Genomic DNA, 72,089 nt, shown 5'->3' with positions numbered 1-72,089 from the left:
AACCATGTTCATTTCTCATTCTACATCATTCTATGAGCATCTATGGAAAGCCTCATGTAGGCTATGCTAAGGGTTGGGTGTTCAGTTTACAAAATAAACACAGTGTCTACCCACAAGGAATGTAGAATCTAGTGAGGAAGACATCAATTAAATAAATAATTATACTACCACTTTGTTAAATGTAACTGGGAGAGTACTATCTAGGAAAAACAGTCTTATAAGGATTTATAACAAGGGAAACCTAATCAAGACAAGGCAGTGAGGAGTTGTGGGGAGACCATTCTCCAGGAGTCTCTCGTGTTTAATGCACATCTTGTATTAGCTTCTGTCCCATACTGTCTTTCCAAGGATGTTTGTACAGTAAGGAGTCTCAGAAGACAGAGACAGTGTCCCCCTCTGGAGCAGAGGGAAGATCTGTTTCCCAGCAGTACAATAAAGACCCCGTCTCCCCCCACAGCAGAAGGCGGGCAGGGTCCTGGCAGTCCCCTACAGAAGACCAGGGTTCTTCAGCTCGAGGCTTCTCGGCGGTGTGGCACACCCACTGTGAGTCCAGCACTGACCTGCTAAGCTCCATCCCCCTGAGACTTCCGGGACCAGGGGAACTGAGGAGAATGCACAGCTCTGCTGCTGGTCGTGCTGTGAGTAACAATGAAACCGAAGGCCAACCTGATGAAGCCTGCCAGACCTAACCTGTCTCGCTGGCTTTTTGTTGCTTGCTTTTAGCTGATTTCACACTAAACTCCCACCAGCTTCCTTACAGACAACAACTCTGAAGTAGGGGGTCACAAAAGTAATGGCTGCTTAGGCTATTTTTCAGGAACCTGGAGCTAGTTCTTGCCTCGTTCGGATTAGTTGAGACCACTGATCATTCAGCTGGGCCTGTGTGAGTATCCAGTGGATGCCCTTTTGATGTCGGAGGGCCAAAAACCCCACCCTCAGAACAAGTTAAGCTGATGCGGCCATTTCCTGAACATGTGCCCTGTGAAGAGCCACGGAGCTTGACTGAGCTTGTGCAGACCACTGATTGCCCTACTTTTCTTACCTCCAATCCCCTTTCCCCAAGCTGCAGACCACCCTGCCTCTTTATCCCTTAAATACTCCTAAACCCTATCTTCTGGGAGGTGGATTTGAGGTTTGTTCTCCTCTCTCCTCATTTGGCTGCTTCATGAATAAATCTTTTCTCTGCTGCAAACCTTGGCTTCTCAGCATTTGGCTTGCTGCATGCATCAGGCAAAAGAACCTTGTCCAGGAACAATGAAGACCTTTGTCTCAGACCTGGGAGTCTCATGCCTTCTGCTAGCATCTGTGAAATGGTGGCCTCCTTGAAGAAGAAAGGTTTAAACTGAGACCTGAGGAATAAGAAGTTGATGGAGGGGAGTGGTCACTTCTGGCCAGAGGGAACCCACATGGTAAGACTCTGAAGGAAAGCAGCACAGCATGACTCGGGAGCTGAAGAAGGGCTGGAGGGCCTCAGCGAAGCGGGTGAATTTGGAAGGACTTGCAAGTGAGGCCACAGAGGTAAGAAGAGGCTTGATCGTAAAAACATATGTGATAACTATGATTTGTAATAAGAAATCTACATTTGGTCTTCGTCCCTTTCCTGGCATAGAGCTCCTAAAACCCTTGAATTTCCTAAATTGCTAGATCCACAAAGGTATCTTTTACTATGTTAATGACTTCTGGACTTCACCTAAGGATGAAGGCTGATTGCCAGGAGAACCAACCATGTAATTAGAGGTTTAAATCAACTGCCAAAGACCAATGATATAATCAGTTGTGCCTATATAATGAAGCCTCCATAAAAACCCAAAAGGAGGTTAGGAGAGTTTCTGGGCTGGCAAATACAGGAAGGTGCTGAGACAGTGGTGCACCTGGAGGGGGCGTGGGGGCTTTGTGCCCTTTCCCCATGCCTTGCCCTGTGCATCTCTCCATCTGGCTGTTGATTCATATCCTTGGTAATGAGCTGGTAATCTAGTGAGTAAACGGGTTTCCTGAGTTCTGTAAGCCACTCTAGCAAATTAATTGAACCCCAGGAGAGAGTCATAGGAACCTGTGATTTATAGCCAGGCAGTCGAACCTGGGCTTGAGATTGGCATCTGAAGTGGAGGGTAGTCCTGTGGGACTAGCTCTTACCCTGTAGAATCTGATGCTATCTCTGGGTAGGAAGTTTCAGAATTTAGTTGAATTGTAGGATACCCAGCTGGTGTCAAAGAATTGCTTGTTGGATGGAGTGGGGGAATCCATAGGAATAGAGTGCAGAATCCTCTCAACATAGAAAGGAATTGAGTATGTACTGGGGGACAATTCTCCATGGACTTTTCTTTTATCTACCATCTTGCAAGCTGCTTATCTGCCCTTTGTCTGGATGGCCTTTTCAAGAATGTTTGTATAGTGAACAGTGTGGGAAGATAGAAATAGTGTCTTCCTCTGGAGTAAAGGCAGGCATGCTTACTATTCACCACCACAGAAGATTTGGGTTTCTAAGCTCAAGGTTCCCTTCTATAAAGCAGCTCACTGCACATGCAGGTGAAATCTGGCCCTCTTGGTATCACTCAGTAGGAACTGGGGCTTGGAGCAACGACATGAAAAATGCTGATGTCCTGGCTACTGCTATAGCTTTGAGAAATCTCTGTCTTCTGCCAGCCTCTACGAAACTGCACCAGCCTAACTTCCAAGCTTGTAAGTGGGGTAAAATTTGATCCTTCACAGTTCTTCACAGTACTTCATTCTATAAGATGTTAATCAGTGGGATTTTATAGTTTCATATTTTGGTTTTTGTTTGGTATCGCTACCCATATCTCTAGATAATAGTGCCATAAATTGAAGAAATCAAACCATCCACTCCCAGAGTGTTATTTGGCACCATGAGGAACAAAAATGCTAAAAATAATCATTTGTTTTCAAGGAGCCTAAAATTTTCATTGGACAACTGTAGAGTGGTTGGAAATCACACAGATTTGGTGTATTTGAGTCCAAGTTCTGTCCTCAGACCACCTGTCTGAAACTGTACAAGCCACCTGATTTCATTTGCTCTTGAATTAATCATTTACTAAACAGAGATAATACAACCTATACCATATAGTTCACATGAGGGTAAAACGGGATAATAGCATATGAATAGTAGTAATAAATTTCTCCACCAAACCACTCTTAAAATTGGCCAACAGTGACTTGCCTTAGGAAACTTAGCTATTGAAGAGAATTAAAATAATTTTTCAAGATGAGTTTGCTCTTAAACTAAAACCTTCTGTTGCTGGGTCACTGACAGCCATGTGTCCATTTGTGACAACCTTGGTTTGATCTTTCCCAAAGCTTTGACAAACTCAGGGAAAATGATGAGACCAAATGCATTAGACGTTTGAAAATATGACCTAGTCCAATGTCAAGACATGATGATTTTCTTTCTCATAACCAATAACCTCATATATCCTATAATACTAGCAGTCAATACTTGAAAAACTACTGCAGTAAAACCACTGTGACTGTCTGCATCTCCAGACAATCTTTAGAGGCACGGCTGCTGAAATACTGAAAATGAAACCATATGTCAATTCCCCAAAACAAGTTGAATGCCAGTTTCTTAAAATGCAAGTAGCAGGTGAGGGTTTTTTTTCTGCTTTTAAATAGCAGTAAAGCATCCACATTCTTAAATTGATGAAGTCTAAGTACACAGCAAAGCCTACTACTAAGCCTCTGTACAGTTCTCAATCTTGTGTGAATTCTGAGCAGAGAAACTTGCCTTTCCATACCACTATTATGTTTTTCCGGCTCTTCCTTGAGACTATGATAAACCAGCAAAAATCTATTTAATTAAAGCCTCAAGCTATAGATAAGCAAACATTTTGTAGTGATGTTTCTTTGCTATTTTGTAGATAGGAACAATTCATCTGAGAGGTCAAGGGACTTTGTTATGGGAAGCAAACCTGGCTTGGCCGGGCTCAACTCTTAGAGCCAGGACTGAAGGGGCACTGGGGTTGACTTAGGACTGGGGTTGACTCAAAATTCACTCAAAAGTCATTTCAACTCTTACACCTGACCCTTCTTCCTTTCGCCTCCATTGCTTCATCCTGAGCATCTTTTTTATCATGACCTCTCTATCACTTTATGCCACTTACTGGTTTATCTGTTAGTTTCCTTCCTTAAAACCAGGGACTGTATTTATTTAACTATTCAATTAATACAGGTGCTTTAAAAATGTTCTTCTTTTTAAATTGAATGAATTCGTGAATAAAATATAATAACTAGTCTGATACATTAGAGGCCAAAATACAAGCAGGGAAATTGGCATCAGGAGGCCATGGGGTAGTGTTGGGATTGCACAGCTCAAGTAAGTAAAGCAAGTTGGTTCCGCATTTCAAAGCTCCAAAGTTCTGCTCTCGTTCGTCCAAAGGGAGAGTTTAACCCCAAGGTTACTTCTATTTAGAAGAACCCAGAATAAAAAGCTGAAGTCTTTGCCTTCTTTCTTCCACGTCTAATTACCAGAGCACAAAATAAACCTTAGACTTTAGAACTGTGAAAACCTAGAGACCCCTGAGGGTGGCAGGACAGGTCCCAGCAGAGCAGAGCTTCTGCGCTCCAAGCAGACAAGGAATGGAAGACTTGCTCCTCACAGAATTCTAAGAGATCTGACCATGGAGTTACTCCCTCCTAAAGAGGTTTTCTCAAAGTATTTACTCATTCTTCTAAGAGCCACAAGATGGCCCGTGGTTCCAATGTTTTCAGGTGGAGCATCAGATGATCTCCAACAACCCACGTGCCCAACTGCACCCATCTTTTTGGTTTGCCTGCCTTGACAGGTGGTTCTTCACTATTAAATATACTTAGTCATCTAATTCATGTTCAACATTTCCAACCAGCTTTCCCCTCTCCCATGATCTTATACAATTCTAAGAGGTAGACTTATTCAACCAATACAAATAACTTCCAAATGTTTGGTTTGTACACACAGTAACCATTATTCATAGTTAATATTTCTGCAACTCCACTGAACCAGAATTAGCATCTTTACAAACTGAGTATAGATGGGGTAAGGGCTCTGATGAGTTACAGATTATTCCCCAAATCCCTCTTTACCGAACAAAGGCAGAACTGCAGGCAGAACTGCGTATCAGTGAGACTGAGTAGGAATTCAGGGGGCCAGACAAGCAGGTAACAAACGCACAGCTGAGATGCAGTGCGCATCAGGGGGCCCTAGTGAAAGGAGACAGTGACCAGGTACGGGAACTGCAGTTCTGAGGAGAGGACAAAGGATTCCCAGGAGCAAGCTAGGACCCAAAGAACTGAGGTGCTAGACAAGCATTAGAACCAGGACCCCATTACAAGTAAGGGTTTGGTCACAAGAGACAAAGAAGGAGTCCATTTAATCGAAAAGGGCACGGGTGAGAGCAGACTTACTCTCCCTAGGCAGGAGGCCTTGGCTGCAGGGCCTGAGCTGGACTCAGTCTGCACGTGGGTACTGAGAAGGCCTGGCAGTGGACTTTGGGGCTCTTGTAGAGACAGACACTGCAGCCTCCCAAGCATTACAGCAGGAAGAGCAGTATGGACAACTCACCTGACAAAAGCCACCTTCCTGAAATAGGAAGTTAGGGAAGTCTCTCAAAACGAGCATCGCCATCTTGCTAAGGGCCAGAGTCACAGACAACCTAAGAACCTATACTTACCAGTTTGCAAAATGCACCCCCCACCACCCAAATGCCTCAGCATAGAGCTTCTCTCTCACTGATCCTTTTCCTGTGTCTTGCCTTTGGCACCTCTTCCTCCCCATCCTCCCCTTCCTCAGTCCCTTTCTCCTCTTCTTCAGCCTTTGGTGCATGAGAAACAGACGCTCTACCTGACTACCACAGAAAGCGAGAGATCTGTCCTTACTCTGCAGTTCTGTGCCCCAAGTGAGCTCTTTTTAAAAACTCCCTGAAATTAGGTAGTGTGAATGGAAATGCTGCCCACAGTCCCTTGTGGGACTGAAAAAAAGGTTCTCTTCTATACTTCAAAAACAACAGCAAACCTGGGAGAACAGGCAAAATTCCCCTCTAGATTTTACCAGGTGAGGTCTCAGAATTCAAAAGTAATCACCTAATTGAAGACCTCTGTTGTATTCATTAGGATATCTGGGAAGACTGTATAATTTCTGCAAGACTGTAAGATAAACAAGGCCAGAGAATATCTCTTTCTTATCTACTGATGTATGCCCAGTGCCTATAAGGCTCTCAGCAAACACTGATTAAATGACCTTCCTTTATTAATCTTCATGTGGATTTTGCAACTTTAAAGTTGGAAAAATTCTTTAAAGCTAATTGAAACCTGCAAGGTAAACCCATCTTTGACTCATCTATGTTGGAGACGATGAACACGTCTTATACTTCCATAATATGCTTTTTATTACATGCCTCTCCTCTTCTTTTATATGTAAGTAAGCCCAAACCTTCAACCTCTCCTTAACAGACTCAGAACCTTGAACTCTTGATCCAGAATCCCCAGGCTCAGATTATCCCCACATTCTCCCCATTTCACCCTGTGTGATTTTATTCACTCTCATTTTACACTCCTCACGCTGTAGACTCTGGTCTAGCAAATCAATCACTGCACTACTGTGTATTTTTCAACCTCTTGGTTAAAATTTAATTATTAATAAGATAATAATAAAGTGGTAACAGATATTTTCTACATTGCTTCTAAAGGAAACGTAATTTATGTGACTTGGAGTTCACATAAATAACTTACTGTGTTATAAATAAACTTAACGTATTTATTATGTTGTAAGAAAACTAAAACTAAAAATCTGCCAGGAATAATGATAGACAGATTTGATTAATTCTGTGATCTATTCCATTACACGCCTACTGCCTCTGTCATTTCTTGGTATTGTTTTGTAAGGAGTATAAAAAAGTGACAAGGGCTATACGGATAGTAAGTGACTAGTACTCCTCTCCCAAGAGTGGGCTAAAACCTAGAGACCTGAGAGGCCTGAGCTCTACTCCAATCAGTGCAGGGGAGAGTTTCCCGCCCACCCTGCCCTACTAAAGGCCTTAGAATCACAGGGTACAAACACGAAGTTCATCAAGTCTTCACTGACAACTCTGTGGCAAGAAGAGGATGCTATCGTGAACTCCAGCGATGGTTACTGTGCTAATTTCACGGCAGGCCACCATCGCACTCTTCCAATAGTCTTCTTCCATTAACTATAATCCGTATGAGTCTTCAATAGGATACAGATACACTGAAACATTTTTGCCCAATTTAAATTGAGGACGGTCACCTTCACAATTAGAGCTTGGGTTTTAGAGACAGTTTCCTGCCTTGCAATCCTGTCACTAACCTCGTACACCTGACCTCAGCTCTCTTCAGATCTGCTTCCTCTTGCATAGACTGTCACCATCAGCGCCTATGTGATGGAGATCACTAATTTCAGGAAGTTCCCAGCACGGTTCCTGGCAAAGTGCAGGAACGGTGAAATACTGTCTTAAAATAGTAATCCATGTGCTTTTCTTTATACATAATCTTACTGCCCAATCATTTCCTCAAGGAAAATTAGAATTGTGCTAGGATGAAGACAAAGAAGAAGCAGCAAATGTTCTATTTTTTCTTACAATTCACAAGCCCCCAAAAGCAAGATATTGGGGCTACAGGCTGAGTTGTGTTGCCCCAAAATTCATACACTGAGGACTGAACCTCCAGTACTTCAGACTGTGATTGTATTTAGAGAAAAGGTCTTTAAAGAGGTGATCAAGATTAAATAAGGTCATGAGGGTGGGCCTTAACCCAGTATGACTGGAGTCCTTAAAAGAGGAGATTAGACACAGACAAGCACAGAGGAAGGACAACATGAAGAAACAGGGTGAAGATAGATACTTATAAGTCAAGGAGAGAGACCTCAGAAGAAGTCAACCCTGCTGACACCTTGATCTCAGACATTTAGCCACCAGAACTGTGAGAAAATAAATCGCTGTTGTTTAAGCAAACCAGTCCATGGTACTTTGTCATACAGCAGCCCTAGCAAACTAATACGGAGTTTACACCATAATAATAGATCACAAAGAACAACAGAGAAAGCCCCAGATGCCTCTGGCTCTGCCAGGGACAGGCTGAGGGCCGTTCAATCAGGCAGGGGCTGGAAATATGAAAGAGTGGGTTGGAACTTTGGGGAAAGAGCCCAGGATGAGGAAACCAGATCTAGGGGAGACACACGGAAGCCAGTCCCTCTAAGAGAGACTCAACAAAGGTGAACTCATCTCCCTCCTCTCACCATCACCCCCACCATCACACACACTTATTTCCATGCAAGCCAAGTACAGTGTCAATAGCATATTTGACTTAATATTTCATTTTTATCATAAATATCAAAAAAAGTTTTTAAGTAAAAATTCCAAATAACTATTAATCTAGGAGAGGAAGAAATAGGTGTTGTCTAGGCAGATGAATTGTTTAATTAAGAAGGTCCTTGGAGGAAGTGGAAATTTCTTCTAAAGACTGAAAATAAAATTCCTAAAGAAAGGCAAATTCATTAGAGCAGATACTGCTAGATAGACATTTAGAAGAAAACTCTGGAGATTAACCTTTTGTTCAAATATAGAAGATTTAATGAACTTCCTAAAAGGAAATCCTGGGAGAAGATGTATTTGAGGTGTAAAATTAAGTTAAATTAATTTTTTGTGAAACAGTAGAATTTTGAACAAGAACTTAAAACCTGTCTGTATTCAAAAGTCACTTGTTGATTTGGAGATATTAAAACACAATTTATATTTCATCAGTCCTAATCAATCATGTCAGATACATTATATCTTAAAGTGTTTTTGTCATGATATTTAAAATGACTCAGACTAAAATTATCATTTCAGGAAAAAAAACAGTAAAAAAAATTTTTGTTTCTACTCTATTCCATTTATTCATTATTTTTCATTTGACTTAGAATATTTTTATCAGTTGCTTATTATGCACTAGGCACTGCGCTAGGCACCAGGAATACACAATGAACAAGACAAGCAGTTTCTCTGCTTCTCTGATACTTAGAGGTTCCCAGGGAGCCAGGCATTTAAACAAAGAGTTACATAAATGATTATTTAAGAAAACCAATATTGGGTCAAGGTACAAAAAACTAGGCCTCAATTTAAAAAAAAATTCAGGTGGAAGGAAAGAAAAAAATCTCTAAACAAACTGAATATCACTTTCAATACATATATACATATAATGTAAAATTAAAAGTATAAAAGTAATGCATTTCATTTATCAACCTTCCTGGGCTGCAGTTTCTTTTTAAATCATCTTTAAGAACTTCTGAAAACTGAATTTTGCCTTAGATTAAACAGATATCTCTAAATTTGATATATTTCTGAGCATAGGTCCTGACCTTTCACATTTTGCTGGGAAATGGAAGAGTTGAAATCATTGCAAAGTAGGAGAATTCAGAAACATGCGCCCATTTTGCAGGAAAGATCAAAGTGATAGGGTCCCAGTTAGCAATTGTGAGGCAAGCATCTTGAGATTTTCTCTTCTTCCTCTTAGGAAACCACATTTTGTATCAATCAGGACTCTTAGCTGCAAGTAATAGAGTAGCTGACTCTGAGCAGGAGAGTGTTTAGGATATAGGGTGGCTGACAGAATTCCTGGCTCCAAGTAATCTTCCAAGAAAAACATCCAAAATCACACTGCAGAAATGATCTGATAAGGAAATGACTGCCTCTGCCTCTGGGCAGTCAACTCACTAGTTTTAAACTTGATATGGCTGTGACCACCTCCATTAGCAACACCATCACCCTTCTGCCTTTTGTGTCACTAGCTCCAGAGTTCAAGTCTGGCAGGAGTGCCATCAAGTGCCAGAGCCTGGATGGTACGCCTGTGTGTCTGTCCCTGCACCATTACCAAACTGTTTTAATTACTCTAACTTTATGGAGATGGGCTTAATATTTGCCTTGTGGATCTTTTCCTAGTCTATAATTTCTCTGTGTCGTAAGATTTAGGTGTATCCCTTACAAATAGACGAATCTGACAATTTTTATCTCTTGAATGGAGAGTTAGTCCTCTTATTATGATGACTGACATGTGTTGACTTTTGTTGCTATATTATTTTGTGCTTACATTTGAACTGTTTTTCTTTCTTTTTTTGATTTTTTTGTCTTTAAAATTTTTTATTGAGTATAATTGATATATGACTTTATATTATTTTCAGGTGTACAACATAATTCAATATTTGTATATATGTACTGTGAAATGATCATTACACCAAGTCTAAATACATGTAGTTACAAAGTTTTTACCTGTGATGTGAACGTTTAAAATCTACTCTCATAGCAATTTTCAAATATACAAAACAGTATTATAGTTACTATAGTTGCTATGCTGTACATTATATCCCCAGGACTTATTTAACTTATAATTGGGGATTTGTACCTTCTAGTGACCTAGAGTCACTATTTACTTTTAAACACACTTTTCCTTATTGTATTGATACCAGCCAGCTGGGAGCACTCCAGGGGCCCTCCTTGTTGACGGTAATTTTGTCTGGGGGTGGGATGGTTCTTATTTGCAATGCTTTGTTTTGATGTTTTTTTAATTGAATGAAATTTTTATATTTCTTTTCTTTCTTCTTTAGCTTGGAAACTGTGCACTTTATTTCTATTCTTTAAAATGCAGGCTCTAGGAATCCTGGAATTATTTTCACATTGTTCCCAACTTCAATGTATTAGGTCCTAGAAGATCCTATACAGACTTAAATCTTATAGATTTAAATTTCTCAGGTTGAGTGAGAAACTCTCAGCAACTATTTTAAAAAGAAATATTTCTCTTTCCCATTGTTTTCCTCTTACCAGACTTTGGATTCTCCAATTAGGTATATTTTAGATCTAGGCTTTGTCAGTATCTGCATGTTGTGTGACCAAATTATAAGCTCAAAGTAACCATGGTTTGTGTGCTCTCAAGAAAAGAACAGCTTAAATGTACACTCATCTCACTGGTTTCCCACATTCACTGCTGTTTTGGCTTCTAAGGATTTTTGACTGCTTCTGCTGGAAATACATTGCAACACAGCAATACACACACAAAATATTTCCACCCTCACGTCTAATTGTTTTTGGTGAAATGCTCGTTCAAGGTAATACTGCTAGAAAAAGAGTTCTCTTTTTTCCATTTATTCTTTTTCTTCCTTTTTTTATAATGTGACTTTTAAAATGTCTTCAGCAACCTATATGCTAATTTATATATCTTAATGTGAAATCTGTGGTAAAATGATCAGATTTTTATCCATCCCATCCCATCCTCTTGCTCTTCCAATGCTATAGTGAATCAAGGAAGAAAGTTCTCTTTTCCTTGTTATTTAATGTTGGCGTCCTGATAAACTATTTCCAAGGGTTTATGAATAATGAAATATGTACCAGAGTAACATAACCAATAGATATAACTCTGTATACTTGACACTAACTAATGTGACGCATGTCCAGCCCCTTCAGATCTGGGGCCAACTGAGTCTTTGAAGGCTTTGGCTTTTAATGTCCCTTAGGTTAAAGCAGAGACAGAGTCACATGCTTTCAGAGCTCAAAGGGATCATACACTCCAAAAGCACATGATCTCTCTTTGTCCATGGTAGATTTTACTTATCAAATGTGTTATGTTAACATCTAGTCTATGGAAGTAAAAAAATATGTGAACAGGCATGTCTCCACTTTCCTTCTAACTTATATTAGGAGAAAAACTTACTGAAAAAAATCCATCTATAATGAAAAACATGTAATATGATAGAAACAGTACTGAGCAAGCCATGAGGTTATCAGAACTACAGACAATTCAGAACAGACTTCCTACCACCTTGGGGTCTAAGTTAATGTTGGAAAAAAAAAAGTAAGATATTTAACAAAAGTGTTGGAGGAAGAGAATCGCATTTCAAGAAGGTCAATTGGAAGAGAAGTAGTAGCAGAGGGAGCAACAGGACAATCACAGATGGATGACCAAAACTGGAGCTGCACTCTTGAGACAGGAGCCCAAATCTTTTCTGGAAGGAGGGTGCTGTTCACAGTTACATGGATGTTGATTCAACTGTCAGCTCCACCAAGTCCAGGCCACTTAACAAGGCAAAGTGGGAGAAGAGTACTAGTTAGAGGAATCTACTCCGACTTGTTCTTAGGGACACCAAGCGCATCAAACAGGAGATAAAAGCAGTGGGAAAAAGTGAGCCCCATCTCCAGCTTTGCCAGTGACAGTGTAGGGCAGGTCACCTCATGTCTGAGTTTCTGCTCATTCACTACGCCAAAGTCCTTCCGCTTGCTGGATTCTAGTGTGGTGGTTCTTAACTGGGGCTACTCATCAGAATTATCTGGGCAGTTTTTGAAAAATACCTATGCCTGGAACCACCTCTGGAAATTCTGATTAAATAGTTCTGGGGAAAGGCCTGAACAGAACAATGGAGAAGTAATCTCGAAGGACGGTGGCCCTGGATGCCAATCAATGCAGGGTGCTGAAGCGCCCCCTGGGTGTGCCAACAGTCACAAAACTGCACACATCAGAGCTTCTCTCACGAATAATATTCTTTACGGTTGATAGGGGAAATATTGATAAATTACTTGAGTGACAACAAATGTTCATTTAAAAAAGGGTATATTTATCCAATAACTTTCTTTTGCTGAGCACGGTCTGCCAGTTTGGAGACAAAACTGATGCTCCTTCTCTAACCTTCTCCCACTCATTGCCTCCTCTAAATAACTACCCCTGTTAACCAGTTGGTCTTGAGTCTACACGTGCCTTTTGGTTCTGATGCCTACCATGCCAACCCCCCAGATTTACAAACTCCACATGAGAAGTATTCCGGAAATAAAGCACTTATTTTGTAAACCAGAAAGTTCTATATTATGTTTATCACCAACACCATCATCATCACTATTATTATGGAAATGCAGTATGACACATAATAAACAATTAGCATTACTGTCATTAATACTAAAGTTCGATATACCATATTTTTCTTCTTAATATTAGATGCTCTAGAACCAAACTATCTGGCTTCAAATCCTGGCTCTACTACTTGTTACCACTGTGAATTTGGGCACATTAATTCATTCCTTTTTGCTTTGACGTCCTCATCTGTGAAATGAGGAGAATGATAGTACACATTTAAGGTTATTAGGAAAATTAACTATTTTAATATATGTAAGGTATTCATAACAGTGCGTGGAAGAGAGCAAATACTCAATGAAAGTTAGTATTCATTATCATTTTCATCCTCATTAGTATCATCAATATTATGAATCGTAGTCGTGTTGAATCTCAAATCACAAGTGTGACCAGCATCAGGACTAACAGATTTTTTTTTTTAGTTTTTAAAAAAGCACCCAGAAAAAGCAAGTGAGATAAATCTGACTCAAGTAATTATTTTCCAGATACTGTCAGATACAGACTCAGGAGATAGCTTTTATCAAAGCAAAACCAACAGCTTGGGGCATAGGCCCAGTTTTATGGCCAGAACCAAGATATCTAATCTTTGAAATCGAAAGCCAGTAAGACTTAGGAAAAAGAAAAAAAAGCCAGTAAGAAACGTCAGAAGACGGAGCCAGGACAGACACAGCGAATCAAAAAGAAACAGCCATTTTAACAACCTAGTGTTAAACCAGCGGAAGTGTCCTGGCTTCTCTCACTAGACAAGAGCAAGTTAGGAACTTGATGCCACCACATCAGTCCTCAGAGCCAAGCCCAGAGAGGCAACACTCTTTGCTCACAGTGAGGGGACCTACATGCATTTGACAGTAGACGATTGCAAATAAGTTTCCTTCCAGAATTATTAGGAAAATGTAATGGGGTTGTGTGCAATCTCACTGTAAATTATTACAATTACCATTTGGATGAAATTAAGTAATGAAATTGAGATGCCCAGTCTTCCTCTTGGTGCATCCCCAAATAGAAAAGAAGGTCATTGCCCTTTTACGTATATTTCAGTTGATTACTCAGGTATCTTGATTATCTAATTTTTTGCACATCTTCTTTTTTTTAAGTAACAGCCTCCTTCAGTTTCTTGATTTTATTTATTTCATTGATTATTATTTATCCCCTTCCTGGTTATGAATCACATTTTATTCATTCTTGGCCTTGGGAGTTAAGTTATCCATATAATACACATAAAAGTGGGCTTAATTAGAATCTGCATTTTAACAAGTTCATCAAGTGATATGTATGCTGTGCACATATATCAAAGTTTGAGGATATTTTTATCATAAATGAGATGACCTTTGTCATAAGCAATCACAATCAGGGACTTTTCTCAGAATTGATAGATGCATTTTAGGGAGAAGGGTTTCCTCTTCCTTTTAAATCTCAAGCCATGAGGATATAAGGGCTATCTTTCCTGACAAATAGAAAAAACCACCAGAATGTGGATCCAGGCCATACAAGGAAGGAGGGTCTCAAGGTATAGCAAGATAGAACCCAAAGGGCGTTAGTTGAGTTCCTGCCATGCCTGAAGTCAGAACCACCCTCAAAATTCCCAGTGAAACGAGTCAATAAATTCCCTTCTTTGCTTAAAATATATTGAACAGAGTGGCTGTCATTTGAAACAGAGGGTTCTGAAATATATACTATCGCAGTATCAGCCATCAAATATCAAATACCAAAAGATACATATATTTACCATTCCAGAGCATCATACAGGAGACAGATTTAATTTAATTTCCAGTCTATTTCTCTGCCAGAAGCTTTGTAGAGGAAGTAGTCATAGGCAAATGGAGAAACATTACATCTCATTGTCAGGAAGAACACTTGTCTTCTTTCAAATCACGCTAGTTTCTCCCTTTGTTCTTTTCCAAGTATCTCCCAAGCCCAAGACTTCCAATTAGTTAATAAACTATCTCCAGCTGTTCTCTTATTGTGCAAATTTTAATAAAAGGAGGAAAATCTATTAGCATGCACCTGAATCCATTTAGACAAGATTTTCAAGTAGCTTTTTACTATAAAAATCTGAGCAGCCTTATAAAAATAAATCAACAAGCTTTGGGGATAGAGGTTGGAAATGAAGGACTTTCACTTCCACCTGGGTTAACAATAATGAAGGCGCTAAGTGAGCAGAGTGGTGGATAGCTGCTGAAGAGGAGAAGTTTCCTAGAGAAATCAGTTATATTGTTGTATAGTGCCGAGAACAGATTTTATTCTCAGCAAAGACCGAGAATAAAATGCCTCCTTCCTACATGAACACGTAGGGCAGAAGAAAATGATTGCTTTTAATCCTCTTGAAGAACCAATTAATTTTCAGTGGGTTCTACCTTGTTTTATCTCTAATATTTTATCTACTCCATGTAGGCAATATTGGGGATGATATATTTGCTCTAATAGTCTTAACAAAAACATGACTTCCTAATTCAGAGCTGATGGTGCAACACAGTTTCTGAAGGTGATATTTGATAGGCAAAATTCCTTTCCTAAATGCTCCCTACTGGCTTCAGATATTTAACTGAAAATAACCATTATATTGAACTTAAAGCTTCTACAAGTTTACAGTGAAAAATCTGATCAAATTAAATATATGATCAAGTTTTCTTCTAATTAGAAGGGATAAAATATAATAAAAATAAACATTTTTAAAAGTAAGACTTCTAAGGCAAAATGGAGAGTTCAAAATTAATTTCATGAGTCCTGTAAATATGCCTTATGACAAATAAGACGTAACAATTATTTAAATTACTTTGTTTCCTCCAAACAACAAAATGGAGATGTAACGTCATAGGAGCCCTGTGTTTCTCCATATCTGTGCCTTTGCCATGCTTTTAGCTCATACGAAGTCTTCTGCCCTCCCTCTTATCTCTGATACATACAAAAGGACCCTTGCCTTAACATCTATACATCCTAAATGCACACCACTGATTAGAATCTGCCACCCCAGTCAAATTATACTCCTATTAGCTAAATCTTACATAGTGCCAAGCACTGTGATTGCTTTACCCACATTGATTTGCTTTATCACCAGAAGAACGCTATGAGGTAGACATTACCATCATCTCCAGTTCACAGGTGAGGAAACAGAAAGCACATTAATTTGCCCAAGATCACAGAGCGACTAAGCAGCAGAGCTGTGGTTCATGATGTGTTATACTGACTATCTAGCACAGTTATCTTTCATAGAAAAAAAAAAGACTGTTCTATCTTTAAGAGAAAATTTGGCAAAGCTGTCACATAACAGATTAACATGAACACACACAACTTACTGTTCTCACAAAACTCAGTTAAAAAGCCTCCTTCTTAATAACCATACTCAGATTTCCCTCCTACCTATCGCTAATTCCCACTTGGAAATAATCTATGAACTCCTATATGATGTTGTACTTTAAAAGTATTTATCACAGAAGTCCTTGGATTATCATTGTATTTATTGACCCAGTGAACCTGCAGGCTCTCGAAAGTTAGAGCATTTTAAAATTATTATCACAAAGCAACTAATGCAGTTTTTTTGCATGGAGTTCATGCTTAATAATCACTTGCTAATTGACTTAATTAATACTCAGGCCAAAATTGACTTCTGCCTGAATTATGGAGTCCAAGCAGTTGTCTCAGATCTTTTGGGAAAAAGACAAGAATTATGATGGTGTTGGTGATGATGATAATAATGAATAACAATGTCAGGTAAGTGGTATACAGGAAGAAAGAATCTAGTAGTGGGTAGTTCTGTAAAAAGTAACTGTTTTCCAAAATAATTAACTCAATTCTGCAAATATCCACTACCAGTATCTACGTAACCACCTCAGTATTTTTCATTTACATTGGGAGGACAAATGGGGCTTCTTCCAATCTCTTATTGAGGAAAATTTAAGGCAAAATCATGAGGTGATACATTTAAAGCTTCTTGAGCTCAGTGGAAAATTATTATAGTATATTTATTGCAATAATTATTATAGTATATTTATTGATTATTTAGAATAACAATTGTTATTAATTGCACTAATTATAGTATATTAATTATTACAGCATATTTATTGATACTGTGCATTAATTATAGCATATTTATTGATTATTTAGAATAACAATAGCAAGAAGTAAACGTGATGACAGCTACCTAAACAGGAATATTCATATCTCTAATTTCCTAATAACTTACTACTTAAGTTCAAAAAAATGCCAATGATATTTTCTGGCCCCTTTCTCAGAGATGGCACAGTCGTGAAAAAGGTGGCTTCTGGTGTTAGATCTCTGGACTCAGACCCGGACCCTGCTCTCTGGGCAGCCTCAGGTCAACCACTCCACCCTTGAGTCTCTCTCCTGTAAGATGGTAATGACAATTCCTGTTTCACAGAGCCGTTCTGAGGTTTAGATGACTTGCTGAACACTGCGAACAGTAAATTGTATATAGAAAGCACTCAGCGAGTCTTGGATACTATTTTAAAGGTGTTTTATTGACAGTATTTGTATTTCCCTAACATTATCACTAGTCATCAGGAAAAAACATTTAAAACCTAACTGTACTAGAGAATTTGCATGCGTGAGTAAATATGTTGCGTGTTTGGTAATGTTTTCAAGATGACCCTTAGTCCTTTATTTCCCTATGAGCACTTCAGAGAAGGAAATGGCAATGATAATTATTTACTTTTGATGTAATTATTCTGTTCTAAATTCATATTTATTTATGTATATTGTTATTTGCCTCATCAGGTCTTTTGTCAATATAACTATCAAGTTTAATATCCTTCTGCTAGTGTTCTGATGTAATGCATTTAAGACAGGCATGGCCATTTATTTTGGTACTTCTAGGCAAGGAGATAATAAAATGAACCATAGAAGAGAAATCACATGGATTTCGAAAATCTGTGATGGTATAACAGTATCTTTTCTAATTTCTAAAGGGCTGTATATTTTCAATTTAACTCATTCCTCCTGAGACTCTTAATGCGGTGTGATTTGCATATTAATTGTTGTATCTCAAAGGATTAATTGGTTACTTCAAATAAATTTGGTGGATTTCCTAATTGTCCTAAGTAATGGGATAAGAAAAAAAAAAAACACAGTAATGAAAATGAGGTACAGCCCACGCAAAAAAGTTTCTAAAAGAACTTTCACATGCTTAATGGATATTAATCCCTGGTTTTAAAAGAAATGAGCCTTATTTAACCTAGTCACAGGATAGTTAATGCTTCTTTGTGTCAACTCAGATGCTGAGGGAAGGCTCAAAGACTAGCAAGACCTCACAAAAGGTCTGGATCAAGCTGCCGGATGATTCCAATCTTGACCTTGGTTATCATCTTGTTAAACATAGATTTGTAATTTGGATTATAGCCAAATACAAAGCTATATTCCAAGACTATGTCAAAGATTTCTATGTAGATCCCTTCTCTCCAGTAGTTTCATATGTCCTGATAGACCAACATTTTCCTTCTTGAAAACCCTAATGTTTTTCCTATGCATTTAATTGAATGAGTTACCAACAAAGCTTCAAATTTATCTTCTCTTGACATGGAGAAAGTCTAAAATTACCTACTGAAACTGCAATGGGATTTTATGAATGCCAAATTGCGTATTCATCAAGAAAACAAGTGTATATTTGAACTGAGACTTTTCATAATTTTGTTAATTCATGGGTAATACTCATTTTCTTTCTTCTTAATCAAGAAACCAAATGTAATTACTTTTGCTGCAGTTACTGATGTGCCATATTTCCAAGCTTTTTGACAAATGGATTCTATAAAGTACAAATTGATTTTGCCATCATAATGAGTAACATAAACACTTGATCAAAATCATTACTTCTATATTTCTGGCATTTTCATGTACCTTCCTTGGAAAAAAAAAAAAACTACAAGTTTTCCTAGTTACCTCCTCCCCAAAAATGTGGAATCACTGAGTGAACTGATTTTTGCTTTTAAAACACCTGCAAAAATAGTTATACTTGTGGTCTTCTTCCAAAGAATTTTCATCCTGTGCAGCACTATTTAGCATTTAACACATCAAAGTCATGTCAAATTTTCCAATCTTCTACTCTTCCTTTTACCAGAGGTAGGTGGAATATTGAGTGGCATTATTACAATTCTTTCCTAAATCGGAGATACTAAGATCTGCAAATGCCATACATGTGTAATAACTCTTCTTCACCCTTGTCTTTAATAAAAAGCTGAAACTGCACAGGCAAAGCTAAGTCTCAAAGGAGAAAAAAAATTTTTTAAGCTGCATGTGGGATGCAAACAGCATGGTCTTTGGAACCAGATAGCCCAGCATCCGTGTCACAAGTCATAGTTTCATGTATGAAATGCAAAGTCATAATAGGAAATAATAATACCTAGCTTCCAGACCTACTGTGAGGATTAACGGGGATAATCTACAATAGAAGATGTGTACCTAATAGACATTCCATAAATGGTAGCTAGTTTTTAAAAATTTTTTCATAGACAGAATCTATCAATTCCACGAAGGCCATTTAGTTTGACTTGTGTAAACAAAAACAAGGGCTCAAGAAAGAAAATAAAATAAAGTAACTTCAGTCTCAGGTGAACCAGATCTCACACAAGACAGGAAAGAACTATTCAGAGGGAGGAAATAGAGAGCTGAGCTGATTACTCTCTGAACTGAATCCTACAGAGGCATTTAGATAATTATTTGTTTCATTCATACATCACAGAATCAGCAATTCAGCCCTTCCACTTAGCCACTTTGCTTTCTTTCCTCCTTTCCTGTATTTCCCAACTTCATAGGTATGTTTACATGGAAGCCAGTCAACACTGTAGGAAACACTTTCTGACGCTATGTGAGTGATTCTGAGTTAGAGTGGTTTGAAGTCAGGACTGAATTCTGAATTATCCAGATTTCCCACTTACAGTGCCCACCTAAACCAATGCCAAAATGCTTGCTCCAATGCTCAATTAGGAAATAGCTACTTCCTAACCAATCCCAAATCTCCTATGATAGAGAAAGCAGATTATAATCTGAAATCCATCTGTTTTAGTTATTCAGAAGGTATTTTATATTGAAAATTATGCATCGTCAGCCCTGGGATCTCAGGTTTGTTAGAGTGCCTGCAGTGTGTGAATGGTGAGGGCACAACTGGGCTGGAGTCAGTGGGGAAAGCTCTTCAGCCAGCTGAGCACCACTGGAATATTGTACGAGGGCAGATATCATCAACACGATCCCGGATCCTTCTACTAAACGTAGAGCGTCACCCGCCCCTGCTGACCCAACCATAACCAGCTCTATGTTTTGCTGTCAGTCAGGCTACTGTTAAGATACTGACCACACTCCAACCAAGATGGAAAACAGGCTGCCTCAGACTGCAAAGCTACCTCGCACGGCAGTGCTCTGGTTTTAATAGCAAGGCTCCCGCATACTGTGGCTTGCCGAACCCGGACAGTTCTGAAAAACCTTTGACTGCTCACACCTGTGGTACCTATAAACAAGGCCTCCCCACCGTCATCCATGACTGGCCAGAAAGGACCAAATCCTGCTTCCTCATTTCTATTGTGTTAGCACCTAGATTAATCATTTTTATATTTCCACAAAGCCTGCAGAATTACATGTAATGGCCACATAATGTTCTGTAGAAAGTGAGGAGCAACCATTCCTCTATGTTTGGACATTTAAACTATATCTCTTCCCATATGATAATGATGTAATCATGATTTTCCCGTTAATAATACTGTCCTTTTTTAAAATTTCCTTCTCAAGAAAAGAATTACTGAATAAAAGGGAGTAACTTTTACAGTTTTTGATGTGTAACACTAAAATTCCTTCCTAAAAACTTGAACCAGTTTATACTACAAACAATGTAAATTAGAAATATCAGTTTCATTTGCATTCAACACATTGGATCCTTTCAAATATTTTGCTAAAATACACCAATTTATTATTTTTAATCTGTATTACCTTGATATTAATAATATTCTTTTTCTTTCATTTGTTAATCTTATTACTTCAAGTGAATGGTGTTTTGTATGTCTTATTCATTTATCTCTTGGAATCATAATGATTTTCCTATTGCTTTATATAAATCTTCATATTTTAAAGGTATTAACATTATTTCTGATATTTGCTGAAAATATTCTTCCCCAATGTGTGCTTTGGCTTTTTCTTGTAGTTGTTGTTTTTGTGCTTCAAAGTCTAGACTTAAATAAACAAATATTAATTAAGAGCTTACTTTTTGTTAGGCATTTAAGAAAGTTGCTGGGGCTGCAAGATAGACATGGTTGTTTTTTCTCGTATGATTGCATTTAAGAAGGAAATGTAACTCCAAAGAATGCATTAGACAGGGGTTGAAGTTTCTGAGCTTCCCTGAAAACCATGTTTATGACTCATTGACCAGACCTATATCACAATGCCACGCTTAGTGGCAAGAGAGCTTAGTGAAGTATTTTTATTTACCTGAATGCAATGGTTCTCCCAAGAATATAGAGGGCTTCTGAATAAGAAAGAAGTAAGAATAGATATTAGGAAGGCATCTGACAGTGTCAGCCTCAGGAAGACTGTCTATTAAAAAAAGATAATAAAATAAGTATAAGTTGTAATGAGTGCAATAAAAAAGTTATAAAGGCTGCTAGTAGGAAACAGAGACTAACAGGGAATGGAACTATATTAGATAGAATGCTCCTCTTATACCATAAGGAGGCCTCTTAAAGAGGTGACAACGTGTGATGGGAAGGATGAGGAGTCAGTCTTGGAGGCAGAAGGAATTGAAAATGCAAAGGCTTTGAGGCAGGAAAGAACTTGGGTTATTCACAGAACTGAAAGACTAGTGGAGCTATGAGTGCAGGGGAAAGGTTACAAGATAAAGCTGTAGAGATGGAGGTGGTCAAAGTTTTGATCATTCAGGGCCTCACAGGCCACGGTAGAGTGATTTGATCCTGAAGGGTAATGGACGGACTTTGGTGTGATGTCTTACGTAATCTGACTTACACATTAAGTAGATTATTCCCACCACTGTCTGGCAAAAGGATTGTAGAAGACAAGAGGGGAAGTGAGAGACTAACTGGCATTCTGTGAAGGTCCAGATGAGAAAGAGTGACTTTCTGGACCAAGATGGTAGAGTGGTGATAAAGAAAAGTACATAGTGCCACAGTAAACCTTAGAAGAAAAATTACCAGGGTATCTTGATAGCTGGACTTTGAAAGAATGAAAGGAAGGAAGAAATCAAGGATAGGTCTAAGATTCTGACTCGAACAATCAGAAGACACGTGGACTTGCTACTTATTCATAGGACTGAGCGTGGGGAGAGCAGAGAAATCAAGAGTTCAGTTTAAGATGTGTGAAAATTAGAGCTTCTGTGAACCATCCAAATGGAGAGATCAGGTAGGTAGTGTAAAATAAAAATCAAAACCTCAAAGGAAAAATCCAGGCTAAATATATAGATGTGAAAGTCAGAAGAATATAGATAACATTTATAGGCATGAGTATCAGGAAGATCATATATGGAGAAAGTATGTAAACAAAGGGAGAAGAGGGCTCAGGAAAGGCAACAGAAATAGTGAGGAAAAAGGAGAAACGTCTCAGCAAAGACACCGAGAAGGAGCAGTTAGAAGGTAAGAGGAAAGCCAGGAGTGTGTGGTGTCCTAGAAGCTCTAAGAGGAATGTTTCAAAAAAGAGGGAGGGAGAGCTCTTTCCAAAATTTATAAAGGACAAAATGGGGGGGGGGGAGATAGAAATGTATCATATATGTATCTTAAATATATCTTGTATCATATATCTTAGCAATTAGTCTTACCTTTCTGTTGTGATTAAATCATAAAGCCCTAAGGGCAAAGATAATCTCTATCATTGTCTGTATTGCCCATAATGCTTACCAGAGGACTAACTCAGTAAACGTTAAGAGTCATAAAATCAGAGCAATGATGCAAGTCTTAGAAGTTACCTGATCCAACCTCCTCAATTCAACAAATAAGAAAAGCCAGACCAAGAGTGCTTAAACAATTTGCTCATAGTTACCCTCCTAATTATTAGCTACTTACAAGGAAACCTAGAACTAAAACCCATGCCACCAGTTTCCAATATAATGTATTTTTCCTACTGTATACAATAGATTTACTTTTATCTTTAAAAATTGACATGGAAGGAAGACAAAAATTTTTTTATTTCTTAAATGCAAAAGAAAGCTTCCTGTAGCCAAGCCAATGTTTTAGGTTTAAATTAGAAGGAATATAGAAAGAAATGAAATGTTGACAGTGAACATGTCTGTGCTGAATTCATACAGATACAACTACATATCTTTCTGTATAACAAAATATGGATGACTCAGTGACAATGATTAGGGGGAAAGTGAGAGAGAGAGAGAGAGGGAAAGACAAAAAGGAATATAGTTCTTGTTTCACTCAGAATACCTAGCAAGGTAAACAACTTACTGACCTATTTGCTTGCTTCCTATTCAACCTAACCCAACTCAAGAACCACCTACAGCTAAAGACCAGCAGAGAACTTATCTTACCTCCATGTGCTTGCACACCTCCCTGCTACCAGTCATTAGAGACACTAAAGACGAGGCTGTTGACAAGTTAATGCAAGACTATTGTGAACCACATGGCACACTAAGTTTGTGATATCAGCTCTTTATATAACACAGTGTATCAATGTGTTTTGCGGATGTTTAGAACCACTGACCTAAACTGGTAAGCTATGAAGAGCAAGTATAGTATTTCTTATAATCTTTTTTTATTATAAAAATTATTATAATAATTTTTATTAGATCCTAATACCTCCATCACATAATCTAGAGTCATGTTCTTTCTAGGTTGTACATCGAATGGACAATTCATTGTAAATATTAAGTTTCTAATGAATCATATAATAAATTCTTAGATTATTTCCTAATGAAGTCTCTCCACAAGAGGTTAATGTCTTTATCTGATTTTTTCCTTTACCCAGGGTTTTCACATTCTTAAGAAGTTCTTGAAAAATATGTTTCCATAGTTATGTATAGTGTTATATGAACCACAAAATGTACTACAAAATCTATATTAGTTCTAACATTTTCTCATTAGTTAGAAATTAAATACCTTAGAATGCTAAAGCATGCTGAAGATACAAAGGGGCAGATGGTTCTGGAGTAATCACTATGATCCCTTTAGTCAGACACATTTTTAAATTATGTAAACAAAACAAAGTTGAGTGATTAATCAAAGTGTAAATTAACTATACATAAATGCAAATATCATGAAGATATTTTTCGAGAAATTTGTATTCCTATTCCTGGCGAAACTTCTTCCATTTCTATCTAGTGAACACATCTTGAACATGTTTTCCCTAGTTATTTCTTGAAAGATTTCCACTTTGAGAAAGTAAACTGACTCATAATTTTGATAGCTTTTCCAGGTGATTTTGTTGGCTCCAGAGAATTCAACACCCTAAAAGAATTGGATGGCACCTGTCTTTTAGCCATAAAAGACAAACTTACCAGAAAAATATCTCAAAGAAGGAACACAATATAGATAAAATCTGAAGCCCAATTTGCTCAGGCAATAATAACCCACCTTGCCAGTTCTACTCCTTATTTAAAGAACTTTGTCCATGGAGAGAGAATAAACTCCTTTGCAATATGCCTCTCTGTAGGGACAGTTATGATCACCCTCCAGCACTCTCAGTGGTTCAAGATCAACTGTTGTTTTTCTTCCTCACCGACTCCAGGATAGACTGAGCTGAAAATGTTTGCTTAACTGGCTCTAGGCTCTAGCATAGCTTTGTATAATGATTTGACTGTTATTTATCAACTCTCCCTGGGAGGAACAGTCTATATACCCCTCCACCCCAGGCTCCGTACCAGACACGTATGTAACAGGGGATCTGGAACCTCCACTCTCCTGAGCCAGCCCCACATTTGTAGCAAAGGCTGAATACGCAGAGATGTGGCCAGGCAGTAACACGAAGAGGGCAGCATCTGCACTATCTTCTCTTCTGTCCCATAAATCTTCAGATCATCTAAATACAGAAAAGTGAACCATATTTGGATCTATCTTCCTCAATGTATATCCACAGCCCTCCAAGAAAAAAGAACTCAATCCCTTGTGCAAATGCTGGAGGACCACATCATGATCGTATGTGCAAGGTGTGCCAGAGTATATTGTAAATAAAATTCACAAAACCATAATATTAAGAGAAATGAGACACCTCTAAGAAGGGCTCAAAAAATGCCTCATCAGAGTGGTCCCGATGTTGACATTTACCATCAAGGGCATGACAGCATGACCTGGACATGACAAGGTCATGTCGGCAGGAAAATGACAGCAATGAAATATTTTTCAATGGTGAAGAGCTTCTTGAACTTTCCACTTAGGCGGAGGGCACTTTAGTGGTTACGTGGACCTGCTGTGCAGTCAGACTGCCTGGGCTTAAACCTGGCTCCACAGCATTGCTCCATAAAGACATGAAGTTCTCAAGCTCTGGGAATCTTAGTCTCCTCATCTGCAAAATGGGACTTACTTTGTAAGGACAATTTAAGGAAAAAGCATAGCTAAAAATATTTGGTACAATGCTTACTAAAATAAAAAAAAGTTATTAGTAGAGACAAAGAGCCACTAATTGCTCATTAGGGCTTTGTGGATAACCAAAGTGAGAAGCAGAGCACAGCTCTGCTGAGTGTTCTCCCCTTTGTTTGATTTCCTACAGAAGGGAAAGTCAAGAAGCAGATGACCAGCACAACGAGTCCTTTAGTGGTGACCAGAGCAGCCCAGACAAGGCCAGCTTTGGTATAATTTCATGTTCGGATTAGATTCAAGGACTGTCAGAAGTTTGTAAGAACAGAAATTACAAAACTTGCTGTTGTCCAACTTTTTATTTGCCATATTGTATTTCACCCTTATGATTAGAAAATATAGTGTTTAAGGTTAAGTAACAAAAAAGGGACATTTGGTTTCAATACTTTTCAATTTTTTTAATGCTCCAAGACCTACATTTACTTAACATGGTGACAAATGTAGATGTCCAATAAGCATACAGTGAGGCACTTCACAAAGCAAGAGCTGAAACACAATAGCCAATGGAGTAAATAAGAGAGTACCTTAAATGTGATTTGTAGCATATACATATATCTAGCAAATGCATGTTATATAATTAAAACTATTTAAGATGCTGTAAGCATATAGACAAGGATTAGAAAAGAGTTCAGAAAAAAATTAAAATAGCTAAATTTGTTGAAAAGAGAAGATTTCAGGTAAATAAAGTGGTTTTTTAAATGTTTCACTGTTAATAATGTTGTTTACATGGTATTTTAAACTGTACTGTATCTACTAAAATGCTTTTAAAAACTAGCTATTTGACTGTGGAAATTGCTCATTATTTTTTGTCATACAAATAAAAAATAGATGAGTAATCTCAGTCTCCAAAGGATTGCTCTGTAAATAGTTTACAAAACCCCATTCATAATAAGATCTCAAATAGCTGAAAATGCTTATTACTAGGATCCCTAATAACAGACAAATGATTATTAAATGTTATAAATATTCAATATAAAAATAATCATAAAAGTAGTATAAAATTAAACCTGTTAGGATGTTTATTTTTTCTAAAGTTGAGCCACACACACACACACATTTAAGATGAGCAGTTTTCTAGTAATATTAAGTTATATAAGCCTTCAACCTATCTATCTAATTGATAGATCTTTAACCTTAGATCTATCTATTAGTTAAACCTCTAAACTAGACATTAACAGTGACAGTCTTACTGAGAAATTTTCATGTACCTATTTCTATTGAGAAATATTTTTTCAATATGGGTTAGATTTTTATAAATGCACACTTAATGTGTTTGAGAACGTGCTTACCTCACTATTAGAATTTACTGAACTTTTTATACATGATTATACCTATTTATCTATAAGAATAAAGTAAAGAGCATCTTTGGCATTGGCAATTATATTTAAACACAACCTTTAGCCCAAACAAGGACATGTATAAACACAAATACAAACACAAATTAACATCAGCCACCCAAGAAACTAAATACATTAACCTCATGGTCAATAATACTATGTAGGACTAATGTAGGCAGTTCTACCGTTACATCTAAAAGTTGCCCCCCTCCATCTCAAACCTGCATTGAAACTCTTCAAGTGTAGGCAAAATTATCTAAAGAATGAGAGTATGAAAATGATTGGCCACAGAGGAACTGAGCCAATGGCCCTGTCTTCTGCCTGGTAACATGTGAGTGGCTGAGTATTTATCTAACAGGTGCCTAGAGTCTGTTGTGGGGCTCTCAGAACAGCTACATTTGCACAAATTCTGGCTGCACTAAGCATTCAGTTAAGAAAATTACAGCAATAAATCAAGGAACAAAAATTATTCTTTGTCCCTTTCCTGGTTGTTTTAGGTGGTTATCCTGAAAGCGTTTCAGACCTAGATTACTCAGAAGAGCATCGTAAATATTTGAGCATCACTTTACCTTGCATATTTAGTTATAAGACTCCCAGCTAAGACTCTATTGTATCTTTCTACAAGAAGACACTCTTCAGTAAGGCACTTTGAATACTGGTATGTGAGCTCTTCTCACATTCCAAGTCAGGTATTTATTTTGTACCTGCTTTTATCTAGGAAGGGGGTGCAGCATATTTGGTGGGTCAACCAGAATTTGAACAGGCAAAATTTTTAAAGAAAATAAATTAGGACATTATGGCATTTTGATTTTTTACTATATTCACATGTGCAATGCATGAAAATGAAGAATCTCTAAAGTCTCTAACTCTGAAGAGTTTTGTCAAGGGCAACACTAAACCATGCTTTGCTTGTTGTTCTTGTTGAAAGCATTCCTCAGTGTTGATCTGTTTGTTCTTTCAGAATGTTGAAAGGAGGCGGGGGGAACTCAAGCTGATTAATAATGTTTTTCTTTGAATTTGTTTTTTTGAGTCCCACAGTTCAGTATTTACATAAGTGGGTGCCCTGCTGCTGTTAAATCATTCATTCATGTTTGTCTAGAAACTGTTTCCTATAAAGCTAAACCCGTATGTTTTGCAAGGCCTTTTCTCCCTCTTCCAAATAAATAAATTTCTCCCTTCCACTACCATTGATGAGTATTCTAGAATTGACTTTTTATCAAGTCTCTCCACGAAGGAAAAACTAGAAAATACATAATAATAACCAATCTAACATGCCTTCCTAGCTAGCTTATTATTGGTTATTATATAACCAATAATTGTTTATTATTATCTAATTCTTCTTCATTTTCTTGAAGTTTCATCTGCTTATAAGGAGAGAGAGAGAGAGAGAGGGAAAAAAAACCCTCAGTAACTTGGCTACAAGAAAAAAGAATACATAGTTATTATAGCCAGAGTTTAGACCATAAAATTGCAACTGGTCTCTTTTTTTCCAAGTATCATAAATGCTTAAATTTTGTTTTTCCTGGTTTTGGGAAATATGAAGCAGGCACTTTTTTAGAAAACAAAATTCTTTTAAAAGCCTTGATCATAAAGTTGTAAGGTTGAAGCCCAAACTACTGAATTCGTTCATGAAAAAGTCATAGTACATTCTTTTTAATCTTGCCAAAAGAATGAAAAAAATTTTTTGACTTATAAAAGTATAGTAAATTTTAGAGACTTTTCCAGGACATCAATAATACTATCTCCAAATAAAATCCCAAGGGAGTTAACCTTCCAATAATAAGGAAGAGGTCTAGGTTTTGCCAGCAGAGAAAATTCTGAGATGAGGGACTGAGGTATTTTCTAGATCCTTACTGCTAATATTAGCAGTAGGTAGGAAGCACTAAGGCTTAACGACTTTAGTTCTCTTTTCTGCCCCCTCAACTCATTACCCGTTAAGCTATTTGATTTAAAAACAAGCTGTGTTTTTATTCAATTATTTTCCATCCCAGGTTTGGATGAGGAGAACAGATCTCTATTTTGTCGTGCCGCATTCCCTGCCTTTTCACGACTTTTCTTTTCAAAGGAGATAAACACGCTCTTGTTATCCATCCACAGCTGTTCCTCCAGATGTTTCTGAACCAGGACCAAAATCAGCTCATCTGCGCCTTAAATGTGTTCTTCTTGGGGATTCTTGTGAGAGTTGCTGTCTTCTCTAGGTGAGATCTTTCACAATTCCAGTGCACGGCAGGAGAGAGGCCCTTCCTTCTTTGCCTTCTTAAGAACATCTGGCCACAAGGCTCACTGACCAGCTGGGCTAGGGAAAAGGCAGCCCCACAAGCAAGTGGCCCATCCAAGAGAAGGCGAGAACAACAGCTCTCAGCTGGGAGCTGGGCAGAGAGGAACCACAGCGAGAGGTCCCGTAGTGAAGGAAATCTGAGAGCTTGCCTGCTGCGGAATCCGGAGTTCACTTGCTCAGGAGGTAACGTGTGCTGTGTAGTGGACATACCTCATTTTATTGAAACCTTACTCTATGATGTACTGAATCACATCAACATTTTATAAATTAGAAAACCAAAGTGTAGGGAGTCTATGAATAAGGATGTTTTGGATAAAATCACCAGAAATCCAATTCAAACTATTTTAAGCAAAAGAGAACTTAGTTGGCTCAAACAACTGGAAAATCTACAGCGTTTGCCTTCAGGCCTGGCTGAGGCTACAGGTTCAAAGGTTATCGCCATATTTCTGGCTTCCTCTTTGTTCCTCAGCTCTGTTTCCCTCTGTGTTGGCCTTCTTTCCCGACCGGCTCTGTCTGTGTACATCAGAGATGACCACCAAAGCTCCTTACAGCTAGCAATCCCACAGAGAGAAAGTGCCTTTTTCCTGACAACTCTGGAAAAAAGTCCTGAGGAAGACTCTGGTTTTTTGGCTTGGATCATATCACTGTACCTGAACCAATGACTTGAATAGGGTCCCCTGGCTGAGCCTGGGTCACAGGCTCACTTCTGCAATGAGAGGGCACAGTCAGACTCAACCAGACCACATGAAGAAGGTCCCCACAGAAAGAAGCATTCAGTGATAACAAGAAGTGTGGAAAGGAAAACACGCTCGGCAAAAAAAAAAAAAAAAAAAAAAAAATCTGTAGCTGCCACATCCTCATAACAGGAGGTAAGAATCCCGCTCAAGGCCACAGTGCTGAGATGCATTCTCACCTGAACTGACTCCAAATCCCACACGCTGTCGCTTCAAAGAAAGAGAGCAACGTTGTCTAACTAGCCGAGGAGAGAAGACAGACGTTATCCCCTCCACGTCACTCCTAAATGCTTTGGAAGTAAACCAGTGCTAGGTTCAGGTGTTCGGGAGGCTTGGTGCCCTCTGTATCAAAGTGGAGATCCCCTGGACAAAGTGTCTTTCTGAATGCTGGATTTCTAATTGAGGGTTTACCCTCATAATCCCAAAAATGTTTACTATTCAATCTAACTTGTAATCGAAGCCTTCTAAAACATGCTTGAAGTGTTTGTGCCATTTTTAAGAGAGAATTTATATCAATGGAATGGCTCAAAATCATCAACACCAGCATCAACTACTATAAAGTATGACCGTAGTTTTCACCCCAGGATCTCCTGAGGTCAGTGGAACTATTTACCCATACCCTAAACTCAGGTGTGCATGTCAGCTTGTTATTTTTCCCATCAACTCCCTCACTGGTGTAATGAAATTACAATTTGAGTAGGATAACAGAGTGGTCACGGTACACTTCTACCTCCATCAGCGTGCATCTCCTTGTTTGATGCTTCGAAAGTACAGTGAACTTAGAAATCAGAGGACCAGTCATATTAAAAGTTGCAAGTATGTTAATGCTTCTAGGAACTGTCTTTTTGTAAATGAACTTGTAAATAAATCTATTACTGATAATGATTCTGTTGTATGGCTAAAGCATTAAGAACTAACATTTCTAGGAAAAAAATTTTGGTCAGTAACTACATAGTCAATGCTTTAAATATTTAAAGAAAAATAAAATATAAGCTTCTTTATATGGAATAGGCTTAATGTAATAATGAGGGCAAAGAGACATAAGTACAGATTGAGGGGCTGTGGCAGATCTGGGTATCCCTCACTCCCAGAGTGAAAAGGTGGTAGAGAATTTCTAGAGCTTCAGATTTGGAGTCAGATAGATTTCAGTTTGATTCAAAAATTGATCATCTTTTTGCTATGTATCCACAAACAAGTCCTTTACCCTCTCTGAGCATCTATTTATTCACTTATAAAATACAAATAGTAATAACTTCTTCAGAGGGAACTTACGAGAATTAAACAAGATAATATTTTGAAGTGCTTGTCACAAGTGCTTGGAAAATTATATCCAAATTACTATTATTGTTGCTGTTGTTGTTACTGCTGTTTTGATCCAACAGACTCTAATCACATGACAGATACACAGAATGACTGGATTTCAAAAACACAGCAGCATAGGCGGAAAAGTGCTAGAGGCTAAAAACTGAGGTTTAGGGTTTTAGTCTCAAGTCTTCCTTAACTTTCAGACTCTGTTGGAAAAGACAAGCAAAGCAATTGGAGAATTTTTCATCTTCAAAATTTAAAAAGTAAAATTTATAAATGCATAAAATGTATGTATACATACTGTTCCATCTATTATGATTTTAGCCGGATGGGGTGGATAGGTGATGAGAAGTTAATACAATAGCATCTTATAAAAATTAGAAGACCCTAAGTCAATGGCTATCACACAATTCAGTCCAAATAGCCAACCATCCCATATATCAGACCTGCCTCGGCTGTGCACAGGAATCCAGCAAGTCTGTATTTCAGATGCTGAAAGAGGAACCCAAACCTTGGGGATCTAGGGCTCATATATTGCATAGTTAAGGAAGCATGGCCCCTCCCATCCTGGCTGAACAGGAGCCAAGATGCAGTAGCAGTGTTAGTTGACAGAACCTTGGCTCCAATCCTATCTTTCCATCTTAAGTATTCATTGTTGAGGGTAACCCCAGCTCCTTCCTGCCATGATGGTATGGATAGGAATAGGAGGTTGGTGTCTAAATTTGGAGTTGACTAGGACTGATCATCCTGAGCACTGACCCAAAGCTAGTTTGCACAGAGCTTTAAGGAAAGCAGTTCCTCTACTGGAAGACTAGCCTGCAGGGAATCAGTGTTGGGCAAATTAACCCTTTTGTCTCAGGTAGTAAAGCAATAATTATGTATAATCAAAACTATCCTGGAAATATCCCTTAAATTTACCTAAAGCATCATATACATGGTTTATGTACACAATTCTTGATAGTAATCTTATGCACACTAAAATAGAGAATCACTGAGCTAGGCTGAAGGAAAAAAAAAAAAAGAGGAAAGTCTATAGACCAATACAAGGGCATTCAAACTATTTGGCTTTCAAAACAACACTGAAACCTCTAGGTAAATGAAAGTCTGATGGAGAATTCTAGAATGTTCCTACTCACATATAGAACTTACTCCATTCTCTCTTCATAGAAAATCTCCGTAGCATTAATATTGTTAATAGGTTTGTTTGTAAGAATTATATCAGTTCTTATGTTAAATGGGTTTTATTCAGTTTGAAGAGGTAACAGTTGTTGATATAATAAAAACTACTACATTATTTTTGTTTTTATGTAGTATTGAACTCTCCTTTGCTTTTGTTTTCCTGGTCGGGAGGTACTTTGTGGTCAAATGGAAAACAACAACAGGCATAATACTGGCCACAAAAGAGGAAAAATGATTAACAAGAAAAATATATAGAGTCAGACACACCATTTTTCCTGCCACCTCATTAGACAAAAACTGCTATGTGCCAAGAAAATTCCTACCCATTATCTTATTTAATTCATATAATAATTCTAGAATACTCATCCTAGTTTTATAGATAAGAAAACTCAGGCTTCAAGAGCTGAAGTGACTTATTTTAGTTCACGTAGATTGCGAGTTTCAGTACCAGAGGTAAATCACTGCTCTCTGACTTTAGGGCCCTCTGTCCTTCTCTTTCCCATATATCATATCTTTTAAAATAATATGAAATTTAGGTATCATAATTAAACCTTAAATACAACATAAAAATTCACTTGCCTCTTTAATTAATTACACTTGCTATAAATAAAGATGAAAATCAGCCTATCAAATATTTAGCTGAAGATTCTATCTATGCAAGCTGAATCATTGGCATCCCCAGGTTTTACATGTTATTAGAAATACTGTGGCATTTCTTGGTTCTAGGTATTATTAGAAATATCATTTTGAAACTTATTTAACTAGACTTACTCGTATGCTTTGAGAATGACAATTACTTAAATCAAACTAAAATAGTTACCCAGCCAAGTGTTTGCATTCCTGGCTTTCCTTCTTAACAGCCCTGGAAATAAGTCTAACTGTTAACTGCCACAACAGCTTAAAGACATTTTATTACTTTCAATTGTTAGACAATCATATGACATTATTACAAAGGATGACATTTTAATGTAAGAAATTATAATGTAATATTTAGCTATTAATAATGTAATTTATTTAATATGGAATCTAAAATACTAATCTAAATACATACCTAAACTAAAATATATAATATATATCTATATATAATCTAACTATTAATCTAAAAATATTCATGTAAGATTATTTAGAGCCCCTTTTATGTTTCAGACACTTCTCAGTGATGAAGATATCATTATAAACAAAGCAGATAAGATGCCTGGCTTTATGAATCATCTCCTTATAAGCAAGAGATAAACAAGTAAACAAAATAATGGACAATTAATGTGGATAACAGATTGTAATGTGCACTGAGGGTAACAAACAGGAAGGCATGAGAGGAAGTAACAGGAGTGATGGGACGGCATGAGAACAGGGAATGTTCTTTAGCAGAGAAGTCAGGGAAGGCTTCCTAGAAGAGGCAGTTGATCTTCTTAACTATCATGAGAAGAGCAGGGATAAAGGCTTTCCAAGTGCAGAAAATGGCAAATTCTTAAGGCAGGAAAGAACGCGGCTGTTGGGGCAACAGAAAGTCAACCACTGAAGAGCCAGTGAAATAGGATGAGAGTAGAGAGTTAGGAAGGGGCCAGATCACCCAGGGACACAGTAAGAAGCCTGGAGGTAATTCTAAGAACACTGCATGTGGATTCAGCAGGGGAGTGATAAAGTCTGGTTTGTGTTTAGCATGCCTGCTGGCGAGCACCACTCACTCTGTGCCAAACACTGTGCGGAGACCTCTCCTCACCTCATTAGGTGGTCTTAACACTACTAGGATCCAAGAAATCAGAGCCAGAAAACGTAAGTTATTTAGCATCATTTAGCTGATGAGTTTAAAACTCATACGTCTTGACTTTCAAGACCAAGTACTTAACCACCAAGCCTGACTCTGATAATTACTGAATGGCCTAATCAATGACACATTTCATATTCTTGATTTTTTTTAGCATTTGAGTTTCACACTTTTCTTGAGACAGAGTGGGATCCAAACTAAATTTAATAACCTCTTGAGGGCTAATGGCAGTATTAGTTTACAACTAAAACTGAGCTGGAATAAAGAATCTTAGTCAAAAGAGGAGTGATATAATTTTAACTCAAATATATATAAAAGAAAGATATGTGGTTGGTTTTAATTTTCAAGGAGAAAGCAAATAGGATTAAACTGACAGACATTTTCTTAAGAAAACATTACATGGAAACTCACCAGTGGTTAGTAACACTTTATACACCATAAAAGTAGACAGATTTATTGCTTTGAAGATGGAAATAGATTTGGCTCTGACCTGGATGGTTTAAGAACAGTCTGACTGGACATAGGTGTCTGGACAGCCCAGGATAGTTCTACTCTCAGAGTCTAGGCCTAACATAGAAGGTTCCCCTGTTATCCCGCACCCATGGGACAGGCATGTAATAAGTTCCAGGTCTTAGGCCTTCCTTGTTACACAACTACATTATTTTTCATGGCTCTTAAAAAGGGCTGCCGAGAAAATTTAGTAAGATAATAGATGTGAAACAACTCAGAACATTTACCATATGCTTTGGAAAGGTATTATTATATGGAAAATTATAGGAACAAAGTTCCAGAAGTCCTAAGAACAAAGGATCCAGGAGATTCCCATTTTGGCCCCTCTAAGGACACTCCCACACAAAGCAGCGGCCGAGGAAGCATCAAAAGGCCGAGAACATCTTTAAAGAGCAAATGTCTCTGCTTTTATTTTTTTGCCTGAGACTCTTCTTCCCCAGGGCTCCTTAGAATTGATTTCACAGGAAGAACTCCTATTGTCACAAATGAAAGTTGCACTTGCAATCTATAGAGAGGCAAATGGAACTCACCAGGAAGATAATGAAACAGATAGGTTTTGCTTAAATCAGAGAACAGGAAATAGATTAGTATCCGTGGAAATTATACTTTATCACAGCAGTTAAAATAGAAGTCTAAGAAGCAGGCACCATCCTTAGAGAAATGGACAGGATTTGTGTATGAGAAAAATATCTGGTGATAGAATGGGGCCAGGAGAGAGCAAAAATGGACATTTTTAAAAGGGGACAATATGACAGATGAGCATGGTGACGGAAGCCTCATCGGATCGAATAAGAAAAGTCCAACCATCTATAAAGGATTTTATCTATGTCGATTTAAAACAACATAGCAAAATTGATATTTCCTTAGTGTGCTCATTATAATTCCAGGCTAAAGCAAAGAAAGTTGACATTTTAATTAGGATAGGCAGGTTTGCCATAGTAATGAGTCATTTCTGTGGGCTTTTTGAAAATACTGAAAATAGCTTCCAGTTGTCCTTTGAATCCAGGCACCTATGGTTCAGAAACAATAGAGTCCCCTGGTCCTTGAAACTGGTCAGGTGCCCTTTATATGTAATCCCTAAGGACCTCCTGCAGACCTTTCCCATCACACTTTCCACTTTGCCTTGTAATTGTCTTTGTACATATTTGCAACTAGCTTTTGATCACTTAGCTACCATCCCTAATTACATGAGCGTACCTACTGAGTTTCTTTCAAATATGTGCCTTCCTCAAGAAGCATTCCAATAAATGTTATTTTCTCCATCTCATGTCAACAATATCTGTTTTGTTACACCTGCATTCAAATATTTTGGTACATATACATTCACAGAAATGGAAATTCCTTTTCTACAATTCTCAGCTTGATGAATAGGCAAAAACAGATGGCTCACAAGTCAGGTAAATGAAGAAAAAGGAAGAAAGGCAGGGGAAGAAGGAATGGGTAGGGAAAATATTTACAAATTTATCAAAACACAAATTCAGGTAGGCAGAGAAGAGATGTGGGATCAAAGCACAGAGAAGAGAGTCAAGCCAAGGACAGATCAAACCTAACTAAAGTTTAGACGCTGAGGAGAAAAAGACAAGAGATGATAATGCAGGTTGTAAATCGTGTGTTCACTGATGAGAAATTTACATTCTATCCAGAAGCTATAGGGAATCACTGAAGAAGTCTGAGAAAAATGTGTCTGTGCTTTAGAAAGCACAATGACCCTGACTACAGTGTGACCAATGTGTAACCCAGATGTCAGCAGCATGCACCCTGCCCAGGGATGCAGTGGGAATCCCCCCAAGTCCGGGGTCCACCCATGCAGCTCTGCTAGCTCCCAGGAAGCTCTTGTTTCCTGGCCTCCTCAGTCTCTCAAGGCTTCTATTCCCTTTCAACATCACTCCCATAGAAAATCCAGTTTTCTCCTTCAGTTTCTAACACATGATAAAACCTTTTTTCATTTACACCAAGTCTTTGGTTTATTTTATTTCTATATATATATATATATATATATAGTTGTTTTGTTTTGAAAACTACACTGACATTTCCTCTCCCAGAATGGCTTACATCTATACAATACAAACTGATGGAAATAAGAGGCTTTATTCTTATAAAATGCCATTGGCCATCCACTGCCCTAGAGTCTAATTGGGTTTCCTTGAGCACTTGTCTGTTTAACTCTTTGATCTTTGTTCATTGTATTATTGTGACTCTCACACTTTTGGGGGGGATTTTTTTCAGGAGCAGTGAATGATTTTCCCTTTCTCTGACCAGTACGCACCCTGCTCTGATATCAGATTCCAGTAGGCATCTCTGCCTGGGGTGGTCGGCGGCCCCCACACAGGCATATCAAGGCATATTCCCATAAGGAGTATTTCTTCCTCAGAAGAAACTCTCACAACAACTGTTAAGAAAAATAGATCTTTTCCATCATGTTAAACATGATTGAAGATAGGCAAGGTTGCAATGAAAAAAGAAGTAGTTAATGCAGAAATATAAGGGGAAAAAATGACAAAAGACTGAAACAATAACAGAGTTGATAAAAAGAAGATGGTTTTAAGAAATAATGAGACAGATTAAACAGAAGAATTGAGCACCAGCTTGTTAACGGAGAGGTAAGGTCAGGGGTGATTTTGTTTTCCTAGTTGGCCAATTGAGATGACCATAAATGAGAATGAGATTCACCAAGGTACAGAGCATTGGAGGATTAGTATTAATTGATACGTTCTTCATAACATGTTGAGTTGATATGTCTGTGGAACAAGCAACAAAGCTGTCTAGCAGGACATTGGACTTGGTCATCTCGAACTCTGTAGAAAGACAGTTTAAACATCACCAAAATGTCGGTAGATTTGAAGTCATAAAATAGATTACATTGCCCTGCATCAGTGTGATGTGAGTGAAGAAGAAAGGTGACAATAAACCAGGGAGACATCTACACGTAAGTGGTGGAGAGAGAAAAAGGAGGCCTCTTAGGGCCTGGAGGACTTGGCAGAATGGAGTAACGTAATGATCAGGAAGGAACTAGTGTCTTGAAAGTCAAGGGGGGAAAGTCTCCTGAAGCAGAGAGACGGATCACATGTCACTACTGCATAGAAACCAAGTAATCAGGGACCACAGTCCCTGCTGGATTGTCTCCTGTTTTGTTAAGGGAAGAAAACCAGTGTGAAATGTGACAGATCTGAATTAAACAGTGGTTTTAATTCCTTCTTAGTTCCGACAATTTATTTGTCTTAACTCCCAGGGAGTTCTTGTTTCCTGGCCTCCTCGGTCTCTCAAGGCTTCTATTCCCTTTCAACATCACTCCTCACCAACAGGTAAATATATTCAAAATATTCCAGAATATGACTTTCTTATTTTCACAACTATGGAATAATAATGATAATCATAGATGTACCTGAGGGGCCATACATCACTTCCATTTTAAAACCTGATAAAGCCAAGGAAACCATCAGCATAGCTATTATCAACCATAAGCCATTGCCTAGTGAAAACTAGGCATATTCAGGAGCTGCATTAAATCTTTCAGGTCGCTGGGTCAGCTATCAAAGTAATTGATGGAAGAGAACAATACAGATTACTGAATGTCTAGAAACATATCTATTAGGACAGATGTAATTTGATTTTTTTAAATCTTATTTTCTTCCTCTCTATTCTTAGATAGCCATAACAAGATCTCCTTCAATCTAATCTGCCTGGCTGCCTATTGTTAACAGATACTATTCTTTAGGAGACAAGGATAACATCAAGAAGTATTCTCCTACTGAAGAGAAAATATTTCATAACTGATGTGGTGGGTGCTGTGGGATGCCACCCAGATTCCACTCCCCTTCAGGCTCTTGGCACCCATTCCGTGGGCTGCCGGGAGAGCTGGCAGCTGACCACTCACAGCTGAGACTCTCCCTGAGCCCGAGGACCTGCCTCATCCAAGGTTATGTTCCACTGATAAGAGCAGTTCATACACCATGGCTGGGTGATGTGGGTATAAAGTCAGACCCCTTGCCTCACCTCTTTCCCTGATTCTGGACAACTTTAAAGGCCAAACCAGCTCCAGCTGAGGCCTCTGTGGAAAATGCATCATGGTCCAACTTCTTCCTTTGCCCAAATCCACGTCTTGGTGTTGACCCCTACAGCACACTCCCCACCCCACCCCAACTCCCCGCAAACTTCCTACACACAAATCTCAGTGTCTCTGTGTCTGGTTTCCAGGGAATTCAACCTAAAATAGTTGATTTTATATCTTTATTTAAATACTCTAGATGAAGAGGTAGTCAAACTTCTAAGGGATTTACTATTATAAATATCCGTTTCTAAACCTTTAAAATGCAAAAGGACAAAATGATTATGCTAAATACTTGTAACTTTCGGTCATTCACATTGTGTGTGTTAACAGTTCAGTTAATAATTATTGTGTTCTCCATCATTTCCGTATAAATGCCATTTTGAGCAAAGTGTTTTTCATCTTTTAATCTAATCACTCACCTTCCCTTTTTGAAAATTTTAGGAAGTCTGCTGTGTTTTTGTTTTTGATAGTGTTATTTTGGCTATTTCTAACCTTCCTTTTGTGAACTTTGATTCTTACCTTTATTCTCAGATGTTTGCTATTTACAATTATTTGACCTTTCATATCAATTGATAATCTCCACTGATTGCATAGTTGACAGAAATCTCTATTATGTTTCTTAAAGCATCTGTGATTTTGTTTCTTCACAATTAATTCCTTCTTCTTTTTTTGGAAACATGTCCCTTGACACTTCCATCATTTTTTAAAAGGATCAAGTCATCCTTTACTTTAATCATTCCTCTTATATTTTAAAGTTCATTCTACTTGTTAGCAGTTAGAATGAGACATTAATGGTGTTAATTAGAGAAACTAGAGGTGCTGTATTATATCTGGTCAATCATTCTATGTCCATGAATTCCTCCATAAAAACAAACATTCAAAGAACTAAAATGGTATACAAGATACCACTCTAAATCAGACAAAGACAGAAGCAGAGCACTTGACCTAGACTAAAAGCCTCATCAGAATGCTATGCAAGCTTTCATTATCCTCTAATTGGTTAAGAGGTACAGAATTCTAAAAAGGAACTAGCGCATTTAATAAAGCTAAGGAAAAAGGAAAAAAGAAAGCTGACCTCATACATCTGTTTACCTGATGGAGGCTGGAACGGGAACGATCACAGGTAAATTCACAACCTTTCTCACACAGTGAGTCAGTATTCCCAGCAATCTGACCAATAAATACATTAAAATGTTCTTCTGTGGAGGAGCAAAAAGGAAGGTAAACAGAAGAGGCAGGCCAGGAAAAACAGCTCCCATATTCCAAAACACACACACACACACACACACACACACACACACACACATGCTAATGTAGAGGAACTTGTTTATTCTCCCGAAGTTTCTGCTTCTGCTAACTCTCTCTGCTTTTGAAAAATTAGGCTAGCCAAACAGAAAGAAGCACCCTCATTACACATTTCAATAAGGGGTACTATCTACCCGATTCTGTCCACTCTGAAAATCATAATTTTTTTCTAAACTCAGATAGGATCCACTGGGGTAGCATTCAGCCGGTGGTGACACAGTCGCCAAGCTACTGAAATACCGAGGTGTTCCATCATGTTTGTAAATAGCTGTTGCCTGGCTATCATAGCTCTAGTGTCCCACAGGCTCCCCGACCCCACCCCTATTTATGCACTCACTCTTCACAGTCCATTGAAAAGCAATAACATCTCACACTGCAAGGGACCCCAGACCTCTGTTCTAGCACCATAGCTGCTGGCCACTCTGATTGGTCACTGCAGGTAGTAAGCTGGCTGTTAGATACTTTTACTATCAGTCCTACTTAGATAACACAGAAATTAGAGGAATTAATTTATAATTTTGTAAAGATGAGAAAAGAGCTGGTTGAGAATGACTATTATAACAATAACAAACAGCATTTCCTATGTGCCCTATACTCTCCTAAGAGCTTTATATTCACAATGTACTAATGAGGTGTCCCCTATCATCTATATTTTACAGCTGAAGAAACCAAGACTTGGAGATGAAAAGTAATGCTGCCAAAAACGCATTGCTGTCAAGTGTAACGAGAAGTGTATACAATATATTATGCAGGGGATTCTTCTTTTTAATTGAAGTATAGTCAGTTACAATGTGCCAATTTCTGGTGTACAGCACAATGTTCCAGTCATGCATATACATTCATATGTTAGTTTTCATATTCTTTTTCATTAAAGGTTATTACGAGATACTGAACATAGTTCCCTGTGCTGTACAGAAGAAATTTGTTGGTTTTTAAAATCTATTTATATATATAGTGGCTAACATTTGCAAATCTCAAACTCCCAAATTTATTCCTTCCTAACCCCTTTCCAAACCTATGTTTAAAACTCTACAACTTCTCATGCAACATATAGTAAAAGTGCAAATTCTATAGCGGTCTATGGAACAATACAGGGTTTGATATCCCTGTTATCTTTCTGACCGCTCTTCCTACTGTTCAGTCCCTCACTCTCATTCCATTCCAGCCTCCTTGCTGTTCTTAGAAAACACCAAGCATATTCTTTATGCTTGGAACACTCTTTCCCCAGATATCCACATAGCTAACTCCCTCATCTCTTTCAGATCTTTGCTCAAATGTCACCTGCTCCATGAGAATTACCCTAATCACCCTATTTAAAATTGAAAAACCCCTTCAGGACTCCTGATCTCAACTATCCCACTATAAGACTTTTTACTTTTATAGCATTTATCACTTTTAACTATCTTTATCTTATGTCTTACATAGTATGCCCTTCCCCCATTATAACACAAATTCCATGAAAGGAGAGACTTTGCTTGCTTTTAAAATTCAGTGATGCTTTCCAAGTACATAACATAGAGCCTGGCACAGAGTAGGTGCTCAGTAAATTTCTGTTGAGTGAATGGCTTTGGTGGTGCTGTCTCTCTAACCCGAGCACTCTGGTCCTTGTTCTGTCTCTCTCTGGTGGTTGACTGCTCCCAGGGGATTAACGAGTTTCTGTGAATTCTACCAGAGGGGATTTTGTTGTGGTCATTTTTATTGAGGTGATACTCATATAACATAAAATTAACCATTCTAAAGTAAATAACTCAGTAGCATTGAGTACATTCCAAAATATGTTCATCACCCCAAAAGAAAAGCCCATATCCGCTAAGGAGGCATTTCCTACTCCCACCGCTCCTATCCCCGGGCAGCTACCAATCTGCATTCTTCGGGATACTTCATACACATGGGAGCATACAATACGTGAGTTTGTGTGTGGCTTCTCTCGCTTGGCGTAACGGTTTTAATACGTGCCATGCTGTAGCATGCAGCAGTACTTCGTTTGCCTTATGGCTGAATAATGTCTCATTCATGTATATGTCATAGTTTGTTTATCCATTTAGCCACTGATGACCATTTGGGCTGTTTTCACTTTTTTTGTGAATAGTGCTGCTATGACCATGTGTGTACATATATTTGCTTGACGACCTGTCTTCAATTTTCAGTATGTACCTAGGAGTAAAACTGCTGAGCCACAAGATCATTCTGTGCTTAATTTTTTGAGGAACCATCAAACTGCTTTCCACAATGGTTGAGTAATTTTTTTTTTCTAATTTAAGTATAGTCAGTTTACAATGTTGTGTCAATTTCTGGTGTACAGCATAGTTTTTCAGTCACACATATACATACATATACTCCTTTTCATATTACTTTTCATTATAAGTTACTATAAGGTATTGAATATAGTTCCCTGTCCTATACAGTAGAAACTTACTGTTTATCCATTTTATATACAGTAGTTAGTATCTGCAAATCCCAAACTCCTAATTTATCCCTCCCCACCCCGATTTCCCCCAGTAATCATAAGTTTGTTTTCTATGTCTGTGAGTCTGTTTCTGTTTTGTAAATAAGTTCATTTGTATCATTTTTTAGATTCCACATGTAAGTGATATCACATGATGTTTGCCTTTCTCTGTCTGACTTACTTCACTTAGGAGGACAATCTCCAGGTCCATCCATGCTGTTGCAAATGGCATTATTTTATTGAGTAATTTTGTATTGCCACCAGCAATGCACAAGGGTTCCAGTTTCTCCACATCCTGTTAACATATATTATTTTCCTTTTTTAAACATTGTTATTATATCATCCTAGTAGGTGTGAAGCAGTATTTCACTGTAGTAACTAATGATGTTGAGCATCTTTTCCCATGATTTGGCCATTTGTATTTCTCCTTTGGAGAAATATCCATTCAAGTCCTCTGCTCACTTTTTAATTGGATTTTTGATTTTTGTCTTTTTATTGTTGAGCTATAAAAATTCTTTATATATTCTGAATACGAGACCCTTATCAGAATATATTACTTGCAAATATTTTCTCTCATGCTGTAGCTGGGTTTTTTTACCTTCTTTATAATGTTTTCATGCATAAAAGTTTTCATTTTGATGAAGTCCAATTTATCTATTTTGTCATTGTTGCTCATACTTTGGGGCAGAAGGGAAGTTTTAAAGTCATTTTAGTAGGAAGAGCTTCTTCGTAATTGGAGTCCAAATTTTAATCGAATTCTAAATGTGAACAGCACCATGACACATCTTTGTAACTCCATCCAACAGCCACTAGACAGCAGCAAACTTGGACACCATCACTCATGACCACAGCACTGCTTCTCAGCTCCTGGTGTTTCTTTCCTTGAGGAACAAGCTTCCCTATCGTAAAGTTCCTGGGCTCTGTCCACCCCCGTGCTCACTCTTCCCTATTATCAGGAAGCAGATTTAGGAGTGATAAGCTGGCATAATTGTCACTGCTGCTCCCTGTTCCTCTTGACAGCTGGTCTGCCCCATGCAGAACACGTGTCCCGCTCTGCCATCTGCCACATGGTATAAAGGGCCCCCAACTGAGTGCGTACATTTGCTCAATTCTCAGATATAATCTTATATCTGTAATAAAGTTGATGTCTTTATTTTCACATGCCTTTCTCATTCATTCATTTATCCATTTATCCACTTAACAAATAATTATTGGATACTTATTATAAACCAGGTACAATCTAAAATGTTAAGGATATAGCCGTGAACAAAATATACCAAAAAAAAAACAAAAACCCTGTGTTCATGGATCTACAGTGCTAACATTAAGTTGGGAGAGATAAACAAGATAAATAAGTAAAATTATATTGGTCAAGAACTTAGGCAAAGCATACAGAGGTGCCATTTACTGGCGTGGTTATAGCTCAAGAAAGACCAATGTTGCAGAGTTTTCAGTCTCATGATTCAGAAAGCTTATTATCCTTCTCTCCTGTCTGCACCCTTGGTTGCAAGCAGTAGAAAGGAACTCTGGATCTCCTGTTTATATGTGCGATTAATAAAAATCATAGAGGGGTTCACAAAGTAGAAAAGTAGACTTGAAATGTAAACAGGAGCCAAGAGGGTTCTGGCAGTTGACAGCAGGGTGTGATCCCTGACCACCCATTTCTGAAGCCACAGTTAAAACCTCACAGTTCCTAGGCTCCTTCTCAAGAGCCAGGTTCCCAGGCAGGAGCATCCTAATGGTGGAGCTGAAACCATGTGCACACAGTCTGCCTGCCAGACACCGGGGGAGAGAGTAACTGGCCTTTTCAACTTCCACAGTGAAAGGAGTGGATCTGCTAACCCTGAGGCTCACCTAACGAGATCATTTAAAAATCAAAATCAAACAGGTTGAGTGCTGGGCTGCCTGGCTGGCCAAAAATACAAAACAAAAACACAACATGTAACTATTATGCTAACACCACGTCCTTTGATGCACCTTAAATCCTGTTAATCTTACTTTTCTGCTTCCCTTTTTATAAGGAATGCTTAGCCTAATTTTTTTTTTCTTTTAAGCTTATGTCTAGAAACTAAGTGGGGGGTGGAAGGGAACTCCATTTTAAAACTACAAATACTTCTGTCTCCTGACAGATGGAGAATCGAATTAACCTTTGAGGCAAACTGCTTCTTCATTTTCTAGGGGAAAAAAACACATCTTCATTCAGTGACACAGCATCCGTCCTGAGTACAGATGTTTCTGGTACAGCGACGTCTCTGAAGATACAGTTGGCTTGTTGAGATGAACATTCCTAGTTTTCTATAAGAATAGAAGCTGCCCTAAGTTTTTGTATCATTGCTTGTTTTTGTGGAGGGGTGCGTGTGTGCGCGCATGCTCCAGGTCAAGCACTTTCTCAGAGGAAATCTGGGAGCAAAGACTCTAAAAACTGAAGAAATAGATTTACTGTGAGAAGACAAGAAACCGTCAAGAAACTGGGTATACAAGGTATTGATCAAAAGGGAGTAACACAGAGTTTGGAAAATAGACTAATTTTGGACAATGTCTGGAGGTAACTGTCTTCTGGAGGCCCCGGACAAGACTGGAAGCGGGCAGGTTGGGAGTAGGCTCCCCTCAGGAGACAGAACGTCCCACCAGCACCAGTTCCATCCTCACTTCATTTTGCTGCAGCCACTTCCCCAGTTGCATGGACTCCGACATTCAAGAGCCCAACCCGACAGCTACCGCTGCTTCTGCTGTGTCCTGCGCCTCCCTCCTCACGTCACTGGCTCCGGGTAGCATCCCACGTGAGGGTTGCTGAGCGGTGTCCCTGGGTCATCTGCCTGTGCTCCGTCTGAGCAAGCCGGTGGTCAGCACTAGAGGGAGAAAGTCTTTGCCAACTTTTCCCTGTCCCAGGTGAGGGATTCCCAAACATGGGGAAGAGCTTGAATAGACAAAACAATGACCAATGGCCACTAAACGTTCTATGGTCGCTTTAAATCTCGTGTCATATTAGATAGAACACCATCAAATGTTAATTAGTCTTGCTCCCATCACCTTCATTTTCTACCTCGGAACCGTGAGATACAGCAGTGTTATTGCCTGATGAACAGAAATTTAAATTTTCTGGTATCAAAAATTCTTTTAAGTTCATTCATTCAATCCATGCAGTAAGTGCCTATGAAGTGCCAACTCTTAACTTGGAGTATTTAGTAATCATTTAGAGTTATGAGAGCTGGAGAGCAATGTAGCATGCCTTCATAAATATTTTATTAAACATTCTGAAATTTCTTAAATTTTAAAATTTTTTAGAGAAAAAGATCTTTATAATTCTATCTCCCTGATTTTTTCTGCATTTAGTTTCTTTTGTAAGCTTTTTCACATCTCTAACACTTTTTCACCTTAAATTCTTATGGAACTGTATTTGAAATGTCACAAATTTATAAATGAAGGCAGTAAAAACATAATAAACAATATTTGGTTTTTTGGTAAAGAGCTCTAGAGACACAGAAACATCTTTGAATCTCAAAACATATTTTCAAACATGATGTAATAAGCTCAAACTATGTGACAGAAAACACAGTCTGGTATTGAGATAGATTCATTGAGAAACAGTTAACAAAAAAAGAACATACTTTACCTTTCACACTTAAATGATTAACCTGCCTTAAACTAAATTTTGCTTATGGTGTGAAGTAAGATATATTTTCATTTCCTACTATATGAAAAATTGTACCCTCCCAAAAAAAAAGAAAGAAAAATTGTCCCAGAACCATTTGTTGAATCATACATCCCTTCCTCACTGATCTGTAAAGTGAATTTCATCATATGTCTAGCTGAAATGGAGACGTGGCTCTCTATTATAAACTACTGCATTGGTGGACTACCCTGCATTAGTGTCAGGATCTCCAAGCAGTAAACTGCTCCAGGGAAGTCTTATTCGGAGTAGGTAAGAAGGGCTCAGGAATTTGGTTCCTGTGGCATAGGCAGAAAATTATCTGAAAGGCATCTCCAGAGAATGCTATCAAATCTGAAAGTGGCCACATCTAGAACCAATTACAAATGACTCTCTGTGTGATGCTTCTTTCCTATTATCCCCAAACCTCCATTAAAAGGAGGTTCATCATCTTGTCTCAGAGAGTAATGGGATGAAACATTACAAGGAAGGACAGCTGTTGGGAGACACTGCTCCACCAGTATTTTCATGTTTCTGCACTCAGGACTTTCTGAGCAAAGAGCACAGACACCTATGTCAAAGGATAACTGAAGAGCAATCCTAAATAAAGATAGAGACATCTGGAGAGATAACAGAGATTTATCTCCCTGGAACCACTTGTTTACACTGCAGTGGTTAAGTCTTTTCCTTCCTCTCCCTAGAGAGGAGAGGATTTATTCACATTCCAAAATGACAACCACCCTTTCTCTCCCTCACACTCTTCTTCTCTTGCTCTCTCCCCCTCCCTCCTACCCTCTCTCTCTGCCTCCTTTTCTTTCTCTCCCACTTCCCTCGAAGTCATCCTCGAAGAGGGGAAGATGGGCAGGTGTGCCAGCAACTCTTACATAAATTACAAGTTTCATAATCTGGGGATGCCTCCCCTACAGTGCAAACCTACCCAGGCATGTGTGGGTACATACAGCATTCACCTTGCCACCCCGTGGAGAATCTGGGCTTGGAGAACTGATGCAAGCTGATCTTTGAGAAAGAGATCTCCTATTTATAGATATATAGATATAGATGATGTTAATATAAATATAGATGTAGATATGGTTATGCGTATAGAGATAGACATGTGGAGATAGAGATATAAAACTATGGCAGGTCAACTTGTTAGCCTGCAAGTATAGTAACACTGCAGACTTTTCCCAGCTTCAGACTTAACAGCAGCTACAATCCAAGTAAAACTTACTTGGAGATCACTGAAAGTGATCTTGAAAGGACTAAACAGTGGCTCACGGGCAGCACCAAAAATCTGGCAGTGGGTGCTGCTGGGTCTACAAGAAGAATCCAGGACAGATCTGTTCTCAAAGTTTGCAATAACCCTGTGGGTTGGTAATAGACTGAACTTCCTGTAATCAAGGAGGTTGGGAGATGAGGCTGGAGACATAGGCTGGCGTGTGACCAAAAATACCAATGTCACATTGAAGAATTTGGACTTCATTCTATAGGTAATAAATACTTTTAAGCAATGATCAGATTTGCAGTTTTTTCATTTTGGTTTTATTTTGAGATCATTCTGACAGCAATGCACCCAGCATAAATGATTAGAAGTGACTGACAGCACGGAGAGAAAAATAGAGAGACTGTTACACTAGTCTAGGGGACAGATGATGAAGTCTTCAAGAAAGGTCTGTAGATTTCAGTCCTGTCTCTCTTCAATGGATATTAAAATTAGAACTGACTCCTCTGGTGATTGAAAATGCATTTGTTCCTGACTCCAGAATTTGGATTATAACAAACATACTTCTCATGCTCATCCAAATTGAATATATAATCAGTTCTCCACTGCATATTCTCTTGCTAGGCTGCTTTTCACAACTAAAAATTCAGCAGATTCTTTAAGTCACATCTTTCCCTGAAAGAGTCTTCAGACTCTCTTCCTCTTATTCCATAGCCCTTACAAAAGAAAATATGGGACTACCAGAAATACCTACTTTCTTCCCACTTGCCTCTCCTCCCTTCTCTTTCTTCTTATCACCTGCCTCCAACTTTTCAATTTCTCCCTGTCATTCCATCCCTGGAGGCTCCCATCTTCATCTGACAGCTGACACTGACAAAGCCCCTAGCTAAGCCAAGCAAAGAAGACCTGGGACTTACGATCCCTCAACTCCCGTGTGTCTGCAGTCCCAGGCCCGGCTGCTGTTGACCTTGCAGTCTTTCTCCAGCAAGTTCTGTATATTCTGAGCCCACATCTTCAGTGGATCCTGACTCTTCGTCCTCCTGGTGCCCATTTGAGTCCCCATGGTTTCTACGTCTATTTGTGGACTCTCCTTCCTCTCCTCACTGCTGATGTCCATGTGTCTTTATTCCCAGAAGCACTCGACCCTTGGAGAGAAACTCAACTTACATTCATAATAACCCTGCTAAACAGGAACAAAAAAGATGTGATCTCCACTTTATAGGTGGAAAAACTCGGTCACAGAGACATTAAGTGACTTACGTCAGAGTCACACAGTTGGTGTCACTGCCAGGACACATAGCCTGACTGCCTTACTCATCACCCACCACTATTTCTAGGAGAACATCCTAACTGGTTAGAAACAGTATTCAAACTGAAGGCTTCCATTCATATGCAAGGACTTAAATGAAGCTTTCCATAATGCTCACAGAGAAAGGAAAAAGAAGGAAAAGCTTAGAATAGCTTATAATGCCATGACATCCTTATGTGATGTCAAGAAGTTGAAAGTCAGTCTGGTCTTTGGTCTGCTGTGTTTTCCATGGTTATTACCTTTCTTATGATTTACTTGGTGCCACTATCAAGGACCTGTTAGATACTGCTTCTCAGAGAAAGCTAGAGAAGTGCCCCTCCCAGAGTCTGTCTGCACAGACTGCCACAGGGAACAGTCCTTCAGCACCCATGAGCCACTCCCAGCAGTGGCCCACTACCTCCTGGGGAGCTTTGCAAAACTCTGTCATCCACAGAATCTATTCCCCATCAGCACAGCCTGGCTCAGTGAAGCCCTCCTCAGGACATTCTCTTTGTCTTTCCAAGCATCAGACTCTCTCTTGTCATTCTCCTCTCGGGGCAACTTCACTCCATCCTTTGTTGAGCCTGACTTCCCCAACAACGGCTACCTTCCTAAACCTGCAGGTGATACAAAAGGGAAGAAAGGGGGCCCTTGATCAATTATTCTCAAAACACACTGGGCATGAGAATCACTTGAAATGCCTTTTAATGTGTATGTCTTAGTAAGTTTTGAGTGGATGGATCCCAGAAATTTATAGGAAGAGCCCTGGATAAACTGCAAACAGGTGGTTCCAGGACCACACTTGGAAAAATACTGACGTAGGTTCTACAATACAAATGCTTGGCTGACCCTCAGGAGGGACAGGAATGGAAAAATGTCTCTCAGCATTTTACAATGACCCTATAATCAGCCTTCAGTCTGGAAAATAAGAGAGTTATTTCTTAAAACTGGATTTCTAGCCTTATACGTTTTACAACTTTTTTCTAAAATATTCTGGGTGTCAGGATGAGAATCTGCCCCTCTGAATTAATGATAGCTAATAGATCAAATCATTTAATGTGCAACAAGAAGAAAAAGCATTAATATATATATATATATTCGAGTACTTTACATGTATGTAAATTACACACACATATTTTCAGATTTTGGTATTGCAAGTATTTTCATTGCCAACCTATTCTGTAAATCTGTATGCTATATGAATATATCTGTTTATGCCTTGTAGACAACCACAAAGAAACTTAACTTGTCCCATAGAGAATTTTTTTCTTATTTTGTTTTTACCTCCCAGTATATAACCAGTCTTACAGTAATAACCATTTCTACCCAAGAAAGGGATCATGTTAAAAATACAAGGCATAGTAATGAAGCAACTTCCAAAGTGAATAGGTTTTTCTTTTTTCTCCCTCCCAATGAATAATCCAAGGCATCCATTAGCTGTTCCTAGGAAAAAATTACCTTTTTGAGATTTGGATGATTGAAAGCTAGAAACTGTGAAACAATAATGATTAAAATGTAAGCAGTAGCCTCTTGGGGGAAGGTGTACCCAATACTTCCATCGTTTCTTAAGACATAAGGCCTCATAGAGAGGTGCCTACGATTCTGGTTAGATAAGTTCTCTCTTTGAACACCTATCCAAAGAATTTTTGTGTTATTATGCCATTTACAGAAATGAGGAAAAATCATTGTGCATTAAGTATAAGATACAGTTGCATGTAAATTCACTTTCAGATTTTTTTTTTCCTTTGTGGCATATTACATTCTTATTATTTTCACTGGGTAAGAATTCAATGCATGCTTGCCTTGAGAACTATCACATTAAAGATGCCTTCCAAAACTGGGCAGGAGAGTACTTTGAGTTTTTAATTACAGTGAGGAAAAAATTTCCAGATGCCGAGAGGCAAAGAGTGGCCCAAGGTGTTTATTCCCTTTACTCCCTACCACGTGCAGTACAAGCAGGACCCAGATCATTAAAATCCACAGTGGTCCTGCTGTCTGTAGGGAGGGGGACTGCTGGATTGCTTCGACTATTTGAGCAGTCTTAGAATCCACAGCAGATGGTTCTCTGAATAGCAGGATCAGACAACAGAAAGACTGCTTCAAAAGCAACCAAGGCTTTGTACAGTAAGCCCAGGTGACCACTGCACAGGGCAGAGGTGTGCTGTGCTTTAAGGCTTCTACTTTAAGATTTTTACCAAGAAGATAAATTGAGAAATTGAATATAGCACTGAAGGTAGTCATTTCAATAAATCTTACAGAGCTATTTCAAGAATGTAAGAACTTCTAATAAATTTGATCCCCTGCCTTAGAATAATCATCAAAAACTGCAAAATCAGTTAACAGCAAACTCAAAAACAAACAAAAACAATTAAAATATTTTACACCAAAAAAAAGTGGGTATATAAATTCAGTGAAATATTACTCAACCATAAAAGGGGGAAATTCCACTAACTGAGGCAATGTAGATGGACCTTGAGGGTATTTTGCTAAGAGAAGTAAATCAGATAGTAAAAGATGAGTGCTATATAATATCAGATATATGTGGAATCTTAAAAAAAAAATTACAAAGCAAGCTCATAGACACAGAACAGATTGGTGGTTGCCAGAAGTGTGGTTTAGAGGGTAGGCAAAATGGGTGAAGGTGGTCAAAGAGTATAAACTCCCAGTTACAGAATAAATAAATCCTAATAATGTAATAATGTATAGCATGGTGGCTATAGCTAATAATACTATATTGTCCATTTGAAAGTTGCTGAGAACAGATTTTAAAAGTTCTCATCACAATAAAAAAAATTTTTAACCATAAATGGTGATGGATATTAACTAGATTTATGATAATTATTTCTCTCTCTGTCCATATATATGTATATATGTGTGTATGTATGTATATAAATAGAATCATTATGTTGTTGTGCACCTGAAGCTAATATAATGTTAAATGTAAATTGTATCTCAATAAAAAAGAAATTGTGTATTATATTCAGTCATTTTAATTAATTGTCTTCCCATTTCATTAATTTTTCTCCCAATCACTACTTTTTACATAGTAGTAAAGAGTCATATTTTGCTATTTGTATTTTAGTATTTTTCAGTTTTTCACTATATTTTTACCAATTAATCATTATCCAGCCTTTATCCCTCATAAGTACTTGTTTTTATAACAATATATGAAGATTCTAAAGTAAGATTTCTAAATCATACCAGTCTCTTTACTTCTTGACTTCTAGTCCACAGAGGGAAAAAAACAAAACAAAACACAGAACTGAGCTAAAAGGAAGAAATTACCAGCTTTATTTAAAACTCTCTGGTAATAGCTAGACTGGAGACCATAGTAAGACTGCCTCTTTCTGCTCAGGACCTGGAATTCAGTATCTAGACTATCCTAACTCGAACAGTAAGTCACAGGTGAGGAGACCACACCTGAATTAATAAAAATCTGGTTTGCTTATTTCATGGGACCAGAAATACAGAAGTTTTTGAGTGCAGGTAGTTCCAAGAAATTGGCAGAGAAATAAGAAAGAACTGGCAAAAAGTCATCTTGCTTTGGCCACCCCCTCTAATTAATTCATCTAATATGGAAGTAAATGTTCCCCTCTCCCATACAGATAAGTCACTTCTCTTATACAGAGGAACTTTGAAGAGGTACAGAGAGAAATCTTAATTGTTCCCTCCTGTCCTGCCTTTTTCCTCCACTTCCTTAGCTACATGATGGAGTGGATTTTCTCTAATGAAAAAAACTGGACGGGCAAATAATTCACACATACAAACACACACACATTATTATCCTTAGTTTCAAAAAGCAGTACTATGTCAGTATGTGAAGGCTTGATTTGAAAGATTAACAAGTGAGTATCCATTTTATCAATTTACCCAACATACAGTGAGTCCCAAAGACACAGTTTTCCGAACAGAGCAGAGATGAACAGAAAGGGAAAGAGTAATCAAAAACAAACGATTATACAAATGACTTTGGAGATTACGGTGAATGTTTCAAGTAGAGGAACACTAAGGAACTAGTCTTTGATATGATTTATACTGCCAAGAATACGCTGAGATAAAGGCTTAAATTATGAATGACACTCTAAGTGTGAGCAAGTCAAAAATGTATCTAATTAAAATTTTACAAAGAAAGAAGAGAAATGATAGGACACAGGAAATACTTGGGGAAAAAATCATTGCTAAAAAGTGGTGAAAGCCACCAGTCCACAGATTCAGCAATCCATTGCATCCTATACAGGCAAAACAGAAAGAAAGCCATACCTATTTTTATTTTGTTGAAATTACACAACACCAAAAACAAGTAAGGAAAAGTAAAAAGCAGTCAGGGAGAAAAGACCTTCAAGAGAGTGCAAATTGGACTGCCAGCTAAGTCTCAACAACAACAAAAACCCCCAGAAGTTCTAAGACAGTGCAATGGCATGTTCGGTGTTGAGTAAAAAGTAATCATCAGTGGGGAGGTATAGCTCAAGCGGTAGACACATGCTTCGCATGCCTGAGGTCCTAATTTCAATCCCCAGTACCTCCTCTAAAAATAATCAATCAATAAATCAAACAAACCTGCTTACCTCCCCTTGTCAAAAAAAGGAGAATAAAATAATAATTATCTATCTACTATACCCAGCAAAAAAAAAAACCTTTAAATAACAAGGATGAAGTTAAAGTATTTCCTGACTAATAAACTGATAAATTCACCTTCCATAAACCTTCACTAAGAAAATTTTATAAGGAGTTCTTCAGGCAGGTAGGCATTCATATGAAAAGGAAGGTCAGAGAAGCAAAAGGAATAAAGAGAAGGGGAGGGGTAACACTACTAATTCATAATAATAAAGATTTAATTATCCAGGGAAATATTCAAACTCTAAACTCATATGCATAAAATAATGTATCTTCAAAATACAGAAAGCAAAATTTAACAGAATTACAAAGAGAAACAGAAAATTCTACAGTCATGGGGGAGAGTTTAACACACTTCTCTCTGTAACTGGTAGATCAAACGATGGTAGATTTCAAAAAATGAACACAAATTTCTCTAACCACAGTATACATGGCCTTCTGCACTATAATTTTGTCGCTTTTCCCATGAAAATGTGGAATTTATTCTTCCACCATTTGAATGAGAGTTTGGACATGTAGTTTGCTTTGGCCAAGGAAACATTAGCAAACATGACACAAATGCTTTCACACTAGGGCTTGCTCTCTTGCTGGTTTTCAGAACCCTACAACCACCATTAAATGAGTTAGCCTGAACTTGTTTGCTGCATGAAGAATGCCTTTGGGCTCGGTCATCTCCATCACCCCTACTGACAGCCCACCAGTGCAATGACCAGATAGATGGCCATGGCTGATCCCCTGTGAAACAGCTGATCACTAATGTATGAATAAGCCCAGCTGACACTTCTTGGAGCAGAGATGAGCCGTGCTAGCTGAACTCAGCCCAAATTACTGACTTAAAACCTTATGAGCAAATAACTATTATTTTAAACCAGTAAGTTTTAGACTAGTTTGTTTTGCAATGAAAGCTAACTGATAGTTCTCATTTATTTATAGGAAGTTTAAACAAAGGTAAAATTAAATAATATATTGCTTACAGAGACATAATACAAAGTTGATTTTTAAAAATTGTTTTAAAAAGCAAGACAACGATTAACACAAAAGGCACAATTTTGCCCAGGACAGGGACAGACTTGGGAAAGGGCAGACAGAGAATTTCTAAAGTATCTGTGATAGACTATTTTGGACTTGGGTAGTGGGTAAACATTATCTGGATTTTTATTATCATTCTTTACATATAGGTTCATATATGTTTACACATCCTTATAGCAATATATTTCACATTTTTAAAAGGAAAAATAAAAATAAAGTAAAAAAGAACAGACAGCAAAATCAATGCCACGTACTGGGGAGAGGCAGGAGGGAACAGACCTTTTGGAGAGAAAAGTCCTCCCCAAAGGCTAGAAATGTTGTTCAATCTACTAGCAAAGAAACAGAGCCAAAGATAACTGACTGAACAAAAAAAAAAAGTTGATGTCTGAAAGTAAGTAAAATGAGTTACCTTTGTCTCTGAAATATTTGTGAATAGTCGCCATTTGGAGAATTACAGGCTTGAGAAAGTGATACAGACCAGTTAAACAACTCCAAAAACTTCTGGTATTGCCTACATATTCTAGGCAGGTAAAAGGCAGAATATTCCAGAAGATCAAACTATGAGCACCAGGAAGGCAAAAATGGAAGGACTCCCCTTATATTTATCTATTGTATTACAAGCTGGGAAAAGGAGTAGCTGATTACCAGTTGGAACTTTGAGCTCAAATCTCAGTGCAGGACCCTGCTAAACTAGACTGGTCCATTTGGAGAATTATTTTTGCTGAGGCTTGCATGAGCCCAGGGACCCAAGACAATGGCAGAAAGAACAGGGGTTTTTGCCTTATGCCCCTGAACTCACTCATGCCTCGTGGACTTTTGGTCAGGAAAGCCCAGTCCAGAGCACCCATACTAGCAAGAAGACTTCTCAGCCCAAAGCTGGGAAAGCTACTCCCCTGACTGGCTTACCACACTAACGCGGAGCACTGAAAGAGTCATAGGATGCAAAGAAGAATCCAATGTAAAAGGAGACTGATGGGGTTTCTCTGGCATCCCTGGCCCGTTCCTGGCTCTTACGGCCTGTGTGGTTGGGAATACTGATCAAACCCCAGTTACACCTACAAGACAGAATAAAGATGTTAATCTTGGGAGGTGGATTTCATGCCGCAGGGAATCTAGTGGGGAGAGGGGTCATTCATTCCTGTTTGCCCAGGAAAGTTAGATTTACACCACTGTCCGGGCATAATAATTAACAGCATTTCATCTTGCTCAGAAAAATGTCTCTGTTCTGACAATAAATTATATAGTCTATCTTATATATAAGGAAAGTCTTTTCAGGAGAGTTCAGAGCATTGAAGCTGAAAACAAGCCCCTGTGTGTTTTCAGTTTCTTATCTTCACCTATTTTTGTTAAGCACCTCTCCTAGGACAGGACACCCTATCCTGGGCTCCTCCACAGGCGCTCTCATCTCTCTCCTTTCTCCCTCCTTCTCCAAAAGAAATTACATCATCACTACCAGATGAATGGAAATCTCTAAATAACTCTGGTAGAGTCATTCATTGGATCATAAGAATTACAGGACCCCCTCCAAGTTATAGATTCAAATTGGGGGACCAAGAGGGGAGAAAGATGAGACTGTGGGGTGAAATAAAATTGAAAATTCCTTTCTGGATATGCCTTGGTTTTCATCGTAGTCTCTTTGTTACAAAATACCTGCTCCAGTACCAATACACGCTATTTTCAGCAGTGTTAGACATTCACACTTCTCTTCAGGGGGGTGTGTCAAACCACATCTTCCATCCAGTGACTTGCATTTCATTTGCTCATGTTTATTTTCATTTCTCCATGTGTGCTGGGTGTTTCCAGCAGCTAGATGTTTTGTCTTTCCTTTCCGAGAGAGGATCAGATTCTTCATTTATAAAATGTATATACCTAATACTGAAGATGATTAACAAGTTCAGTTATCATTGTATAGAATTAGAAATATCTGAAATGCTTTAAAATAATCTCCCAGATCCCAGCTTTCCTTCCTTAATTTCCATTCTTATGTGATTTTAGCACTAGGCTTCTAAAGGCTCCTGTTTGTGTTTTTTTTTAAAAAAAGGTGAGAACTCCACCATCTGTCTCCACAATGATCAAATTTTTTTCTACAATATAGTACAGAACTCTCATTTTCTAATTCAAAAATTTAGTCTTATGAAGGTAGTTGACATTTTATAATTCAATCACAGGCCAATTTATTTGAAAGATGTTCTAGAAGGGAGGTGAACATCAGGTTATGGGCTGAGCATGAGCCACTGATTCACTCAAAAACATTTATGGAGTGAATACAATGAGCCACAATAGATTATGAGCCTAGTTTTATCACTGTCGAAAAGAAGCAAAGCCGAAGACACTGTAATGCCCCCATCATTCCCTGCTACTCATGTCTCCTCCCTGAAGGATTTCAGATCAACAACCCTATACCTAAGAAGCAGTAGCAGAACGGAAGTCAAAACATCAATTTCTTGATTAGATGTATAGACTTGGCTACGTAGACTTCCCACTACTACAGCCCCACCCTCCAGTCCCAGCCACCATTATCTCTTACTTGAATTATTTCCACAGCATCCTGCTTGTCACCCTGTTTCCACTCTGGCCCTCCTCCACCCTAGTCTACACATCATCTAGATCTCCTCCCACACAACATCCAGGACTATCCTTCCAAAATGTGTATCTTATTCCTTCCTGCCCCACTCAAAATTATCCAAAGGCTGCTCACCACACAAAGTAAAATTTAAAGTCCATACTATGGACAATAAGGCCTGACATAATTTGGCTCCTAGGAAACTCTACAAAAGCATGACCTTCCACTCTTCCCCTCACTTACCCAGCTCCAGCCACTCTGATCCTCTCACTATTCTTCCAACATACCAGGTATACTCCCACCTGAGGGCCTTTGCACTTGCTCTTCCTCCTGCCTGCATAACTGTATGGCTCGTTCTTTCACTTCCTTCAGGTCTCAGCTCAAATATCTCCTCATCAAAGAAGTATTCTCAGAAAACCTACCTACAATAACATCTTCCCCCACCACCCATTATTCTCTACCCATGAACATAATGTAGTTTTCTGCAAAGAACGTTTTACTGCATGATGTGTTACAGTATGTTAGTCTGAGTGTTGTTTACTGTCTGTTTCAAGCCATTTCCCACCTAACATGAGCTCTATGCCTGTATATGTTTTGGTCATTACTATACCATCAGGGACTAGAACAATGCCTGGCACACACTGGCATTCACAAAATGTTTTTTGAATGAAAAAAATGGTAATACAGTGCTTCTGGCATCCATTCAGTTCCACACTTCTGTGAAATTTTTCCTACAACCTTTTGCAGAAAGGCTTCCATTTATAAAGAATTTAAGTTTTTCTTGAATAAACATGACAGTATTAGGAATGTAAAACACAAGGTAATGTTGTCATGATGTCCAAACTAACATTTTCTCTTTAATCAAGTAGTTGAGCTATGCTCTGTATCTTGTGCGCGCGCACACACACACACACACACACACAGTGTACTGTGCTTCAAAAAAAACTCCACATAGGCAAATTATATATAAATCAAAATATATTACCTTAAAAATTCTATTTTATTTGTATATAGTATTCCATGGAATATTCAGATTTATAAATATGCCTACAATGTAGTATAATTTTCCATTAGCTCTGAAGCAGTTTTGTAGATCAGTAATTGATCAGAAAGTAAAATATTACTGATTTTTTAAAGCAATTTTTACATTTTCATGTTCTTTTAAAAATGGCAGATGTCTGCATATACTAATAAAACACAGTTCTGTGTGTATTTTAATATTTACATGCTTATGAAATATATGCATTGCACTACAATCCAGGGGAGCTGGATCTGACAAGAGCATAAGTCACATCTTTCCCCAGGGTGTGCTGGCAGTTATCATCTTAGTAGGAGGTGGAGCTGGAGGTGAATGGGCTAGAGTCAGAGCCAGGTGTGAACTGGGGATTCTCCTCTGCTCAGTGGGCAACACCCTCTTTTGGGGGGAGGGGCAGGTCTCTAGTTGCTGGAGCAGAAGCTCTGATGTCACGTCCAAGCTGGTTCCATGCCCTCCAAGTGTGCACTGTCCCCACTGCCAGCACTGACACCCTCACCCCAGAGGAGAGCAGTGCTAGAGCGAGTGAAGCTAGAGAGGCCACTGAGCACGGCTCTGGGTACAGGCTTTGGCGGCCAAGGCCCCAGTCAGAGTTCCAGACCACCTCTGATGTGCTGCCTCTGCAAATGCCAATAATGGCAACCCCTGCCCTACCTATTCTGGGTCCAAGCCAGCTTCGTCCATCACAACTGGCCACTCCCTTCAGCTGCTGCAACCCCCGCCCCAATATGGAACTGCACCATGGAGCAAGCAGGGCTGCAGAGGGCACTTGCCTCAGGCTGCAGCGCATGCCAGGGTGGTTGCAGGAAATTGGCCAGAATTCAGTGTAGTTTCAATCTGCTTTCTCCACCTTGTTTCAGAAGTAAGCAAGTGTGTGTGCTTTTTACCAGAGGAATCTAAGTTTCTGACAACCCTCTTGTTAGTACCACTGGTTTCCTAACCAGCTAAGGGGACTAGTCTTACTTGCCTTCCCAGTGTCAGACCCCAGGGCTGGAGTGCCAAATCTGTGGCTTGAACCACTCATTCCCCAGCACAGGTCTCCACCCATGTAACTGCCTTCCTCTTCAACTTCAAAGTCCCCTCCCGGGGGCACAGGTTTCAACCTGCTCACTTCTCATCCCTTCCTACCAAATTCCGTGTGGATCTTTCTTACAGCCTTGGTTGTACAAGAATGTTTCTGCTGCCTCCAGCTATCTTTCAGTGAGAATTGTTCCACATGAAGATTTTTTTTTGATGCCATTTGTGGGGGCAGGGGAGTTCCATGTCCTCCTACTCTGCCATCTTGATCTAAATCCTTTTCATTGCTCATTTAAATCATCATTATAGGGTGAACAATAAAAAAAAGAAAAGTACGTGAAGTCAAAGGCAAATTTTATTTTAATTTACCAACTCTAGGAGATAACACTCACTAAGCTTAATTATTTTACATTAAACCATCTCTTTTGGGTTCAATATAAAACATTGACAGATTCATCTAAACCATGCTTAAAATTTAGACTTATCCTAGGAGCATCAGTGTGTCATTTAAGGATTTTAACCAAATAATTGGAAACGGACTTGACTGACCTGTGACAACAGTTCACAAAGTCAGCAAACTTCTTCTGCAAAGGGCCAGATGTGAAAATATTTTAGGCTTTGTGGATCATAAGTTCTCTGCCATCATGGAATGAAAGCAGCCGTGAACAATACGTAAGTGATTGAGCATGGATATGTTCCAGAAAAACTATTTATAAAAACAGTCAGCGGGCCAGATTTGATCCTTAGGCCATAGTTTGCTAACCCCTGATATAGAAGTAATAAAACTAGAAAGTAAAGAAAAAAAAAGATAACCTTCTTAACTCAGTTGCTTAAACTTAGTTAACTGATGAGACAGAAGGCTTTTTATTATCATTATTATTTTAACTGATATGCAAAGACTAGCATCAAAAAGGTTGGGGCTGTGTTTGTAATTTTCTCTTTTCCCTATGCTGACAGATTTAAAACTGGGGAAATCTTGCATTCTGTATCTTAGCCTCATTGTCTGCTATCACCTGAGTAACACCTCTTTCCCTGCTGCCAAAATGGCTACTTCTGCTACTGGATCAGACCAATTATTTCCTAAATGGTTTGTATTCACTTATACTTCAAATGCACAGCTTTGAGGCAGCAGGGGACGGCAGTGCCTGGCACTCATTGTGCTCCACATATCCGTTATGGGAGCAGCACATCCATCTGCTCAGTCAAAGAGCCCATGGCTACAAAGCAACTGTGTATCATGTGTATCTCCATTCTGCCGCAGACACTCTTCACATATCTGACTTTGAGAGTTCTTTTCTGCTTAGCTAGGTACTTTTTCCTATTTTTAAAATAAATTACAAAAAGCATCACCAATATTCTTAAAGTAAATCTTCCCATGCCCAATCATATTACTATTTTATAGAAAATGTTTTGAAATAACTTCTCTCTCTCAAGTTTCATTTTTAAATTACCATGGAGACCTTTGCGTGTTAGGATGACAGATCCAGGGAACACTGGCACAGCTAGTTTTAGAGACTGCCCCTTTAAGCTCTCCTGCTCTCTCTCAATTCTTTCAGAAAGTATCAAAATATTAAAATGCTAATCATAATCATAATCATAATTAAAATTTATTGAATGCTTACTCAGAACTTTTCTTGAAATATTGTATTTAATTCTCGCAACAAACCTATCAGGGAGTTACTATTAAAATCCTTGTTTTATACCTAAGGAAAGTGAGGAACTGGCAGAGCCAGGCTTTGGTCCTTGGGTCTCCAACTCTAAAACTTGTGCCGTGCGCTGTTGATGGGGTCACCCCACACCCCAGCACCTCATGCTCTCTAACCTGTCTTGCCTCACCCACCAGGTAATCTATATTGTTGATGGAGTAATTAGAAAATGACTATAAAAGTGATACTTTGTTTCTATATCAGAATTTTCAGGATCACTCACATTGTCACATTCAACTGGATGAGGCAGGTTAAAATAGACGTAAAAAGATACTAAAAAAAACCCCGTAATTTTTAAAGATGAGAAAAAACAAGTGTTCATGGTCTCAAAGATTGAAACCAACAGAGCTGGGGCTGGAATCCAGGCTTTTTAAGGCCTGCTCTTCTCAGGGACCTCTGCTCCTAACACGGCCTTTTTTAGGAGTTCTCTCTCTCCAGGTCATTTGATGCCTTCCCGTGATAAGCACATAATGATTTCATATTAAGTGAAGTAAGTCAGACAGAGAAAGACAAATATCATATGATGTCACTTATATGTAGAATCTAAAAAAAAAAATACAAATTTTATTTACAAATCAGAAATAAACTCACGGACACAGAAAACAAACTGGTTACAAGGAGAAAAGGGGCATCTGGAGGAAGATTAGGAAATTGGGATTAATAGATATACATTACTATATATAAAATAGGTAAACAATAAGGGCCTACTGTATAGTGTAGGGAACTATATTCAATTTCTCGTAATGAGCTATAATGGGAAAGAATCTGAAAAAATATATGTGTATGTATACATATAACTAAATTCCTTTACTGTACACATGCAACTAACATTGTAAATCAACTACACTTCAATTTTTAAAAAAATAATTTAAAAAATAATAAATGATTTTGAAAACTCCTTGGGAGCAAGTCTAAAGGTGAGCCTAGAGACACATCCCTGGAGTCGGAATTTTGGGCTGCAGGAACTTTCTGTACTCCAGGCCACAGGGTCTACTTACGTAAAGAGCTGATCTTATTTGGGGACTAGACTTAATACACTGCCTGAATATTCTAAAAGAAATATCTGGAAGTATTTTTATATACTGATTTTATATATTAAATATATATTATTCTGTATGTCAAATCTGCCTAATATCTTTTCCTGGAGCCCTTAGAAAATTATGCTATAAAACTAAGAGAAATAGATCAAAACCATCTAAATTAGGAATATATTTATTATTATATTATATTAGTTAGAACTATGTTATCTCTGCAGCAGTCCTACTGTGGTTCCCATATGAGGGATGGGCCTGCCACCCAAAATTTGATTTGTATGTTGAAATGTATTTGCATTTGTATGTTGATCACACCACACACGTGCCACACATGAGAGGGTACAGGAAGGTTTATCACTTACATAACGAGGCTCTCTGAGAGAGCAGTGCGGTCCCCTGAGCAAGTCCTAAATGGCTTAAGAGAGCAGAGACAGGTAACCAGCCTAGGATTTCATGGTGGTTAGGAAGAATGGGATTGGGTGAGGGCTCCCTCCCACAAACTGGCCTTGTATGGTCTGAACTTCCTGCCAGCACTAAACGAGGGAACCCCCAAACTTTCTTATTAGATAGTTGATTGCTTAGAGGTAAGACAAGGGAGGAAGGAAGAACTGGGGGGTTTGAATGCTGTCCATAGTCAAACATCAAAAGTGAAGTCAGACTCTTTAATATAAACCCCCTTCTGCACCCTGTTTGTTTCCTTCATATGGTCGTCAGGATTTGTCATTATACGTGGTTTCATTGCTTGTTGTCTGTCTCCTCCACTCAGTAGTGAACTCCATAGGACCATTACTTTATCAGTTTTCTTCCTTAGCGAATACCCAGAGCTGATCATAACACCTGGCACAAAACAGATGCTCACACATAATCACCAGAAGCCAACAAGTACATGAAAAGGTGCTCAACATCACTAATCACCAGGGAAATGCAAATCAAAACCACAATGAGACAGCACCTCACACCTGTTAGGATCGCTGTTGTCAAGAAGACAAGAGATACATGTCGGCAAGGATGCGGAGAAAATGGAGCCCTCATACACTGTTGGTGGGAATGTAAATTGGTGCAGTCACTATGGACAACAATATGGAGGCTCCTTAAGAAATTAAAAATAGAACTACCACATGATCCAACAAACCCACTTCTATGAACTAGGGAGAGTTTTCTGTTGTTTAAATTAGTAAAACATTCTTTTCAGTATGAATTTGATGGAAATATACAAAATGGTTTCAATTATAATCCCATGTTCACATGTTCATAACTTGATGAAAAAAATGTCTTTGGGGCTGAAACTTTCCATTTCACTGTACTAGCCCCACCCAAATATAGTTATTTTTTCTCCTCTGGAAAATTTGAGGAAATCTGTATGATCACTTACTGAATGTGGAAAAAATGTATTCTTTCAATGTTTAATTAAATAAAAGGAGCAACAATTGCAAAATCTTTAATATAAACCTACCATGCATATTCATAAAAACCAAAATATAAATATAGCAGCCCTCAGAAAAGAGATCATGTTTTTACCCACTTAGAGAAAATCCTAATTTTGAATGCTTTCTAATTTGAAGCTTAGAAAAACCTATATTATGCACAAAAGAAATTTCCACATTAAGTGTGAAACATTCAGTATGCCTTTATGATATGCTTACTTTATTAATTTTTGCTAAATGCTACACCATGGGCCAAGGAATAGAACTGAGGCTAGAGACTGTTTTCTGCATTTTGAATGCTCTGTACATAGTATATACTCAAAAATACTTACCCAATTAAATGTGTGAAACACAGCAAATAATTTTTTGTGCTTAACGTTAATTTAACTTTCAGAAGTGACTTTTTACTATATCTTCCCAACAAATTACTCTGAAAATTTTTGAAAAATCCCTGGGCATTAAGGTGCCTATAACATTTTCCCTGTAGGCAAAGCAATTTTTCAAGAGTATTACAACAGTCAAACTTTTAAGCATTTCTTCTACCAACTCTTTCTGGATTTCCTTTTTGCTACAAATTATCAAGTGACCAGAAGTAATATTAACATGGGTAGCAATTCTTACCCAAGAAGCTCTGTTGGGAATGCAAAATGGTACAACCACTTTGGAAGACACTTTGGTGGTTTCTTACAAAACTAAACATACTTTTACTATACAATCCAGCAATCATGTTCTTTGGTCTTTACCCAAAGGAGTTAAAAACATGTCCACACAAAATCCTATACACAGATGTTTATAGCAGCTTTGTTCATAATTGCCAAAACTTGGAAGCAATCAAGACGTCTTTCAGTAGGTAAATGGATAAACAAACAGGGATACATCCGGACAATGGAATATTACACAGCATTAAAAAGAAATGAGCTACCAAGCTGTGGAAAAAAACGTGGGGGAAACTTAAAGGCTTATTACTAAGTGAAAGAAGCCAATCTGAAAAAGCTACATATTGTATGATTCCAACTATACAGCATTCTGGAAAAAGCAAACCTACACAGGCAGTAAAAAGATCAGTGGTTGCCAGGAACAGAGGGGAAGAAGAGATGAACAGGCAAAGCACAGATGTTCAGGGCAGTGAAACTATTTTGTGTCATATTGTAAAGATGGAAACATGTCATTTCACACTTGTCAAAATCCATAAAATGTACACCACCAACAGTAAACTATGAACTTTAGGTGATGATGTGTCATTGTAGGTTCATGAATTGCACCTAATGTACCACTCAGTTATGGGACGTGCATAGTGGTGGAGACTGTGAATGCTTGGGTGCAGGAAGTATATAGGATGTCTCTATAGTTTCTGCTCATTTTGCTGTGAACCTAAAATTGCTGAGTTTTTTTAAAGTCTATTAAAAATAGGAAGACTTTAATCTTGAATTTTGAAAACAAAATCAACAAACTTCCATATTTGTCAAAAGGTTGGAAAAGGTGTTCTGAAAAGTCAACTTCTTCATTTTTGAATGTCGTAGTTTGGTTGGTTTGGTATTCTGGGCATACCTGGGGATGAGAAGTGATAGAGCAGGGGACTAACTCTGTGTTACAAGGAGCATGCATTATTATTTATATAAGTTTTAAAAGAATAGACAACTTCAATTGCAAGAATTGAGTGCAGAGGTAAGGAAAGGCTAGAGAATCTCTTAAATTCAGAAACTCAGTTAGTTGATGCTAACCTCAGTGTAGGCAAAAATCATCAGTCAGAACTCCAAATCATTATCCTAGAGTTTAATTTCACTAATAGCTTGAACCCAAATGCACACCCTACTCAGGAATTAACACAGAGATAAAAAGACCTGGAGACTGACTTAAAAGAATAGAAATGGTTTTTACATCTTTCTTATACTTAAAAAGACTAATAGTATTATAATAGCTATTGATTTTTGACCTCTTACATTGGACCAGCCATTCTTCTGCTAAGCACTTTGCATAAATTATCTTCACAACAATCCTATGAAGCAGGTATTATTTCCATTTTGTAAATGAGGAGAATGAGATGCAGACTATCCCACAGCCAATAAGGGTCGCAGCCAAGCTTATCCTGCCTCCAAAGTACTGTGTGGTGCTCTTCTCCACAGCACAGAGCTCCACAGTCTTTCACATGAAATCCTGAAACCTCAATGGCACTCAACACCTGAAGTCACTGTTCAGGAGTTGGAGTATTTTCATCCAGTAGTCAATCTGACCTAAACTGATAGGATGCACCTTAGAATCTTTATTAGGCTTTACTGCAGACATACGAACGCATGTGACTACAAGTTCCTCTCTTTGATGCCACTTGGAGACATTACTTGGTATACAGTGTATGCAAAGTGACACTCTCCTAAAATCTGAAACATTCAGAATTCAAAACACACTTGACTGCAAGGATTTCAAAGAAGAGATCATGGACCTCTATATGCAAATGTTAATCTTTTAAAAGTATTTCAGAAGTTGCTGTATCAAACTTGAAAAGATAGATATTTATAAAGAAAAGAGGAAGGATTAGGCAAAAATCTGTACTGACACATATAACACAGCTTTTATACAGTTTTTAAAATGACAACTTTTTATTAAATGTTCAGTTTTCAATTATCTGTTTCTCAGAAAACTTCAACTGCTGGTGTGAAAAAAAGATTTTTTTTAAAATGTGCTTGTTGTTTGAGCTGTAATTAAATGAGGAAAAATCTTTGCAAATATATTTGCCTCCTACTTGTGAACTTTTCAAAAAGTGAAAATTTGTCTTTTCACAAAGTTCAAATGAGACAGAACAAGTGATTATGACCTTCCTCTGGTGTGGAAGTGACATGCTGGTTTTGCTGAAGCCAGGAAGTGTTTATGTTTTGAATTAACCGATAAAACAAAGAATGCTAAAAATAAATATGGAGCTATAACATATTAAAGCAATTATACAAGCATTTTTCCTAGTAAACAAACAGACTTAGATGATATTATTGCCTTCCTACATTTTTTTTTCCAAAAAGCACTAACACATGAAAAATAAGCAGTGCAATTTTGTGGCTTAAAATGACACTTCCATGTAAATTGCTTGGTGCTATTAAGCTGTTCCTCTGTATTTACCACATTCATTTGTCACATATTGATGTTGGCATTACCATTGGGCTTCTGTGAACTCAAGTGAACTCTTTCTGTTTTTAAAATTGTTATTATGAAAGAGTTTAAATATACACATTAAACCACAGTTGATCCATCACCTAGATTCAATGATTGCCAGCATTTTGCCATACTTCCCCCACCCCCATTCTCTCACTGCATGAAAAGCAAATCCAAGATTATCATGACATTTCACTCCAAAGTACATCAGCATAATTTCTTAAAAATGAGAACATTTTCCTGCATAACAACAATACATTAAAACATTTAACACAAGTAACTACGATCCTTTAGGTTCATGTAGTACCCAGCCACATTCTAATTTTACTCATATCCATACAGTCAAATACAGCTAAAATTGCAAAAGCCCTTTTAGGTTACCACAGCTGTTCAGTGCATGGAGTGGGAATGAATGAATTCAAGTGCCTTTAGGCAACACATGCTGTTCGTCTGTACCCCAGCTGCAACTTACTTTATTTTCTTCTCCAATGGATTTCCATATTCCATTTTCTAATCTTGGCTTCTAATATTTACTAGTCATATGATGACTGAGAGAATATTGCATAACCACTCTGGTCATCAGTTTTCACATCTGCAAAATGGGTCTAGTAAAACTCAGCTCAGAGGATAGTTGTCACGATTCAGTGAAACAACACCATTAAGGGCCTATGATGTTGCAAGTGATCCTTAAATGTTCATCTCTTTTCTTGGATTAAATTAAGATTGCTCCATTTGTTCTAGAAGCAACATCCTATCCCTCACATTACTCTTGATCCACTCTCCCACTCTGCCTCAGGCATGTTCTTTCCTCTCCCACTCTCTGTCTTCCTGTCTTTTTCTCTTCTCTCCACTGTCATCGCCTGTACCTTGGGCTGAGGAGGATCAGGTATGAACATGACTCCCAGCCTTACACCACCTAAAACTACGATCACCGCTACCAAAAACAATGACAGCAACAATAATAGCTGCTTATACTTGGAATCCCCAACAGTTTTTCACATGTCCTATTTGATGATGTCACTGTCTCCCACTTCACAGTGAAGGGAGCACAGATCGGTTTGGGGGCTCAGGAGAAACAATGTTCTCACCCATATTCTTACCAATACTAGTTAGCCACACTTCAATTAACAGTGTAGAATGATGGATTTCCATTTGCTCTTTCTACCTGGAAGCTGATTTTGAGGACTGGGGAAAATCCACTTTGCGGCTTCACGTTAGAGTGTCTTTTTAACTGCAGGCTTAAAGAACTTAACTATGAAAGCATATTGCACCCTTTAGGAAGCCATTTCTGATTTAAACGAATTTTGTCACTCCAAATTCTCTCAGGGGCAGATTTTACAAAAGGCTATAGCTGAAGGAATTGGGGCATTTTACTTCAGTTTACACAAGGACTGCGAAGGAAATAAAAGTTAGGGAGGGACAAAAGTAAAAATAACCCAAAGTTTATGTGTGATAATCTCCCTGTTTCTCTAAGAGAAAGATTAAGTAGAAAACAGGGACTACGGAGAGCAAATGAAATTCCTACCCCTGGTGATTAGTTAAGGAGACATCCCAGTGTTCACTCTCACAAAATGGGGACTAAGTTGAGAAAAGCTGTCCACAGGGGCTTCACCCTGCCAACTCGGAACCTGTAACACTCCCCTAGAGTAGACTTTTTGGCTGTTAGTTAATAAAAGTGAGGTAAACTCCTCCCCAACAATTATAGTAAAAAACTTCTAAAGATTTCAATGACTTATTAGAGATTAATACAATATAGCCTATTACAGGATGATAAGAAAGATATTTAAGTAGGGTGACTTGCTTTATATACTCTACTCTGTAACTGTCACATCAGAGTTATCCTTAGAAGAATCTCTTTAAATTGTATAAATCCCTAAAATAATACCTTCTCTAGCTGCCCCTTTATAAGAAAATCCCCAGTGGGAAATTTTGAATAAAAGTTGTTGTAGAAACTCGCCAAATATTTTTGAGATTAACATACATTGAATATCAAACTCGGGTTGTTTTTATCTTTTTTTCCCAAGGATAAGGCAGTTCAGGGCATTGTAAAAGATACTGGAGGATAATAACGCTCCTAATGGCAAAAACTCTGACGGTGCTATATTTTTCAAAAAAAACAAAAAACAAAAACCACTTTGAGGAAAATATACAGAGGAAAAGGAAACACTTAAAACTCCAGCCAAAAAGAGCAGCTGTGGGAGGAGGTTGGAAATGGAAGTGAGATTTTAAAAGAAAGCAAATACTATTTCCATTATTGTTTTATAAGTGTTTGTTAGGAATAGCAAACTGTATTCTAGAAACTGTAGAACCAGACAAAACTCTTGCTCAGGAAAAAAAAAAAAAAAAGACCCAAGAGTGCTAATGTGTAGAAGCTCATTACCTCGACTATATTCGTTTTATCAAGTAGGGATAACTGGGGAGCAGAAGTCTGTTTTTATCCTACCTATTATAACCACTGTTGTGATTTAATGGTGCTTCGTATTTTAGCTTTAATCACACTGTAATGGTCTGAATTCTTGTGTGACTCCCGGAATTCATATGTTGAGGTTCTAGTGCCCAGAGTGGTGGGATTAGTAGCTGAGGCCTTAGAGAGGACCTCGGGGCATGAGGGCGGAGTTTCATGAATGGGATTAGGGCTCTTATAAAAGAGACCCCCAGGGCTCCCTCGCCCTCCTACTATGTAAATCTGCAACTCAGAAGAAGTCCGCCACCTGACAATGCTGGCACCCTGATCTCTGACATCCAGCCTCCCTCCAGGACTGTAAGAAATAAATTTCTATTGTTTGTAAGCCACCCAGTCTGTAATATTTTGTTACAGAAGCCCAAACAGACTAAGACACCTGCTCCACTGAAATAATTTGCTTATATTCTGCCACCCCGCCCACCCGCCTAGGTCCTACCCCCCTTCAGGGTAGGAACTACACTTCATTCATTTCTGCATCCTTTGCCTCCACATTCGTGCTCCCCACTCAGAGAAGACTCGGCCTAGAAGTGTCACAAACACAGTTTACCTTTGCCCCCTCCATGCTTGCTCCTTTTCCCCTCTTCTCCCTCTCAGTTAATGGGGTAACACTCCACTCCAGTGGCTTCTGACACAGAAATATGGTGGCCATCTTGGCTTTTCCCTTTCCTTTACATGGACATCATACGATTCAACAACAAAAATCAATTATGTTTACTTTTTTTTTTAACATTTTTTATTGATTTATAATCATTTTACAATGTTGTGTCAAATTCCAGTGTTCAGCACAATTTTTCAGTTATTCATGGACATATACACACTCATTGTCACATTTTTTTCTCTGTAAGTTATCATAACATTTTGTGTATATTTCCCTGTGCTATACAGTGTAGTCTATTCTACAATTTTGAAATCCCAGTCTATCCCTTCCCACCCTCCACCCCCCTGGTAACCACAAGTCTGTATTCTCTGTCTGTGAGTCTATTTCTGTCCTTTATTTACGCTTACGTTTACTTTTTAAATGTCTCTCAAGTCTACTTTCCTTCTCCAGCCTCCCACTACGCCCTGATTTTGGTTGCTTATCATCTCTCACGTGGAAGTGTTTTAACAGCCTATAACTGGCTTCTAAGCCACACATTTTCCCCCATTCCTCCACATCTCTCACTGGAAAGATAAACCTGAAAAATTCAGGTTATGTTGCTAAGTAAATAAGTAATAAAATTTAGCAGTTTCCCATCAATCAGGAGGAAGTTCAGCCTTTTCTGCAGGATACCTAGGCGCTCCATGATCAGGTTCTGTTGTCTCCTCTCAAGCTCATTTCCCACCCCTCCATTTTTACCCACACCCTGACACTCCCCTAAGCTACTTACTCATATGATGATTCCCCTCCCTCGGTTCTGAGATTTCCAAGAGCCCGGACTGTGTCATACTGTTCTGTACAATCGACCCTCAACACACACTTGATCAATGCTTAAATGAAAGAATGAATTGATTAATGAAAAAATAAACCCAGTATTTGAAAGAATGTTTGAATAACCTTTGAGAAAATTTTTCTCAAGCAATTTTGAGCACCATTTACATGAACACTCACTATAAACTTGCAATCAATAAAGCTTAAATAGATCTCCACTCCAGTAATTTAAGAGCACCTAGGTTACAGTATTACTTGAAAGCTATTATTCCAGAAATTTCTGCTGATTCAAATTGTCCTTCCTCTTGAGTTCTATAACTTTATTTATTTAAGAAATATCTTCCTCACAAGATTTTAACGTTCATCAGAAAGAAGATCAGAACTATTCTGTTCAATGCTGTATTTACAATGCCGACTCCCAGTAAGTTTTTGGCCCAAAGTAGGCTGTCAGTAAATATTTAGAGAACGAATGTACAGATGGGTGAATGCTTGTCAATTGCTACAGACCCAGACAGATGAAACCTAAAAATGGTTTAGAATAAGTGAGTGGATGGGGCCTTGAGCCGTATTCTTAATTCAGTGAAGGAGACAAACCAACATAGTGGCTCAGATGCTCTTTTTCAAGAGCTGTAAGACCCTCGAAGCTAGATTAAGAGGAGACAAATAGTTCATCGTTATGCTAGTTGACTGTGAAATTTTACACTGATAATATCTCATAGGGAATCACTGAAGTTTCTAGTTCTTCTTGAGAAAAAGATGTTGGTCTTTTAGGAATCTGCCAATCTATGTTGTCTTCCTGCCTAAATCACTCACAAATTACAAAATAAATAGAACTGTTGCCATTTTAAAAGACTGAATTTGAAGGATTGTTCCTACATGTTGAGATGATTTATGAAAGATTTGCCATAAGGTTCCTTAGGGTAGGAAATGCCTTAGCTCTTTTCAAATAATCTTGATTTATAAGAGTTTAAAACATACAAGTCATTAGAGAGGCAGTATTACATTACAGTTAAAAGCATAAACTTTGAAGTCAAAAGGGCCTAGTTTGAACCTGAACAACTTGGTAAAATTTACTAAACTTCAGTTTCCTTATCTGTAACATGCAAATAATAACTCATATATCTTAAAACATGTAAACCTCTTATCTCAGTGACAAGAAAGTAGAAAGTGGTCAATAAATAGCTGCTTTAAAAAAAAAATGAGTATGTAGACTCTACAGCCAAACACCTGCCTCCATGCTGTAGGAAAATTCTACAAATTAGGTTGTGTGATTTATATTAATGTTGAAAAACATATACATTTGTCTTCTCCTAATTAAAAACCTTGATGGAAAGCCATTCCTGGAGCACATGTTTGGCTGACACCCATAAGTCAATTTAGCCTATATCCAGATGAGGCTGCACATCTGAACTGAGGGTTCCCTTGTGTTCCCATAATAAAGAGGAAAGAATGTTTGATGTAGACTTTTTTAAATTTTGTATTTAAAATCTTATATGTATGCAGCTTATAAATGACACTATCCTCTTATTTTATTAAAAATAATTATTAAATGAGATGAATTATTATTAAGTGAAAAACTAATTATTAAATAAAAGGGATTAATCTGTATTAGGACAGAAAGTTCACAATAAGCAGTATTATCCCCAAAATATTCATGAATCTTCTAGGCCACAGTGATCGCCTTTGTGCTTTTTATTGGTGTTTACACTTGTAAATCAAAACATTAAATTGTTCTTTGGGTAGATTTATCAACACTTAATGTCCAAAACAAACTTCCCTTATCTCGAGAAGTGGTGCTATTCATCTGAATTATGTAACTCTACAATTCACAGATATCATTTGCATTTTGTAAAAGAAATTCTACTTACAACACAGAGAGCACTGACCTACAGAACCCTGCATGCATAACCGTGGCTAATATCATAGTGAATATCCTCACCTGAACTGACAGGACTCTGTTAAAACTCTCTCCCTCTGAGAAAGAATAATAAAGTACAAATATAAAAAGTATAGTCAACACTATGGTGGTAATCATTTTGCAAATATAAATGTATCAGACCAACGCTTTGTGAACTTTAAACCTACACAATATTATGTGTAGTTATATCTCAATAAAGCTGGGGGGAAAACTGTGTGCAACACATGAGTAGTGGTGGTTGCCTCTGGAGTAAGGGTCTGGGTGGTTGGCAGACAGGGTAGATAGAATAA

The 72,089-nt window shown here is 38.2% G+C and overlaps 1 long non-coding RNA gene across 1 annotated transcript; it reads right to left on the bottom strand.

Annotated features, from left to right (window-relative positions):
* Window positions 1–45,887: 45,887 nt before the first annotated feature.
* LOC106729728 lies at window positions 45,888–62,626 on the bottom strand. Its single transcript, XR_001366140.2, has 3 exons — window positions 62,444–62,626; window positions 57,084–57,091; window positions 45,888–45,899 (listed from the first exon to the last, which is right to left on the bottom strand). It is a non-coding gene; the product is annotated as an uncharacterized LOC106729728 (long non-coding RNA).
* Between the last annotated feature and the right edge of the window lie 9,463 nt (window positions 62,627–72,089).

Source organism: Camelus ferus, chromosome 23 (genome assembly GCF_009834535.1).
Source record: "Camelus ferus isolate YT-003-E chromosome 23, BCGSAC_Cfer_1.0, whole genome shotgun sequence".
Lineage (NCBI taxonomy): Eukaryota > Metazoa > Chordata > Mammalia > Artiodactyla > Camelidae > Camelus > Camelus ferus.
The sequence above is the reverse complement of the archived record's forward strand: the minus strand, read 5'-3'. Positions and strand labels throughout refer to the sequence as shown.